The following is a 71,178-nucleotide window of genomic DNA, read 5'->3' as shown; positions in this document are numbered from 1 at the left end:
CCTGGCAGGTCAGTGTCACCCGGTCCCACAGCACCGCCGGCCTCCAGGGGGGCTCCACCAGGGGCTGGGTCGTGAGGTCACCTACGAGTGACAGGGGACACCAGCCTGCCAGGGCCATTGCAGGGTTGGGGACAGTGGGACGGGGACCTGGCATCCCCTGAGAACTCACCAGCGAGGCCGAGGGTCTGGGCTGGAAGAGAGAAGGGACAGGGCTGGGTGAGGATCATGGGGACACTGTGGACACCCTATGTTTGCACTGCCCACCTCCACCAGCCCTACAGCACCTGTCCCCACAGCCAAGTCCCATGGCCATATGCCCATGATCCCATTCCAATGGCACCTTTCCCCATGGCCAGGTGACATCTGCATGTGACATGGCCCCATTCCATGTCCCAGTATCCCTGTTCCCCTGTCCCGATCCCCATAGTCCACAAACCCCAAGGCTCCTTCTGCCACATACTTGTCCCCACATCTCTATCCCCCTCTTCCTGTCTCCACATCCCAGTTCCCCTATTTCTGTCCCTAAAGCCACCCTAAATCTCTGCTCACACTGAGCTCCATGCCCTGCTCTGCCTCTGCTGCCATTGGGGACCTCAGGGGACCACACAGCCCCACTGTGCCCCCTCCCCTCCAGTCTCTGCCTCACCAGGGGCCATCCCCAGGGTGTCAGGCCCGTGCCCAGGGCACTCATCCCACAGGAGCAGCGCCACCTTCCCGGCCATCCCGGTGTCCCCAGCCATGTGCACTGGCTGTCACTCGCTGCTGTGGCCACCGCTCCCCTGGCTGGCGGCTCTTCGGATGAAGGGGAAGGAAGCGAGGTCACATCTCGTCCCCACATGTAGGTGGCCCTTGGTGGGGGCAGGGTGGCTACAAGCTGGGGACAGGCTGGGGACAAGGCTGCATAGGCTGGGGACATGGTGGGGGATGGTGGGACAAGGTGGGGACATGATGTTGCCACAATTTGGAGTCTAAGGCTGTGTAGGGAGCCAGGCATGAGTGTCCAGGAGAATGGGGTGCCCAGGGATGGGGTCCCAGGTAAATGGGTGTCTCAAGGGTTGGGTAGACTCAGACTTGGGGATGAGGGTCCCAGAACAATGTGGCCTCCAGGGATTTGTGATCATGAAATGGGGGTGCCAGGGGAAAGGGGGACCCTGTGAGAATGGTGGTCCTGGGGGAATCAAGGTCCCCAAGGGCAGTGGTGTCCCACGGTCTGGAATTACTGGGATGCTGTTCCTTGGGTTTGAAGATCCTGGGGAATTGCAGTCCAGGAATGGAGGTCTCAGGGAAAGGGGTGGCAGAAGGAAGTTGGGTTCCAAGGTTGGGGTCCCAGAGGAATGGGGGTGCCACAGTTGGGCAGTGTGGGGGGGAACATGGGGGTCACAGCTCCTTCCCTGGGTTCCTCGGATTTTGGGGTGAGGCTAGGCCCCGCATAATCACCCCTGGGGTGTTCGTTTCCTGGCCAGGCATTGCATGGGGGTGCTGGGTAGTTCGACCTCTGTGTCCTTGCCTGCCCCTGACTTTTTCCACTCTCTATTTCTCTTTTTTCCTTATTCTTCTTACTTTTTGCCATATCCCCTCAGCCCCGGTTCCTGGCTCAGAAATCCTGGGGTGCACCTGAGCAGGGAATGGGTTAAGGGAGCCAGGGGAGGGGGGAAATGGGGAGCAGGGGATGCAGGGAAGGGTGAGGAGGCTTTAGGGTATGGAGTTGCTGGGCTGTGCCTCCTCAACACTTTCACTTTCTTTGTCCTGGAAGAGACAGAAGAGGCCATTTGTGCTGAGAGTCAGATGGGAAAAGGGATCATTCTCTGTTTCTAGGAGGGCACATACAGGGGGCTTCTGTCCTCTAAGTTCTCTCCTCTGGAGTTCAGCTGGGGGATCCTGTCCCAGGGGGTGACACATCCTATAATGGGGAATTCTGTTCCCAGGGGTGGCAGTTCCAGAAATGTCCCTGCACATTCCTGGCCGGGTGCCTGTCCAAGGGGTGGCACATCCTGGGGACCCCTGTCAATGCAAGGCTGGGGCCCAGCCATGGCCCAGCCCCACTGCACAGGGATGGCCATTGCCCAGCCCTGCTCTTCCCAGCCCTAGGGGGCAGCCAGGACCTGAGGGTCCCCCCTGCCCCCTTGGCTTTGTTTCTGGCAGCTTTAGAGCTGCGGCATAGGTGAGAATTCTGTGGGTGGAAAAAGCCCCCCCCACAGGATGAGCTGAGCTGTGGTTTGCTCAGCCCTGCAAGAAGCACAAAACCCCAAAGAGAGCCTAAGCAGTGGCTCTGTGAGGGCCTTTGATGGTTTTCAGAGCAGGGCCTGCTGGAAAAACCCCTGCAGGGGCACCTGCGAGGGAACCAGTCCAGAAATGCAGCAATTGATCATTTGGACCCTGAGGCACACACAGGCATTTCCACAGATTCCTGTGCACTGTCCCAAGGATGGACAGAGCTTTTCCCCTTCCTACAAGGGAAGTCAATCAATTTTCAGGGTGGGAATGAGCAAAATGGGGAGAGTTCCTAAAGATGGCCCAAGAAAAGGCCTCCTTCAGGGCTGGGTTGCTACCCAGCAGGCAGGGAACAATCCCATGGAGGTGTTGGACACTCAGGGAGATTCCCCACTCTCTGTTATCCACAAGAAAACGCTGCTGTGGTATGTACCAATGGGCTCCTAAAGAGAATTGAAAACTCTCATTTCATTGTGATTTGTTTGCGGTTTTTTTGGTGAGTGACTTATTGGGAAAGCAATGGATTCTATAAAGCAGAGCATTTATACTTTGCCAGTTGTATTTTCACTGAGGTTTTACATATTGGGAAAATATTGGTGAGGGAAAGATTTTTGGTTTTATTCTATGGCGTTGGTCTGAAGCAACTGGTCTTCAAGACTTGCCTGGGATTGCCGGGCCAGGAAATGGGGGCACCCGACCCAGGGGTGTGTGGGGCAGGGACACAGAGACTCCCAGGACTGCCCTGGGATTGCTTCAGGGATCGGGCTTTGCTGGGCTCTGAGTCACCCCAAAATCTGAGGAACCCTGGAAAGGAGCTGTGACCCCTGTGGCCACGTAGCCACTGCCCATCCCTGGCACCCCCATTCCCCTGGCAACCCAACCGTGGGACCACCATTTCCTTGGTCTCTCCTCCGCGGAGACCCCCATCCCAGGACTGCCATTGCCCGCCACCACCATTGCCTTGATCCCATCCCATTGGGCTGCTTCTTCCCGCAGAACCCCTATTCCCAAGGGTCCCTTTTTTCCCCTGCATCCCCAACCTCGGGACCCACAATCCACGACCCCAAATCTCTGGGGACCATGTTCCCACAGCACCCCCATCCCTGAATCCCCCCAGAAATGGAGACTCCAATTCCCCTGGACCCCCATTCTCCTGGACACCCGTCCTTGGTTCCCCACATCCCTTGAGCCCTCTACTCCTGGCAACACCATCCCCACCATGTCCCCAGCCTTTTCTCCAGCCTGTGCCCAGCTTGTGGCCACCCTGCCTCCAACAGGTGCCACCTACACATGGGGACAGACCTGACCTCGCTTCCTTACCCTTCATCCGAAGAGCCACCAGCTAGGGGAGCGGTGGCCACAGCAGCGAGTGACAGCCAGTGCACATGGCTGGGGACACCAGGATGTTTGGGAAGGTGGCGCTGCTCCTGTGGGATAAGTGCCCCGAGCACAGGCCTGACACCCTGGGGATGGGGAGGGGAGAGGGCACAGGGGGGCTGCAGGGTCCCCTGAGGTCCCCAGTGCCAGCAATGCCAGTCCATGTAACCCACAGTGGACCTTGGTGGGACAGAGGATGTAGGGTGGCTTTGGACACTGGAACAGGGGCAGGAATTTGGGGATGGGAATGTGGGGACAGGAATGTGGGGACTTGCACCTTTGGGCTCAGATAGCTCTGAGGATTAGAGAAGGGAACTGGTATTCAGGGACAGAAGGGGACAAGAATGCTGAGGATGTGGCCATGGGGATGGGATCATGGGGATGGGATCATGAGCTGGTGGGGGTGACCTGGGCCAGCATGGGCCCATGTGTCCATGGTGTCCTTGTGCCTGGGATGTCACAGATGTCACAGTGTCCCCATGTTCTGCCTCAGCCCAGGGTGGCCTTTGTGTCCCTGTTCCCAAGGTGTCTGTGCCACAGGGATGTGGTGCACAGGTGACTGTGACACAGACATTTCCCCCTGCCTCTCCAAATCTTTTGGGGACCATCCGCACTCACTTTCTCACAAGAACTGCTGTCCCCAAAGTTTGGGGACAGCCACCACACCCCACTTACCCTGGTGCCACCATCCCTGCAGAGCCACACCCCCACAGAGCCCTGTCCCTTGTCTTTTCCAATGCAGACCCTCAGTCTCGCTGATGAGTCCTCGGGGGATGCCATGGCCCCACCTCACTGTCCCCAGCCCCACACTGACCCTGGCAGGCTGGTGTCCCCTGTCACCTGCAGGTGCCCAGACCACCCAGCTCCTGGCAGTCGGGTGGGACCGGGTGATACTGACCTGCCAGAACTCCGGGGCCACCGGGGCCACCACCTGGTACAAGGCCAGGCGGTGCTGGTGGCAGGAGGGACCTGACCACTTCACTGTCACCGAGAGTGACACCTACACGTGTGACAGATGCAGAACCGGGCACATTCGTAGATGGTATGGGGGGATCTTAAATTATGAGGGTGGCCCCTGAGAGCACAGGGTGGGCTCCACTCCGTAGGTGGCCTCACAAAGCTCACGTGGCAAGAGCCAGTGCCCTGCACACAGGGAAATCCCAGTGCACCCCAGAGAACCCGAGTGCACCCACATGTCCCCAGTGCTATGGGCACCCACCTCAGAACAGTCTCATCAGTGAGATGTGACCTTCCTGTCCCACAGACCAGCTGGTGCTGTAGGTGCCAGCACGGGTACTGCTGGAGGGGGACACCTTGACACTGCGCTGCCGGTGCTGGCAGGAAAACCATCTCACCAGGGTGCGATTTTACTGGTAGGAGAAGGATCTCAGGGGGTCCCTCAAGGGGACAGAGCTGTCCCTTTCACCTCTGCAGCTGCACCACAGTGGCCGCTACAGATGTGAGGGCTTGGTGGGGTCCTGGCACTCACAGTCAGCAGCACTGACAGTGACAGTGCATGGTGAGCACCCACACTGCTGGAACTCCAATATCTTGACAACCCCAAAGCCACTTCCCAGTGCACTCAGACTCACAGTCCTCACCTCTCCTCTCATTCCCAGAGCTATTCTCGGTGCCGGTGCTGGAGGGTCCCCGCGAGCTCACTGTGGAGTTCCCCCTGAATCTCAGCTGCTGCAGCTCCCCAAGCCCCCTGCGGCCCCAAGGCCCCCTCCTGCACGTGTTCTACCCGGACGGGCAGGTGGTGGCGGGCCCACAGGAGTCTCCGCGGCTGCTGGTGCCCGCTGTGGGGGTCTCCCACTTGTGGAATTACAGCTGCCAGGTGCACTCCGTGGAGGGGTCCGTGTGGAAAAGCAGTGCCCCACTCCTTGTCACGGTGCACAGTGAGTGTGGGGATGGGCACGGGGAGCCCCCACAGATGCCTCGGGTCCCCTACACTGCCTGGCATCCCCCAGCCCTCCCTGACACCTGCGCTGGGGTACCCAACCTTTCCCAGATCCCTCCCTGGCTCCCACCATCCTTTCTCAGGTCCCTAACACGGTCCCCCAGCCCCTACATGGGTACACCCACCCTTCCCTGGTGCATTTTCTGTGTCTTGCCATCACTGTCCCAGGCCGCTCCTAATGTACCCCCATTCCTGGCTCATGTTTCCCTCCATCTCATATCGGGTCCCTTCACCCCTGCCTGGGTCCCTTCACCCCTCTCTGAGGTCTTTGCGCATTCCCCAGGTAACACCATCCCCTCCCTGGGTCCGTGTACCCTTCCTGGTGTTTCCCACCTTGCTCTCAAGGTGTTCCCTCCCTTAAACCCCCCAATCATCCCTCGGGGTTCCTTTCTAAGACCCACCACCTCAATCTCTGCAACCCCTGTCCCTCACTGGGATCCTCCTGCCCCTCCCTGAACCCGCTATGTCCCTGACTGTCGCCTGGTGTCCCCCTCTCCCGCAGGGGTCCCACCCGCAGGGATGTCCCTGTGAGTGCAGCCCCCCACGGGACAGGTGGCACTCAGCCACCACCTGGTGCTGAGCTGCACAGTGGCTGTGGGGACAGGTCCCCTACCCTTCTCCTGCTACCAGGAGGGCTTAGGGGCACTGCCAGGCACCGGCCCCCACCTGGAGCTGCGCCACACTGGGGATAATGACAGCAGCCAGCACCAGTGCCGGGTCAGTAACGGGGACAGAGTGACCCAGGATGAACAACTGAATGTCTCTGTCCTGGGTGAGCGGGACCCTTGGGATGGGGGTGACCTCACCCAAAGCATCCCCATCTCACCTCACCATGTGCCAGCCCTGTCTGTGTCCCCACAGTGCCTGTGGCCAATGCCACCATCACCCCCAGTCCCCTGTCACACCAGATGCGTGCAGGTGACAAGGTGACCCTGTGCTGCTCAGAGCAGGTGGGCTCAGCCCCTGTCACCTTCACCTGGCTGCACAATGGGCAGGAGGTGGCCCAGGGTCCCCTCCTGGAGCTCAGGGACATCAATGTCGGACATTCGGGCACCTACCAGTGCATGGCCACCAACCAGCTGGGACAGGATGGGCAGCGCGTGTTCTGGGCACTCAGGCCTGAGCTGGTCCTGGAGGTGACACCTGGCTCACCCTGGGTCACAGGTGGGCTCACAGGTGGCGTCACCAGGGAGTGCAGGACCCCTGCGGTGATGGGTGATACTGATGTGTCCCCCTCTGTTTCTTGCAGTGGCCTCAGGGGTTGGTGGGGCCCTTTTGCTCCTGCTCCTGCTCATGGGAGTCATTGTGGCCTGGCCCTGGTGGCACAGGGCCCTGGCCCCGTGTGGGTGGGTGACAATGGGAGATGGGGGGTCCCAGGGAGCTGTAGAGGTTCAGAGAATTGGGGAACCATAGGGAACGACCCAAAGACACTCAATTATGACTTTGGCTGGGAGTCCTGCAGAGTTTGGGGAGTAGCTGTGGGGTCCTGCAGGGATGTTAAGGGGTTCTTTCAGTGGCCCTGGGAGTGTTTGGAGGGTCTCTGTCCCTGCTGGGCTTTGGGTTCTTGAGGGTGATTTGTTTGGGGCCACTGGGAAAGTTCATGAATTCTAAGGTGATTCAGGAATGCTTAGGGGTCCTATGAGAAATTGAGAGTCTTATAGGTGTTCAGGAATCCTGAGAGGGATCAGAGCCCTGGGACCCCACAGTCACCCCACACCTCTTTCCTTTGCAGCTGCCAGGAAGAAACAGGAAAGGTGTGTGTAGGACCCAAACCACACTCTACCCTTTTACACCATCCCCCAAGACCTCCCATCTCCTCCCCCACATCCCCTGTATTGCCTCAGGGCCCCTCCGGATCCTCTGGCGTACACCCAGAGGGGGAGGTGCTGTACACCCACGTCGTGGTCACCAAGAGGGCAGGGGGTGAGTACGAAGGTGTCCTGGTTTAGGGCAAATTTGTTAAAGAATCTCCAAAGGGGGCCCCTCCAGAAAGCAAAACCCACACGGGCCCTCTCCCCAACCGGTTTGGGAAAAAATTCCTTGGAGAGAGGTGGAAAGAACCTGTTTATTTCAGGCACAGCACCTCCCAGCACACAAAATGAACAATACCAGCTGACACCACTCTGAGAAAGATGACAAAATCAGAAAGTCTCTTTCGGGGGTGGTTGCTCTGTTCTCAGTCCCTCCGGCACTGGGCCAGCTGATGCAGCCAAACCTTCGGTGTTCCCGGGTCCCAGTCCGGAGCAGGTTTGAGATGGTCACAGGAACAGGAGAGGAGGAACAGTCCAGGAATGGATGTGGACTGTTTAGTTAGAACTAGCTAATAAGCAGAAGCAAAAGTGAGAGCAGAAAAGCAAGCAAGCAAAGCAGCAAGCTGAAAGCAAGAAGTAAAAAACAGCCTTATGTACTGCCTGTCTCTGTGTCCCTGATTAAGAGAACCCCAAACAAACTTCCACTCTTCAGAGCCAGTCTTAAAGGCACAGAACAGATGAATGGGGATACAAGCATCATAATGTCACCCCAGGACAGAAGGGAGACACATGCAGAGAGACACATCACCCACGAGTGTCACCCCACCCAGATCCCACAGCCTGTGTCTCTCACAGTGTCCCCCTGTGCCACCACCCTCCAGGATCCCCAGGTGACCTACACAGAGCTGCGAGGAACCCCACAGGTGACCACAGGAACCCAAGAACATCTATGGGAATGTGCTGTGACACTGGGGGGGGAACTGGGGGGCACTGGGGTTCCCCACCCATGGCCACCCACTCATGTGTGTGCTGCCACTAAAAACTGCCCCTCTCCCTCCCCGTGGAGGCATCAAGATCCAAAGGGGTGAGAGAAGAACAATCTCCAGAAACAGCAACAAGAGAGAATAAAACAACAGTAACAGAAACAAGGTCCAGTGTCCAAAGGGTCACAAAAGAAATGATTTCCTGCGAAAGCAAGAGCAAAGAACAAACCCCAGACATTTCCCCCAGCACATTTTGTCCACCAGATGAACCTGGCAGGGTCCTGGACCGTCCTATCTCTGATGGCCAAAGTAGCCTTCAGGAGGCTCTGGATTCTCTTCTCCCCAGTCCCAAACTTCTCCTCTGCTGTGTTCCCAGCACAAGGATGTCACAAAGACCCTGTGGGGGTTCTGGAGCATCTCCCTTTTCCAGGGATGTCAGGATCAGGCCATGGCACAGGATGGGGTGTCAGAGACAAGAAAAGTTTCATGTGTGGAGACATTGTGGAACACCTGTGTGTGATAGAAGTGAGTCAGGCCTTGCTTTTGAAGAGACAGGGCCCCAAATGTCCATCAGTCTGTCAGCCATGGCACACTGGGGGACAGTGTGAGTCTCTGCTAAAGCCAGCTCTTGAGTGGCCGTGTGACCAGAACTCCCAGCTGGGGAGTAGGCCCTTGGTGTCCAAGCTGGCATAAAAGACAGAGCATGAGCTGGCCAAGTCCCTGACCCTGTCTCCTCTGGGAGTGTCTGTCCCATCCAGGCTGGAACCCAGAAGTTGGCAACTCATTGAAATGAGAAATATCTGCCAAGGAAAGTGGGAACTGTCCTGGAAAGTAAAGAAGAGACGTGTCAAAAAGATTTTTTAATTTCAAAAATGATGGGGCCTAAAGGCAAAAGTGTAAGAAAAGGAATAACAGCTCTTCAGGGGGAAGTTTATAAACCAGAACAGAACAAACAACACGAAATTTCCTTCCCGCTCAGCGCTGATGGTTTTCGTGGCAGTTATAACCGCAGCCAGCAGGGGGCGCTGCAGGGAGCACTCCCGGCCTGCAGGGGGCGCCCCGGTCCAGCTCCATCCCCTCAGGGGCCATGGCGGCCTCGGAAGGGAGGGAGGAGGGGAAATCGCTCCTTTTGCAAACTCACGGACACCAATCGGTCCCGGCACCACCACCGGCAGCGGGCAGAAGCTGCCAAGACAGCAGGTTGGATCCCAGTGCCCACTGGCAGCGTAGCAGTGTCCTGGGGCCAGGCACACACCCTGCACAATGCCTGTGACTGCTCTCCATGATCCTGAATGCAAGGAAGGCAGGGCCTGACCCCAGGCAGGTCTGGGGTCCACACCAGCACCTCTGGTGCCTTTAAACCACAATTCCTTCAAACCCGGAGCCTTTCCCTCATGTGAGGAGGCGAGCCGGGATGGAGCAGCTTTGGGGCCACCTGGAATCCACACAAGGTCACTCCCCACAGCCCTACAATGGCCATGGGTAGAGCCATTGACAAATGCTTACACACTTTTCTCTCTATTTTTGTGGACAAATTCAGAATCCAAACATTCTTTCCATGACGTTCCTCAAGGCTGCAGATTTTGTTCAAGAAGGAGGTTCCCAGGAAGGTTGTTGGCATATTGTTGTGTGATTTGCAGTAGTTTTGTGGTTCTCTCTGTCCCTTACAAAGAGGGAAAAATGATCAATTGCTGCATTTCCAGGTTGGTTCCCCTACAGCTGCCCCTGCCGGGGGGGTTTCCAGCCAGCCCTGCTCTGAAAACCATCAAAGGCCCTCACACTGACACTGCTTGAGCTCTCTTTCAGTTGTGTGCTTCTTGCAGAGCTGAGCAAACAACAGCCAGGCCTTTTCCGCCCACGTAGAATTCTCACCTCTGCTGCAGCTCTAAAGCTGCCAGAATCACAGCCAAGGGGGCAATGGGGACCCTCAGGTGCTGGCTGTCACCTGGGGCTGGCCAGAGCAGGGCTGGGCAATGGCCATCCCTGTGCAGTGGGGCTGGGCCATGGCTGGGCCCCACCCTTGGATGGCCACTGGCTTCAAGGAGCAGGAGTTTGGGGCCTCCTTCCTGCTCAGGGTTCCATTCCCCAGCTGCTCTTGCTGGCTCAGATCCAGCAGGGGACGAGCAAGAATGGAGAAGTCTGGACCCCTCTGAAGCTGCCAAGCTCCAGGACAGGACTGTCTTCCCCAGCCTGTGTCCCCCCTGGGACAGGATGCCCCCAGGACAGGAGCCTCCTGACTGTGCCCCCTAAGGACAGAACCCTCCCCACCATGTGAGAAAGGTGTCAAATGGCCTTTTCCTTCTTCTGCGGGAGACAGAAACTGAAAGTGTTGGGGGGTAAAAGCTGGACACACCCCTTCTCCACAGCCTCCCCAGCCCTCCCTGCAGACCCCTCACCCCTGCTTCCCCCACCCTGGTCTTCCCCCAGCCTGTTCCCTTCTCCAGTTGCCCCAAGGACCATCAAGGCACAAACTGGGGGGATGGGAAATTGAGGGGTAAAATGATGGAAATGGAATAAAGAGAGGGAAAAATCACTGGAGGCTGGGGGACACAGAACCAGAGCAGCTCAGAATCTGTTTGGGGTGACACCATGGACACCGGCACCATGTGGGGCTGGTGCTGGCTCTGGGTCACCCCAAAATCTGAAGCACCCAGGGAAGGAGCTGCAACCCATGGGCTCACCCAGCCACTGCCCATCCCTGGAACCCCCATTTCCCCGGGAACAGAAACATGGGACCTCCATTCCTTATGTCCCACTCTCTCTGCAGCCCCCATCCCAACACTGACATTCCCTAGGATCTCCATGGCCCAGCACCCCATTCCCAAGGAACCCGTTCCCATTCATTCCATCCCCTGAAATCTTCCTAGGACCCATCATTCTCCCATCCAATGAACTCAAATCCTTGGAGCCCACATTCCCCTGGGACTCCCATCCATGAGTCCTCCCAGGTTTGGAGACGCTCATTCCAATGGCACCCCCATGGCCGGATATTCTCCCTCCTCAGCACCCCATTTACCAGTGACCCCATTCCTGCCACCCCAAAACCACCGAGTTCCCCACTTTTGGGAATCCCATGACCCATTTTGTCCCACCCACCTGTGTCCCCAGCCTGTCCCCACGTGCCACCACCAAGGGCCACCTATACATGAGGTCGAGACGTGACCTCGCTTCCTTCCTCTTCATGCGAAGAGCCACCAGCCAGGGGAATGGTGGCCACAGCAGGGAGTGAAAGCCAGTGCACAGGGCTGGGGACACCGGGATGGCCGGGAAGGTGGCACTGCTCCTTTGGGATGAGTGCCCCAGGCACAGGCCTGACACCCTGGGGATGGGGAGGGAAGGGGGCACAGGGGGGCTGTGGGGTCCCCTGAGGTTCCCAATGCCAGCAGAGCCAGTCCATGTTACGCACAGTGGACCTGGGTGTGACTGGGGATGTAGGGTGGCTTTGGACACTGGAATAGGGGCAGGAATTTGGGGATGGGGATGTGGGGGCAGGAATGTGGGGACTGGCACCTTTGGGCTTAGGGAGCTCTGGGGATTGGGGAAGGGTACTGGGATGAAGGGATAGAAGGGGAAAAGAACTGAGAGGATGTGGCCATGGGGATGGGATCACGGGGATGGGATCATGAGCTGGTGGAGGTGACGTGGGCCAGCATGGGCTGTGTCCCTGGTGTCCTCGTGCCTGGGGTGTTCTCAGTGTCCCCAAGCTCTGCCTCAGCCCGGGGTGGCCTCCAAGTCCCTGTTCCCAAAATGTCTATGCCACAGGGATTTGGTGCACGGGTGGCTGTGACACAGACATGTCCCCCTGCCTGTCCAGACTTTTGGGGACCACCTGCACTTTCCCACAAGAGCATCTGTCCCCACGGGGACAGTTTGTTGACAGCCACCACACCCTGTACCCTATGTGCCTCTGTCCCAATGGTGACACCCCCACCAAGCCCTGTCCCTTCTCCCTTCCAGCCCAGACCCTCGGCCTCACTGGTGAGTCCTCAGGGGATGCCATGGTCCCACCCCACTGTACCCAGCCTCACGCTGGCCCTGGCAGGCTGGTGTCCCCTGTCACCCACAGGTGCCCAAACCACCCAGCTCCTCGTGGAGCCCTCCTGGAGGCCAGCGGTGCTGTGGGACCGGGTGACACTGACCTGCCAGGACTCGGGGACTGCCGGTGCCACCATCTGGTACAAGGACAGGCAGCGTTGGTGGCAGGAGGGACACAACCGCCTCACTGTAACCAAGAGTGGCACCTACCACTGTGACAGACCCGGCACTGGGCGCAGCCCCCCCTTGACAGTCTTAGATGGTGAGGGGAGACCTTCAATTTTCATGGGGGCCCCAGAGCGGTAAGGGTGGGCTCCATTCCGTGGATGGCCTCACACCCCTCGTGTGACAAGAGCCAGTGCCCTGCACACAGGGACATCCCAGTGCATCCCAGAGCACCCCAGAGCACCCACACATCCCCTGTTCCATGGGCACCCACCTCAGAACAGTCTCATAATGAGATGTGACCTTCCTGTCCCACAGACCTACTGGTGCTGCAGGTGCCAGCGCAGGAACTGCTGGAAGGGGACACCTTGACACTGCGCTGCTGGTGCCAGCAGGACAACCATCTCACCAGGGTGCGATTTTACCGGGACGAGAAACAAATCAGTGGGTCCCTCAGGGGGACCAAGCTGTCCCTTTCACCTCTGCAGCTGCATCACTGCAGCCTCTACCGATGTGAGGGCTTGGTGGGGTCCCGGCAGTCACGGTCAGCACCAGTGACAGTGACAGTGCATGGTGAGCACCCACACGGCTGGAACTCCAATATCTTGACAACCCCAAAGCCACTTCCCAGTGCACTCAGACTCACAGTCCTCACCTCTCCTCTCCTTCCCAGAGCTCTTCTCGGGGCCAGTGCTGGAGGGTCCCCGCGAGCTCACTGTGGGGTCCCCCTGAATCTCAGCTGCCTCAGCACCCCAAGCCCCCTGCGGCCCCAATCCCCCCTCCTGCACGTGTTCTACTGGGATGGGCAGGTGGTGGGGGGCGCACATTGGTCCCCGCAGCTGCTGGTGCCCGCTGTGAGTGTCTCCCACTCGGGGAATCATGTCTGTGAGGTGCGCTCCGAGGGGGGGTCAGTGCAGAAGAGTAGCAACCGGCTCCGCATCACGGTGTGCAGTGAGTGTGGGGATAGGCACGGGGAGCCCCCACAGATGCCTTGGGTCCCCCACACTGCCTGGAATCTCCCAACCCTCCCTGACGCTTGCTCTGGGGCACCCAACCTTTTCCAGATCCCTCCCTGCCCCCCCCCCCCATCCTTTCTCAGGTCTCTCCTCCCTGGGACCCCTAGCCTGTACATGGGTACCCTCAACGTTCCCTGGTGCATTTTCTGTGTCCTGCCATCGCTGCTCCAGGTAGCTCCTAAGGTCCCCCCATTCCTGGCTCATGTTTCCCTCCATCCTTCGTTGGGTCTCCTCTCCCCCATCCCTGGGTCCTTTCACCCCGCTCTGAGGTCTCTGCACATTGCCCAAGTCTCACCATGCCCTCCCATGGTCCCCGTAGCCTTCCTGGTATTGCCCACCTCCCTCTTCAGGTGTTCCCTCCCTGACACCCTTATCATCTCTTGGGGTTCCTTTGTAAGCCTCCCTCCCCCAATCTCTGTACCCCCTCTCCCTCACTGGAATTCCCCTGCCCCTGCTTGACACCCCCCCGGGTCCCTCACTGTCCCCTGCTGTCCCACTCTCTCGCAGGGGTCCTGCCCTCGGGGGTGTCCCTGTCAGTGCAGCCACCCAGGGGACAGGTGGCACTCGGGGAGAACCTGGTGCTGAGCTGTGCCGTGACCGAAGGGACAGGTCCCCTGTCCTTCTCCTGGCACCGGGAGGGCTCGGGGGCACTGCTGGGCACTGGCCTCCACCTGGAGCTGCGCCACATTGGGGACAATGACAGTGGCCAGTACCGGTGCCGTGTCAGCGACGGGAACAGCATGGCCGAGAGTGACCCCCTGAATGTCACCGTTCTGGGTGAGCAGGACCCTCGGGCTGGGGATGACCCCAACCACGGTACCCCCATCCCACCTCGCCAGGTGCCAGCACCGTCTCTGTCCCCACAGTGCCCGTGGCCAATGCCACCATCACTCCTGGCCCCCTGGCACACCAGGTGTGTGCAGGTGACAACGTGACCCTGCACTGCTCAGTGCAGGTGGGCTCAGCCCCTGTCACCTTCACCTGGCTGCACAATGGGCAGGAGGTGGCCCAGGGTCCCCCCCTGGAGCTCAGGGACATCGATGTGGGACACTCAGGCACCTACCAGTGTGTGGCCACCAACCAGCTGGGACAGGACGAGCACCGCGTGTTCTGGGCACTGAGCCCAGAGCTGGCCCTGGAGGTGACACCTCGCTCACCCTGGGTCACAGGTGGGGGGACACAGGTGGGGTCACCAGGGAGTGCAGGACCCCTGGGGTGATGGGTGATCCTAATGCACCCCACTCTGTTTCTTGCAGTGGCCGCAGGGGTCAGCAGGGCCCTTTCGTTCCTGCTCCTGCTCGTGGGTGTCATTGTGGCCTGGCACCAGTGTCACAGTGTGGGTGGGTGACAATGGGGGGATGGGGGTTCCAGGGAACTGTAGAGGCCCACAGAATTGGAGAAACCATAGGGAAATACCCACAGCACCACAATTGTGACTTTGGCTAGAGGTCTTGTAGGGTTTTGGGAGGTGCTGGATGGTCCTGCAGGGATGCTGGGGATTCTTTCTAAGGCCTTGGGTGTTTTTGGGGAAGTCTCTGTCCCTCCTGGGATTTGGGTTCTTGAGTGTGAGTTGTTTGGGGACACTGGGGCGGCTCATGGATTCTGGGGGGCTTCAGGGGTACTTGGAGGTCTTGAAGGGGTCCAGGAAGCCTGAGAGGGGTCAGGGCCCTGGGACCCCACAGTCACTCCTCCCCTGCTTCCATTGCAGCCACCAGGAAGCAGCAGGAAAGGTGAGTGGGAGGCTCAAACCACACTCTCCCCTTTACCCCAACCCCCAAGACCTCCCATCCCCTCCCCCACATCCCCTTTATTCCCTCAGGGCCCCCCCGGATCCCCCGGCTCCCCCAGAGGAGGGGAAGTGCTGTACACCCATGTCATTTTCACCAAGAGGGCCGGGGGTGAGTACGGGGGGGACACACGCAGGGGGACACATCACCCACGAGTGTCACCCCACCCAGATCCCACAGCCCGTGTCTCTCACAGCGTCCTCCCGTGCCACCACCCTCCAGGATCCCCAGGTGACCTACGCGGAGCTGAGGGGACCCCAGGGGCGACCGCGAGAACCCGGTGACATCTATGGGAATGTGCTGTGATCCTGGGGGGAACTGGAGGTCGCTGGGGGTCCCCATCCATGGGCACCCACTCGTGTCTGTGCTGCAAATAAAACTGTCCCTCTGCCTCCCTGTGGGAGCACAAGGATCCCAAAGGGCTGAAAGAACAATTTCCTGAAACAGCAACGAGAGAGAATAAAACCAACAGCAACAGCAACAAGGTTCAGACTCCAAATGGTAACACAAGGAAAGATTTCCAGAGAAAGCACACAAAAAGGAACAAACCCCAAACACTCCCCCAAGCACGTTTCCTCCACCAGAAGAACCTGGCAGGGCTCTGGACCTTCCTTGCTCTGATGGCCACAGCAGCCTTCAGGAGGCTCTGGATTCTCTTCTCCCCTGCCGCAAACCTCTCCTCTGCCGTATTCCCCACACGAAGGCCCGGTGGGGGTTCCAGAGCCTCCCCTTTTGCCAGGGCAGTTGGGTTCAGGCCATGGTACATGGTAGGGTGTCAGGGACAGGAAAAGTTTCATGTCTGAAGGCATTTTGGAACACCTGTGTGTGGCAGGGGTGGGTCAGGCCTTGCTTTTGGTGAGACAGGGCTCCATCTGTCCATCAGTCTGTCAGCCGTGGCACACTGGGGACAGTGTGATGCTCTGCAGTGGTCGGGTGACCAGAAGTGCCATCTGAGGAGAGGGCCCTTGTTGGCCAAACTGGCTTAAAAGGCAGAGCATGAGGTGCCCAAGTCCCTGATCCTGTCTCTTCTTGGGGTGTCTGTCCCATCCACGCTGGAACCCAGGAGGTGGCAACCCATTTAAATGAGAAATATCTGCCAAGGAAACTGATAATGTTCCTGGAATGGAAAGATGACCCATCTCTAAACTTCTTTTAATTTCCAAGATTATGGGGATACCAAAGTGTTGGAGATTGAATAACAGCTTCTTACTGGGAAATTTATAAACCACAACAGCACCAACAACACAAACCCAGAACTTTCCCTCCCGCTCAGCACAGTTGGTTTTTGTGGCAGTTATAACCGTGGCCAGCAGGGGGCGCTGCAGGGAGAACTACCGGCCAGCAGGGGGCGCCCCTGTCCAGCTCCATCCCCTCAGGGGCCATGGCGGCCTCGGACGGGAGGCAGGAGGGGAAATTGCTCCTTTCGCAAACTCATGGGCAGCAATCGGTGCCGGCATCACCATTGGCAGCGGGCACAAGCCGCCAAGGAGACAGGTTGGATCCCAGTGCCCACTGGCAGCGTAGCAGTGGCCCGAGGCCAGGCACACGCCCTGCGCAACACCCACAACTGCTCTCCATGATCCCGAATGGAAGGAAGGCAGCACCTGACACCAGGAAGGTCTCCGGTCCACAGCAGCACCTCTGGTGGCTTTACACCACAATTCCTGCAAACCCTCAAGCTTTCACTCAGGTGAGGAGGGCCGGGATGGAGCAGCTTTGGGGACACCTGGATCCAGACAGGGTCACTTCCCAGAGCTCCAACAGAGCTGTGGGCATAGCCCCTGCTTGGTATTTCCACACTTCTTCCTCTTATCTGGTAGACACATCCCAAACCCAAACATTCTTTCCATGAGGTTCCAGAAGGCTGCAGGTTTTGTTCAAGAAGGAGGGTCCAGGTCACGTTATTGAGCAGAATGTTGTGGATTGTGTCGTAGTTTTGTGGTTCTCTCTGTCCCTTACAAAGAGGAACAAATGATCAATTGCTACATTTCTGGGCTGGTTCCCGCACAGTCGTCCCTGCCGGGGGGGTTTCCAGCCAGCCTTGCTGTGAAAACCATCAAAGGCCCTCACAGAGCCACTGCTTGGGCACCCTTTTGGTTTTGTGCTTCTTGCAAGGCTGAGCAAACCACAGGCAGGCCTTTTTCCTCCACAGAATTCTCACCTCTGCTGCAGCTCCACACACCCAGAGCCCCTCGGAATCTGTTTTGGGTTACCCCCAGGCTGCTGGCAGCTGGTGGGGGCTGTGCTGGGCCCTGGGTCTCCAAAAATCTGAGGCACCCAGGGAAGGAGCTGAGACCTGTGGGCCCATCCAGCCACTGCCCATCCCTGGCACCTCCATTCCCCTGGAAATCAAATCATCGGTACCCCATTTCTTATGTCTCCCCCTCTCTGGAACCCGTATCCCAGTTCTGATATTCCCCAGGATCTCCATGGCCCAGGACACCTCATTCCCAAGGAACCCTCTGCTGTTCATCCCATCCCTAAAATTCCCTTCCTACAGGACATTGATTTTCACAGGACCCCCATTCCCACAGGATCCCCCATTCCCCCAGCATCCCCATCCCATGACCCCAAATCCCTGGAACTCATCTTCCTCTGGCACTCCCATCCCTGAATCCCCTCAGCTGTGGGGACCCCCATTCCCAGTGACTCCCCCTCCTTAGCACCCCATTCCCAGGGACCCCATCCCTGTGACCCCCCATTCCCCTGGACACCCATCCCCACATCCCCAAACCCCTTGAGCCCCTCATTCCTGGGAACCCCATGTCCCACTGTGTTCACCCAGCCTTGTCCCCATCCTGTCCCCACCCTGCCCACAGCCTGTCCCCAGCTTGTGGCCACCCTGATCCCACCAGGTGCCACCTACACATGAGGACAAGACCTGACCTCACTTCCTTCCCCTTTGGCCAAAGAGCCACCACCAAGGGGACAGCCAAATGACAGCCAGTGCACATGGCTGGGGACACCGGGATGGCCGGGAAGGTGGCGCTGCTCCTGTGGGGTGAGTGCCCTGGACATGGGCCTGACACCCCAGGGATGGGGAGGGGAGAGGGGCACAGGGGGACTGTGGGGTCCCCTGAGGTCCCCAATGCTAGCAGGGCATGGAGCCAAGTGTGACCAGAGTTGTGGGGGGGGCTTTGGGGACAGAAACAGGAGACAGGAATGTGGGGACGGGGGATGAAGATATGGAGATAAGGATGTGGCAGAAGGAACCTTGGGGCTGGGGCAGCTGTGGGGACCAGGACAGGAACACAGGAATGCGGGGACACGGACAAGGGGACAAACACCATGTTGATGGACCATTGGGACAGGTGCCATCGGAAATGGACCATGGGCACAGGGCCATGGGCATGTGGCTGTGGGGCTGGCAGGGGTGACCTGTGCCAACACAGTGTCCCCATGCCTGAGCAAGGGTTGGCTTCTGTGTCCCTGTCCTCAAGACATCTCTGCCACACCAGCGCACCCACAGAAACCTTTTGGGGATAGCCCCAACAAACCCGGTCCCCTGTGCCTCTGTCCCCATAGTGCCACCCCCACCCAGCCCTGTCCTTTCTCCCTTCCAGCCCAGACCTTGGCCTTGCTGGTGAGTCCTCGGGGGATGCCATGGCACCACCCCACTGTCCCCAGCCCCATGCTGGCCCTGGCAGGCTGGTGTCCCCTGACACCCACAGGTGCCCAGACCACCCAGCTCCGGGTGGAGACCCCTGGAGGCCGGCGATGCTGTGGAACCAGGTGACACTGACTTGCCAGGACTCAGGGACTGCTGGTGCCACCACCTGGAACCAGGATGGGCAGCGCTGGTGGCAGGAGGGACAAGACCACCTTTTACTGTCTCTGAGATTGGCACCTACACATGTGACAGACCTGGCAGTAGGCTAAACCCCTCCGTTAGCATCTTAGGTGGTGAGGGGTGTTTGTTTGTCCCCAGCCTGGCAACCACGGAGATCCCGAGGGCTCTGGGAGGGCTCCACTCCATGGTTCACCTTCTGTGTGACCAGAGCCTGTCCCCTGCTCTGGGGGCATCCCACAGCATCCCAGAGTGGAGAACCCCATGCTGGCAGCCGAATCACAGTTGCCAGTACTGATGCATGGGCCGGGTGGGATCCTCGGGGTGGAAGGAGTCAGCACCGGTGACAGTGACAGTGCACAGTGAGCTCCTCACAGCCCCCACCCCGGCACCACCATAGCCCCACAGCCCCTCCCCAGGGATTCAGGCCCGCAGGGGTCCCTACAGCTGTTGGTGCTCGCCGTGGGGGTCTCCCACTCGGGGAATTCCAGCTTCCAGGTGCGCTCTGAGGGGGGAGCTGTGCCGAGAGCAGCACCCGGTTCCGCATCATGGTGCACAGTGAGTGCGAGGATGGCACGGGGAGCCCTCACTGCCTCCTCGGGTCCCCTGCCTGGACACGTCCATGACCCCCCAGACACCTTTCTTGGGTCCCTCCGCCTCTACCCTGTGTCTTCTCATTCCTTCCTGGTGTGACCCCATCCCCAACATCCCCCATCACACTCATCCCCCCGTCCCTATCCCTCCACACCTGCCGCCAGCCCCTCCCTGTGACGTCAGCCCTGTCTGTGTCCCCGCAGTGCCCGTGGCCAATGCCACCATCACCCCAGGTCCCCTGGCACACCAGGTGCACACAGGTGACAACATGACCCTGCGCTGCTCGGTGCAGGTGGGCTTAGCCCCTGTCACCTTCACCTGGCTGCACAACGGGCAGGAGGTGGCCCAGGGTCCCCTCCTGGAGCTCAGGGACATCGATGTGGGACATTCAGGCACCTACCAGTGCGTGGCCACCGCCCAGCTGTGACAGGACAGGCACCGCGTGTTCCAGGCACTCAGCCCTGAGCTGGCCCTGTTGTTGACTCTTGGCTCACGCTGGGTCACTGGTGAAGTCACACAGGGTTATTGGGGTGATCACGAGCCCCATGGTTTAGGGTGACCCAAATGTGTCCCCTCTGTCCCCAGATGTGGCTGTGAATGTTGGCAGGACCCTCCTGTTCCTTCTCCCATCCCTGCCAGGCTTGGTGTTCTGGGGACCCAGAGGGTTCGGGGCACCAGGGGGGTTATCAACCCTGTGTTGGTGCAGAAGTTCTGGGAGGTTCAGAGGTGATCAGAGTGTCCAGGGAGAATCAGGGATCCATTGGGAATCGGGGCTGCAGTGGGGATTTGGGGATCCAGTGTGTGATTGGAGCTGCCGAGGTCCCAGGAAGGTTCAGGGGTCTCGGTGTCCCCACCGTCACCCCCTCCCCTTCCCATTGCAGCTGCCAGGAAGCTCCAAGAGAGGTGAGTGGGGGGCTCAGACCGGGACTCCCCTTTCCCACCTCCCCATACACTCCCAGACTCCCCTTATCCCCACAGGAACCCCCCGGAGGAGGGGGCTGTGCTCAACACCCACATCATGAGCAGTGAGTCAGCAGAGGGTGAGTACAGGGGAGAACAGGGGCATGTCACCAACGAGTGTCACCCCCACCCAGGCCCCCAGAACCAGTGTCACTCTCAGGGCCCCCAAGGGTGTCCCTCAGCCCTGCCCCACCTCAGGATCCACAAGTGACCAACGCGGAGCTGTCGGGACCCGAGAGACAGCAGGACCCCCGTGACTATGATGACGTTCTGTGACACTGTGGCGCACTGGGGCGCTGGTGTCATCGATTCCCCTCAGGGGTCTCTTCTTCCACTTCACAGCACCCCACGGGGCTTCTCATTCCCCCTCCCAGTGCTGGGGGAGCACACGACGTTTTTCCCTCTTACTGTACCCAAAATTCTGTTTTTGGTCAAACTGCATGAGAAACAAGGCTCACTCTTTAAATTTTGTAAAAGCTTAATAAGGAATAAAAGGGACAGTAAACCGCATGCTGAGTGCTTGGCAACTGCCAAAGGCACCCGGATAACTACAGCAATTCTCCTTATGTAGCTTTTCATTGTAATGGTTAAATACATACTCAGAAGGGTTATATATATTCAAGCGCTCTTTCCAGTTTACATGTTCTGGGAATTCTTTTGCTTGGTTTGACCCTTGATTCATTTTCATAAAGTACATGCCATACTGCAGATTAAATTTATATATTTCATGTCCTCACAAGAGCCCTCTTTTCTGTGGTTTGAAAGTTCTTGATAACTGAAGGGTCAGTGGTAAATTCCTCTTTGAATTTTTTCTTTTGATGTTGTTTCACTTGCTACTTTTCAATGTGTTCTTCTCATACAGATGAGATACTCCACCAGAATATTAAATCAGCATTAGCTATTTCAAAAAATTATCTGAGTTATTCTTATCATTGTCACTTAGTTACACAAATAAAGGCATTAGCTACTTCTGCAACAGTTAATGTTGTAATGCACAGCACATTGTCTCTATCTTGATTTTTTGTGAGAGCCTAAATTATAATGTATTTATCACACTTAAATATATATTCTACACAGGGATTAGGGTAAACAGGCTGACAAATTGTAGTGTATCAAAAGCAGCTAAAAAGTGATTCCAACCTGTATTATATCAAAATAATTTGGATAAACCAATATAATAGTGAAAGCCAATGACTACATAGTTATTCATAACAGGGGGAAGGTGTATGGAAGGGTATACTTCACTTCTCCTTCTCCTGCTCTGATTTTCTCAGCAATAAATTCAATTCATATCTCTAATTCTGAGGCAGTTTTACCCGTGACAGGATTTGATGAGTGATCTCTCCTGGTCCTTGTTTCAACCCAGGAACCCTTTTCTCAATTTTCTCTCCCCATCCAGGTGCGGAGGGCAGTGAGAGCGGCTGTGGTGGGTGTGGGGCATCCGGCCACTGTCCATGCACGGCAAGGCAGGGAGGAGGAGGAGGGTCCAGGTCAGGCTGTGGAGCAGATTGTTGTGGGATTTGCAGTAGTTTTGTGGTTTTCTCAGTCCCTTACAAAGAGGAACAAAAGAACAATTGCTGCATTTCCAGACTGGTTCCCTCACAGCTGCACCTGCAGGGGGAGTTTCCAGCCAGCCCTGCTCTGAAAACCATCAAAGGGCCTCACAGAGCCACTGCTTGGGCTCCCTTTGGGGTTTGTGCTTCTTGCAGGGCTGAGCAAACCATGGACAGGCCTTTGTCCCCCACAGAATTCTCACCTCTGCAACAGCTCCACACACCCAGAGTCCCTCAGAATCTGTCTGGGATGACCCCCAGGCCACCAGCACCTGGTGGGGGCTGTGCTGGGCCCTGGGTCACCCCAAAATCTGAGGCACTCAGGGAAGGACCTATGGGTCCGTCCAGCCACGGCCTGTCCCTGGCCCTCCCTTTCCTCTGGAAATCAAATCATGACTACCCCATTTCTTATCTCCCCACCCTCCCAGGGACCCATATCCCAGTACTGACATTCCCCAAGATATCCATGGCCCAGGACCCCTCCTTCCCAAGGAACCCTCTCCTACTCATTCCATCCCCTGAAATCCTCCTTTCCCCAGGACCTTGATTCTCCCGGGACCTCCCATTCCCACGGGAACTCCTAATCCCCCAGCATCCCCATCCCATGACCCCAAATCCCTGGAGCCCACGTTCCTCTGGGACGCCCATCCCTGAGCCCCCGAGGCATGGGACCTCCATTCCCATGGCAACCCCATCCCCAGTGACTCCTCCTCAGCACCCCCATTCCCAGGGAGGCCAATTCCCCAGGGACCTTCCATTCCCCTGGACACCCATCCCTGGCATCCCAAACCCCCTGAGCCCCACACTCCTGGGAACCCCTTGTCCCACTGTGTCACACCCAGCATTGTCCCCATCCTGTCCCCACCCTGCCCACAGCCTGTGCTCAGCTTGTGGCCACCCTGCCCCCACCAAGCGCCACCTGCACATGACGTGACCTTGCTTGCTTCCCCTTTGCCCCAAGAGCCACGAGCAAGGGGACAGCCACCACTGGCAGTTGTGACAGCCAGTCCATGTGGCTGGGGACACCGGGATGGCTGGGAAGGTGGCGCTGCTCCTGTGAGATGAGTGCCACAGGCACGGGCCTGAAGCACCAGGGATAGGGAGGGAGGGGGCACAGGAAGCCTGCCGGGTCCCCTGAGGTCCCCAATGGCAGCAGTGCCAGTCCATGTTACCCACAGTGGACCTGAGTGGGAACAGGTATGGAGGGTGGCTTTGGGGACAGGAACAGGGGACACGAATTTGGGGATGGGGATGGAGATGTGGGAACAGGAATGTGGGGACTGGAACCTTTGGGCACAGGGAGCTCCAGGGATCTGGACAAGGGAACTGGGATGCAGGGACTAGAGGGGACAATAGCAGTGAGGATGTGGCCATGGGGATGGGATCATGGGGATGGAATCGTGAGCTGGTGGGGGTGACCTGGGCCAGTATGGGCTGTGTCTCTGGTGTCCTCATGCCCAGGGTGTCCAAACTGTCCCCATGTTCTGCCTTAGCCCAGGGGGGCCTCAGTGTCCCTGTTCCCAAGGTGTCTGTGCCACATGGATGTGCTGCACGGGTGGCTGTGACACAGACATGTGCCCCTGCCTCTCCAAATTTTTTGGGGACCACGCCCATGCACTTTCCCACAAGAACTGCTCTTCCCACGGGAACAGTTTGGGGACAATCCTCATACCCTGTACCCATGTGTCTCTGTTCCCCCAGTGCCACCCTCACCCAGCCGTGTCCCTTCTCCCTTCCAGCCCAGACCCTTGGCCTTGCTGGTGAGTCCTCGGGGGATGTCATGGCCCCACCCTCCTGTCCCCAGCCCCACACTGGCCCCGGCAGGCTGGTGTCCCCTGTCACCCGCAGGTGCCCAGACCACCCAGCTCCTGGCGGAGCCCCCCTGGAGGCCAGCGGTGCAGTGGGACTGGGTGACACTGACCTGCCAGGGCTCAGGGACTGCTGGTGCCACCATCTGGTACAAAGACAGGCAGCACTGTTGGCAGGGACACAACACCGTCCATGTCACCAAGAGTGGCATCTACACGAGCATCCCAGTGTGGGTGGAACTCGTGTTGGAATCGGGGAGCCCTTTGCACAGGGTATGACCAAATGGGAGTGTCCTGGTATTCTCCCCCAGACTGGCTGGTGCTGCAGGTGCCGGCACAGGCACTACTGGAGGGGGACACGGTGACACTGCGCTGCTGGGGCTGGTGAGAAAACAGGGTCACCTTGGTGTCCTTCTACCAAGAGGAGACAGAACTGGGGGGCTCCATGGTGGACCGAGCCTTCCCTGTCCCCTCTGCAGCTGCACCACAGTGGCGACTACAGGTGCAGGGGCTGGGTGGGATCCTGGGGGTGACAGGAGTCAGTGCCAGTGACAGTGCACGGTGAGCACCCCACAGCCACCACCCTGACGCCCCCACAGCCCCTTCCAGGGATTCAGGCTCACAAATCCCCCTCTCCTCTCCTTTCCAGAGTTCTTCTCAGTGCCGGTGCTGGAGGGTCCCCCCAAGCCCACCCAGGGGTCCCCCCTGACTCTCAGCTGCCTCAGCACCCCCAGCCTCCTGTGGCCCCGAGCCCCCCTCCTGCATGTGTTCTACCGGGATGGGCAGGTGGTGGGGGGCCCACAGGGTCCCTGCAGCTGCTGGTGCCCACCATGGGGGGCGTCTCCTCGACGAATTACAGCCATGATGTGCGCCCAGAGGCTAGGGCCATGCCGAACAGGAACGCCCGGGTCCGCGTCACGGTGTGCAGTGAGTGCGGGGCTGGGCACGTGGAGCCCCCCGAGACCCCCAGGTCCCCTGGTCGGGCACCTCCATGTCCCCCAGACACATTTCTTGGGTCCCTCCGCCTCTGCCCTGGGTCCCCTCACCCCTCTGTGGTGTGACCCCATCTCCAACATCCACCACCACACCCATCCCCCCGTCCCTATCCCCCCACATCAGCTGCCAGCCCCTCCCTGTGGCATCAGCCCTGTCTGTGTCCCCGCAGTGCCTGTGGACAATGTCACCATCACCCCCAGTGTCCTGGAGGTGACACCGCTGGAGGCAGGGACACACAGGGACACAGGTGGGGTCACACAGGGTCACCAGGGAGTGCAGGACCCCTGGGGTTCTGGGTGACCCTGATGTGTCCCCCTCTGTTTCTTGTAGTGGCCGCAGGGGTGAGTGGGGCCCTTTTGTTCCTGCTCCTGCTTGTGGCTGTCATTGTGGCCTGGCACTGGTGGCACCGTGTGGGTGGGTGAGTGACAATGAGAGGACAGGGGTTGTGGAGAGAGGTGGGAAGGCCCCCAGAGAAGGGGGGCCCTAGGGCGGCACCCACAGTACCTGCCTTAGGAGGGGCTGAGCCCCCAGTGACCATGGCACAGAGCCCTGGGGAGCTGTTGGAGGGTCCTGCAGGAATGTTGGGGTTCTATCAGAGGTCCCCCTCCCTGCTGGGCGCGGGGGTCTGGGAGCTCGGGGTGTTGGTGCAAGTGGGGTGGGTCAGGGATACTGGGGGTGCATCAGGGATACTGGGGGGCCCTGGGGAGAATTGTGTGTCTGGTGGTGGTTCAGCATTCCCAAGGGTGGATGGGAGCCCCTGGGTCTCCAAAGTCACCCCTCCAGTTTTCCTTTGCAGATGCCAGGAAGCACCAGGAAAGGTGAGTGCAGCCTCCAGCCATGATACACCTTTTACCCAAACCCACAGCACCTCCCATCCCCTTCCACACACCTCCTTATTCCCACAGAGCTCCCGCAGACCCCCTTGCACCCCCAATGGAAGATCCTCAGGTGACGTACATGGAGCTGCACAGGCAACCGTGGGAACCAAGTGACATCTATGACAATCTACACTAAAAGTTGTGATGCTCTGGGAAGTGGGAGGCACTGGTTGACACTGGGGGTGCTCCCTCCATGGCTCCTGTGGTTGCCCGTCCTTCCAAGGGAGGTGGTCATGGCTCAGGGGAAGGCTACACAGGGCATCCTGTGCTCCCCATTTCCTCTCCCACTACTCCCAGGGGCTCCCCCATCTCTTTGCTTGTACCTGCAGGGGCTCCCCAGCCCCATCCAAGTGCCCAAGTACCCTCAGAGACTGCCCCATTCTCTCCCCACAGTGCTTGCAGTACACCCAGGGCTTCCCCATTCCCCCTTCCACTACCCCTGTCCCATCCCGCTGTAAAAGGGGGAGTCGGGGAAGATTTTGCTGAAAGGTTTCTCGGATGAAAATGAAGCACAAACACAGCAACATTATATCTGAGAACTGTTTATTGATAAAGGAGGGTAAGTGTTCTTCCCGAAGGGGGAGGGAAGGGAGTAGAAAGGGAAAAGGATAGAGAGAGAAACAGAAGACAGGGACAGCATTACCGCCAGGAGTCCGGGCACTCTGTGGGCATCAGCTCAGCAGATGGAGAGTGTGTGCTGAAAGCCAGAGCGAGCCCACATGGCTTTTGTGAGTGGCTGGGCGTGATTTCCAAGGAGGGCACCTGCGTGTCTCTGACATGGGCGAGTGATGGCTGCAGGCTGGCTGCTGCGGGCTGGCTGCGGGCTGGTGCTGCGGCACTGGTGGCTCTGGGCTGGCTGCCACGGGCTGGGGCTGTGGTGGGCAGGTGCAGCAGGCTCGGTGCTGTGGGCAGCATGGGAAACGCGGCAGAGGCGGTGGGTGGGTGCAGGCAGCATCTGCTCCATTGGGGAGTAATGAAGGAATGTCCAGGACGAGCAGGAATGAGCTGCCTCGTGGAAGCAGCGAAGCAGGGAATAATGATTGCGGACAGGGAAGAAGGACTACCGGGAGGAAAAGGCATCAGGGAAGTATCGGTGATATTTTTTTCCAGTGTCCAGGAGGGATGATGCATCTGACTCCATCTTTTCAGAAGGCTAATTAATTACTTTATTGTACTATACTGATCTATGTTATATTACATTACATCTAAACTGAATCTGCCAAGCACTTCACTCCACTGCACACAATCTGATGACTTTCAGCCGACAGTCCCCACATACACACACACACCTGGATTCAATTGGTCAGTGAATCAAAACACTCACACCAGAATCCAATTACAAATTCCCTTCATGTAAACAATCTTCCGCAATGCATTCCACTTGTGAACAACACAGGAGAAGTAAATGAGATAAGAATTGTTTGGATAATTCTTTGTTTCTCCCAGGTTCAGAGAATGTGAATCCCACAGGGGAAGAGCACCAAGCTGACCCTCTGAGCGAGCCTCCGATCCCTCCAAGAAACCCAAAGCAAAACACTCCTGGTGTGTTGCAGTTTGCTGCTTTTATTTGTGAAGGCTCCTCCCACAGCCCAATTTCACAGGCATTTTTTCCCAGCCATTTTTCCTGCGCGTCTGTCCCACCAGCCAGTGGGGGTCACTCACAGCCCCATCACTGCAGCTTTCTCTCCCCTCATTCTCTGTTGTGTGAAGCCTCACCAGGGACAGGGTTCCCAGCACATGTGCAACCCATAGAGTCATTTTTCACCTCATGTGTAGCATATGTTGAGACATAAATCAAATTCAGATTTGTTCCTCTTAACCCCCATGTGCTTAGTGGCTCTGCAATTCCCCTCCCAGTGCTCCCACTAAGGTGGCTTACTGGTGCCCATCCCAGTTCCAAGGGGGCACAGGATCTGGTATTCCCTGCTCCTGGGACAAAAATGCAGCTCTTTGGTTAAACTGGCAGAAATGGTGTTTCTTTGTTCAGGTCTGTCAAGGAAGCTGAACAAGGTGGGAACCTCCCTTGTAATAGAAAATACGACCCCCTTCTCTCAGAACTATTATAGCTTTGAAATTATGGGGCTTTCTGGTAAAGATGTGGGAACAGGAATAACAGTTCTTTACTGGTATGTGTTGTGAGAAACAAATTAATGGAAGTTGACTTTCACTGAATATTATATAAATTTATATTACATTATTGATTATATTGTTGATTAAATATTGTGATGTTAGTGCTGGGACAGTGATGTGTATTGTGGAGTGGCTGATGTTGTTGTGGCCATCCAAGGGTGGGGCCCAGCCATGGCCCAGCTCCACTGCACAGGGATGGCCATTGCCCAGCCCTGCTCTGGCCAGCCCCAGGTGGCAGCCAGCACCTGAGGGTCCCCCCTGCCCCCTTGGCTTTGATTCTGGCAGGTCTAGAGCTGGATGGGAAACTGAGGAGAGCCATTCCCAGCAGCATTCCAGAAGCAACTCGCTCTAATAAATCCCTTTTTTGGGCATGTGTAAGGGGCTCTACCCAGAGCAGGAGGTTCTGGTATTTCCCACTACAGGATGGAAGAGCCTCTTGTTCCTTCATTTCATGGGAAGGTTATCGTGGGAAAAACTTTGGATTCAATGGGTGGAAGCTGGAGTTTGGATTTCTCATGGAATTCCTCTCTCACCCATTTTCCAGGGAGCTGAGAAGAAGCTCCTCAGCCCAGTGCAACATTCCTTGTATATAATGAAGGCAGTGTGGAAAACATCTCATCCACCAGCTGGGCCAGGATCTGGAATTCTTCTATTGGGAAGAACAGAGCTGCTGGCAAAGGCTGGGAGATCCTGGAATCTGGGGATATTTCATTGGGAAAAGCAGAGCTTCTAGCAAAGGCTGGGACATCCTGGAACGTGGGAATCTTCCATTTGGAAGAGCAGAGCTGCTGGCAAAGCGTGAGGATGAAGCAGAATTCCCATCATGCCAATACGAATGAGCAAGGGCCCCATGACACGACAAACATTCTGGGGTTCCTGTTCTGACCGGGATTGAGTCATTTTCCACCAGGATTTGGGAAAATTCCCTGACTTGGGGACTGTCAGGGGAATTCACTGTGAGGAACTGGGCAAGGAGCATCCCGGAGATGGAGACACCTGGGAATGGATGGGATGCATCAAGGATCTGAGAAATTCCAGAGGGAAGGGAAGGAGAGGGGAGGGAAAAGGGGGGGAAAAGATGAAAAGGGGAAAGAAAAAATGGGAAGATGAATCAGCTGGTGATCAAAGGGATTTTAGCTTCCACTTCCAATCCATTTCCTAAATTTTCCAAGTTTAAAGACCCCTCAGAGCCTCTGGACAAGGAAATTCCCACTGCCTGTTCCTGGGGTGAATTCCCAGCAGCGCCTTTGGTGAGCAGAACACCAGGAATGCACTGAGCCAGCAGCTCCCACTGCAGTGCAGAGACCATTCCAGACCTTCCCAAGGCAGAGCCGGCTTCTCCCATCCCACAAAATGGAAATTGAGCCCACGGAGAGAGGGACAGTCCAACCTCCTGAGGGAAAAGCCTTTGGCCTCACCCATGAATGTTGGGAAGACGCCAATTCCGGAGGTTATTCCATCAAAACCTGACATCTTCCCAGTGCTGCGCCTGTTACAGAGGTTTCCCTGCAGCAGGAATGAGTCTGGTGGGATCCAGGATGCCCCAGCCCTGCCCACCCCACCTAAATCCAGCCATTTTCCCACTCAGTGTTAGGGATAAATCCCTTTTTCCTCCATTCTGTCCTTCCTCAAACAGCTCCAGAGCTTCTCTTCCTGGTGGATTGGTGATGATCCACATTCCGGGCATTACTCAAGAGCTCAATTAGCTCCCATTGTCTGTCCCTGCAGATTCCAGACCATTCCAGAGCCTGGGAAGGCACAGGGAGGAGCTGGATGCTGGATGTGGGAGGGAAGGATGGAAAAAGGACCTGGAGCATCTGTTGGTGTTGGATAAGGATGGGGAAGAGTGGGCTTTTCATGGAAAACACCCTTGGATGGGTGATCTCCAGGGTTTTCCAGGATAGGGATGAACTATGGAGTGCCAGAGCCACAGGTGAGTGTCCACATCCCAAATATCCCCCATAAATCCCAAAAGGAATCCATCAGGAGCAGAACAACCTCCTCGCTCAGGATCTTCCTCCCCAAAAATTCCTCTCCTTGGGGCCGGTCTGCTGGGAATTCCACAAGGTGGGAAGGAAATCCTGCACAGAATCAACAACCTGAACATGCCAAATCCACCCAGGCAGCTCCTCCCGGAGCTCCAGGGCCTGGATTTTGGGGAGTTTCCTCTGGAGGAACCAGGATGGCCGGGAGAGTGGATTTCCCACCCCAATCCTGCTGCTCCTGTGAAAGGAAGGGAAATCAGAGCTATTTTGGGACTCCTGGGTTATTGTTTCCTCCTCCAGGAATTCCAGGAGTTGGAATTTTCACAGAGCTGAGGAAAATGAGGGGGCTTTCATGCTGCCAGAACAGGGATGGGACCCGGGAATTTTGGGGTGGTTTCTGCAGAAAAAGATGGGAATGCTGGGCTATGGGAACTGGGTGATCTTGGAATATTGAAAAATAAGGATATTGGAATATGGGGACATTGAGTTATAGGAATATTGGTATATTGGAATACAGGGAAATAGGAATACAGCAGTGTTGGAATACTGGGATATTGAAATAGTGAAATATTGGAATATCAAAAACTGTAATATTGAAATATAGGAATATTGAAATATTGGAACACAGGATTTCTAAAAAAAACTGAAATACAGGAATATTAAAATATTGGAATGTTGAAATATTGGAACACAGGAATACTGAAATATTGAAATATTGGAATCTTGAATTATTGGTACACAGGAATACTGAAATATAGGAATATTGAAATACTGGGATGCAAGGCTATTGGGAAATTGGAATAATGGAATATTGAAATATTGGAAAACAGGGCTGTTGGGAAATTGAAATACTGGAATGCAAGAACACTGGATTATGGAAATATTGGGATATGGGAGTACTGGAATATTGAGATGTTGGGATACATAAATATTGGAATATTGAATATTGGGATACATAAATATTGGAATAGGGCAAGAGCCAACCTGGCAGCCCTACAGGACAGAGGGACAAATTAAAGCCACTGCTCCCAGGAAATAATTGGATAAACCAAGAGGAAATTCCCAATCCTTCCACCTCCCATAGGGATACCAGAATTGGGAGACCACAAGCAAACCCTCATTAACCATCATTAACCCCAGGGCTTAATTATTTCACACACCATCCCCCAGTCCTCACCTGGGACCAACCACTGAACCCCAAAATTCCAGCACCGAGCTCCAAACCTCTCTCTCCTGCCAAACCCAGCTTTTTAAATGTTCCCCAAAACGCTCAAAAATGAGGGGAAATTTCATCCCTGTGCCCACAAAACCCTTCCCCCCTCAGCCTGGGAACGCTGCTCCCCCAGTTGGCACATCCAGGTACATCCAGAATTCTCCCCACTCCCAGCACTTCTCCTGAACGGAAAAATCAAAGAATTTGGGTCAGCTGGGACAGAACCAAATCCCAGCTGGGATTTCTGCAGGATTCACCAGTCACAGACAGGTCCTGACAGCTCCTCACACCCCTTGGACTTCCAGAGCTGGCAGCAAAACATTCCTGCAGCTCAGAAATCCCTGGAATTAATCAGTAATTGGACTTCAATGACCCGGAGTGAAGTGCGACAGTGGGAGGATCTGGAGGGGTCCCTGAAAACCAAATCCCACGCTGGGGTTTGAGGGATTTCAACCACAAAGTTCAAGGACTTTTTAGGGGGAAAGGAAGATGAGTTTCCACACAGCAGGAATATTCCCATGGGAAGGTGTTTTCTGGGGCAAAGTTACAATTTTGGGTGTTAAAAAGCAGCAGCTGGAAAACACAAGAGCCAGGAATGGGAAGGAAGCATCTACAGGTTGGAATCCAAGGGGTTTATCCCTAAAAATGCTCCTTTGCCCTCCCCAGGATGGTCCTCACACTGAAATCTGAGGGATTTATCCCTAAAAACGCCCTCTGCCCTTCCTAGGAGTCTCTACATTGAAATCCAAGGGGTTTATCCCTAAAAATTCCCTCCCAACCTCCTCAGGAGGGTCCCCACAATGAAATCCAAGGGTTCTCCTGTAAGACCCCCACCCAAAACCCCCAGCGAGGGTTGTGGGGCTCAGTCTGGGCTCAGCTCCCCCATAAGAACACCCCAAATTCCCCTCAAAGGCTGAGGGCTCATGACACCCTCAGCAAGGCACCCTCAGCCCCCTCAAGACCCCCCTTTTGGACCCCCTAAACCTCACCAAGGGATCTTCTGCCCCCTTGGTGCCTCCTCAGGACTCCCAGATCTCCTTCAAGGGCCGGGGGTCTCAACCCCTTCTCATGACATCCTCACCAGGGAACCCTCAGCCCCCTCACGACCCCCCAGATTCCTACCAAGGGTTGAGGGCTCCCCCTCCTCCCCAGTCACACCCTCACCAGGAGACCCTCAGAGCTCCCAACACCCCCAAACCTCACCAAAGGGCACTCAGTCCCCTCAGGATTCCCCCAAACCCCCAGCAAGGGCTGGGGTCCCAGTCCCTCCTCATCACATGATCCTCAGGCCTCTCACAACCCCCCAAAACCTCCCAATGGCCAGGGGTCCCAATCCCCCTTATGACCCCCTCACCCAAGGCCCCGCAGAGCCCCTCAGCACCCCAACACCGCACCAAGTGCTCGATGTCCCCTCAGCCCGGACCCCTCAGAGCCCCTTCATGACCCACTTAGGACCCCCATTCCCGCTCCCCCGGGACTGCCCCTGTGTGTGGGGCGTGTTCCCGGGCCCGGCTGCCGGGGGGCTGTGGCTGGGCGGCACCCCGTACTCACACCTCCAGGATGCTGGGTTCCTCTTGCACACCCCAGCACGATCGGCGGCCCCTCCGCCCAGCACAGCGCTGACACGCTGCAGCGGCACGTACAGCTCACCGTTGATGCTGCGTGAAATAAACAGGGCGGGCAGGAGAATTTTTCTACTTTTAATGCCTTTATTAAAAGTGATCAGCTCAAGGTTGGGAGGCTCGACAGGTCTGCGGCTTCTCCGTCATTGCTCCCAGGGGGACTCAGAGGAGGAAAAATGTGCAACTTTGTCTCCTAGGGGGCAGAGCTGGGGGTTCTGTCTGCTTGAGAGCAGTGGGGCTATATCCCGTGTTTTTCTCAACTTTCAGGTTTTGCTGTCTCGGGGTCCTGGCTCCACCTGAGGTCTGTTCAGGGCGAGGGGCAAGCAACAAAAGTTCTCAGCATCTCTGCTGGCTCAATACTTTGTTCCTCACGTCCAGACATCACTCTGATCTCTTAATTCTGTGTTGGCTCATTGTTTTGGGGGTCTTTTTGGTAAGTTTGATGCAGTGGCTTCCCATGGCATGCTAGTTCTGAAGTTATTTTGCATGCCCTCTGATGCCCCCTACCGTGTCCCCTCCTCTCACTGTCTGGGGAGAAGGGCTATCGACTTAGCCACAGGCAGGGCCTCACCGATACAAAAGGAGGAGTTAACGAAAATGACCGATGATTACAATAACAAACAGGTAGAACTCCACCTTGGCAGCAACTGGTCCAACCTGTTCACTTTGCAACCTTTTTACAAAAAAAATGGGTAGCCTTTTTTTACTCATAACACTGCGCAACTGCCTGCCTTCGCTCACTTGCCCGCGGACATTAAAGCCGTAACCCAGCTTGGACTTGACCACGTGGATGATGCGGGGCCCGCCCGGGTGTCCTTCCCCGGCCCTGTTCCGCACCCTCGGCTGTGCTTCAACCCTCCTCGTCCGCCCTCTTGGCATCCGCGCACACCACATGTCATGAGAGCGGGCCTGCGACCACTGTAGGGACCCGCTCCTCCCGTCCGCACCGCGGGGAGCAATGGGAAATGAAGTCCGCAGAGTTGCTGAGTGCCATTAGTGCCCCGTGGGCCACGGGGGGTGATGGGAAATGTAGTCAAAGAGACGGAGAGACGGGAAGAGTGCAGGGCATGCACTGTGGGCATGGGAATGGGGGTTGTTGCCATGGGAACGGGGCTGTTGTCATGGGAAGGGGGTGTTGCAATGGGAACGGGGAGAGATGGGCGTGGGAAGGGGGTCTACAGGTGCCATGGGCCTGGGGGGCTGTTACCATGGGAATGGGGGGGTGTAGACATGGGAATGGGAGGGGCTTTTGCCATGGTAATGAGGGGGCTGTGGGCGTGGGAACCAGGAGGGGTGTGTTGCCATGGGATTGGGGGGGCTGAGGGCATGGGAACAGGGAGCCATTGACATGAGAACGGGTGATGGTTGCCATTGAGATAGGATGCTGTTGCTATGAGAACGGGTGTGCGTTGCCATGGAAACAGAGGGTGCGGTTTCCCTGGGAACTGGCAGGGGGAGCTGTGTGTGGCAGTGCTGTGCGGTGACTCCCAAAAATCCTGCAAATCCAAGAAGGATCTGCTCAACAACCTGACTAGGACCCTGCGTTTTGGGTCCAATAAGAGGGACAAAGGTCCTATGCCCTCTGGCATCAGGGGCAGGAAGGGGGAGCTCTTGGGTGTACTGGAGCACTGGGAGCGCTGGAATGGGGAGCTCTGGGCAGCCCTACATGGTTCGCCCCCCATTAGTGGGCAACCCCAAAGCACAGGAGCACAGGATCCGAGGGGGGACACAGGGGATGCCCTGGGGCAGGGACCCCAGAGCCCCCAGTGCCCCCAGTGCCATAGCACGCTCTCGTCATCACAGGGGTCCCCCTGTCCCTTGTGGAGTCCTGACAGCTCCTCGTTGGTCCCTTCTGGATCCTGAGGTGGGACAGGGCCGGGGGACACCCATGGGGACCGTGAGGCTGACACCAATTCTGGAAACCTGGGTGGGAGTGACTCCTGTGGGTGATGTTTCCCAGAGTAACCTACTCTACGCACCCCCTGCCCACTCAGTGCCCACAACGTGGGTGTTGAGAACAGCCCCCTCCTCCACAGGGGGCCCTGTGGGGATAGTGGGGGATCTGGGTGGTTTCTGGGGAGGGGGAAGGGGGAGTCGCAGCCTGAGCCCCCCACTCACCTGTCCTGGAGCTTCCTGGTTACTGCAAGGAAAAGGGGAGGGGGTGACTGTGGGGACCCTGGGACCCCAGAACCTTCCTGAGACCTCAGCAGCTCCAACCACCCACGGGACCCCCAAATCCCCACTGCAGCCCCAATTCCTAGAGGACTCTGGACTCCCCCAAGACTATCTGAGCACCCCTGAAGCCCCCCAAAACTTTTACACCACTGAAGGCTCCCCAACCCCCTGTGGTACCCCACACCCCCTGAGTCCCCAGAACTGCAAGCCTGGCAGGGAGGGGCACCCCCCAAACACCCCAGGACCCAAAAAGATCCCCCAACATCCTTGCACATCCTAGTGCCACCACAATTTTCCTCAAGACCTAGCTGGGATGGCCCTGAAGTCCAACCAAGACCCTCCAAATTCCCCCCAGATCCCCCAGGACGCCCAGCCGAGGCCGCTACGGGCTCAGTGTCCCCCAGCTCAGGGAACCTGGGTGCTGCCGATCTCTGACTCCACTCTGGGGGCTTCTCCTCACTCCAGGACTCCCTATCCCCCCCCATTGTCACCCACCCCGGCGGTGCCACCAGTGACAGCCCCCGATGACAGCCAGGAGCCGGAACAGGAGAGTCCTGCTGACATTCACAGCCACTGTTGGGGGCAGAGTGGGACACATCGGGGTCACCCTGAACCATGGGGGTCATGAACATCCTGGTGACCCTGTGTGACACCACCTGTGACCCAGGGTGAGCCGGGTGTCGTCTGCAGGGCCAGCTCTGGGCTGAGTGCCCGGAACACGTGTTGCCCGTCCTGTCCCAGCTGGTTGGTGACCACACACTGGTAGGTGCCCGAATGTCCCACATCAATGTTCCTGAGCCCCAGGAGGGGACCTCGGGCCATCTCCTGCCCATTGTGCAGTCAGGTGAAGGTGACAGGGGCTGACCCCACCTGCACTGAGCAGCGCAGGCTCAAGTTGTCACCTGCGCACACCTGGTGTGACAGGGGAATGAGGGTGATGGTGGCATTGGCCACGGGCACTGTGGGGACACAGACTGGGTTGGCACCTGGTGAGCTGAGAAGGGGGTGCCGTGGGTTGGGTCACCCCCAGCTTAAGCGTCTCACTCACCCAGGACAGTGACATTCAGGGGGTCACTCTTGGCCACGCTCTGCCTGTCACTGACCCAGCACCAGTACTGACCGCTGTCATTGTCCCCAGTGTGGTGCAGCTCCAGGTGGGGGCCAGTACCCAGCAGTTCCCTGTCACAGACATTTTTTCATAAAACCCTCACTTTTAGGATTATCCCTTCTGGGAAGCTGAGGCCCCAGAAGGAGAATGTAAACAATTGTTATCGGCTGCTTGAAATGTAGCAGGTTCCCCCTGTGATTGGCTCATGTTCCATGTTTACAATTGGGGGCCAATCACAGGAGCAAGCTCGGGGACAGATGCCCTGGACACAGAACTTTGTTATTCATTCTTTCCTACTCTATTCTTGGTTTAGCAAGCCTCTGCTTCTCTCTATTCTTATTATTATAGTTATAATGTATTATATATCAATAAATCCAGCCTTCTGATCATGAACCAAGATTCTCGTCCATCTCTGTCACCCTGAGGAGACCCTCATCAGGTCCCTGTAATAGTTTCCCTGAGCCCTCCCGGTGCCAGGAGAAGTACAGGGGACCTGTCCCCACGGCCACCGCACAGCTCAGCACCAGGCAGTCCCCGAGTGCCACCAGTCCTCCGGGGGGCTGCGCTGACAGGGACACCCCCGAGGGCGGGACCCCTGCGGGAGTGGGGAACAGCAGAGGACTATGAGCGACCCAGGGCAGTCAGGGAGGGGCAGGAGGATCCCAGTGAGGGAGAGGGAGCACAGAGATGGGGGGGGATTGGAAACAGGGGGATTGGGGGTTCAGGGAGGGGACACCTGGAGAGGGAGGGAGGTGACACCAGGGAGGGTATGGGGACCCAGGGAGAGGATGGTGGGAGTTGAGGAATGTGCAGCGACTTCAGAGAGGGGTGGGGGGAAGCAAGAAGGAGTGAAGGGACCCGGAGAGGAATAGGGAGACATGGGCGAGGAATGGGGCACCTGGGGAGGGACCTGGGGCAGGAATGGCAGGCCATGGAAAAGGTGTCAGGGAAGGATGGGGGTACCCATGTAGGGCTGGGGGATCAGGGGAAAGACCCGAGAAAAGATGAGGTGAGCCAGGGATGGATCTGGGAAAGGTTGGGGCCTCAGGGCAGGTGTCACGGGGAGCTGGGAGTCCCTATGCAGTGCTGGGGCCCAAGGAGGCTGTGGGGGCTCCCCGTGCCCATCCCCACACTCACTGTGCACTGTGATGCGGAGCCGGGTGCTGCTCTTCTGCACGGCCCGCCCCCCCCTCGGACTGCACCTGGCAGCTGTAATTCCCTGAGTGAGAGACCCCCACGGCGGGCACCAGCAGCTACAGGGACCCTATGGGCCCCCCACCATTTGCCCGTCCTGTTAGAACCCGTGCAGGACAGGGGCTCGGGGCCGCAGGGGGCTGGGGGTGCTGAGGCAGCTTAGATTCAGGGAGGACCCCATGGTGGGCTCGGGGGGACCCTCCAGAACTGGCACAGAGAAGAGCTCTGGGAAGGAGAGGGGATATGAGGACTGTGAGTCTGAATCTGCTGGGAAGTGTCTTTAGGGGTGTCAGGAGATTGGAGTTCCAGCCATGCAGGTGCTCACCTTGCAGTGTCACTGTCACTTGTGCTTAATGTGCCCACATTGACATTTCGGTGTCCACCCAGCCCCTGCAGGTGTAGTGGCCACTGTGGTGCAGCTGCAGAGGGGACAGGGACAGCTCGGCCCTATAGCGGGACCTCCCCACCTCCTTGTCCCCATGGCAGAATTGCATTCCAGTGACCGGCATGTCCCGCCAGCACCGGCAGCGCAGTGTCACCATGTCCCCCTCCAGCAGCTCGCACACCAACACCTGCAGCACCAACCGGGCTGCGGGACACGGGGGTCTTGTCACACCAGGGCCCCATTTTCATAAGGGTCCCCCCATTGGGTCACACCCAGGGCACCAGAGGTCCCCAATTCCAACATGGGGTTCTCCACACGGGGATGCTCTGGGATGTCCACAGAGCAGGGGACGGACTTTGGCCACATAGGAGATGGTCCATGGAGTATAGACCACCCAGAGACCTCAGGGTCCCCGTGAATGCCGGGCTGGGGATACCCAAAACCCCTCACCATCTGAGACTGTCATGGGAGGGCTGAGCCCAGTGCCTGGTCTGTCACACATGTAGGTGCCTTCCATGGTGACAGAGAAGTGGTCACGTCCCTCCTGCCACCAGTGTTGCCCATCCTTGTACCAGGTACTGTCACCAGCTGTCCCTGAGCCCTGGCAGGTCAGTCTCACCTGGTCCCACAGCACTGCCGGCCTCCAGGGGGGCTCCACCAGGAGCTGGGTGGTCTGGACACCTGTGGGTGACAGCAGACACCAGCCTGACAGGGCCAGTGTGGGGCTGGGGACAGCAGGCTGGGGCCATGGCATCCTCCGAGGACTCACCAGCAAAGCCGAGGGTCTGGGCTGGAAGGGAGAAGGGGCAGGGCTCAGTGGGGGTGGCACTGTGGGGACAGAGGCACAGGGGGAACAGGGCATGATGCCTTCCCCAAACTGTCCCCATGGGGACAGCAGTTCCTGTGGGAAAGTGTGTGATGGTGGTCCCCAAAACATATTTGGTGAAGCAGGGAGACATGTCTGTGTCACAGCCACCCGTGCACCACATCCATGTGGCACAGACACCTTGGGACTATGTACACTGAAGCCACCCTGGGCTGAGGCAGAACATGGGGACACTGTGGACACCCCGAGCATGAAGACACCACGAACACAGCCCATGCTGGCCCAGGTCACCCCCACCAGCTCATGATCTCATCCCCATGATCCCATCCTCATGGCCACATCCTCACTGTTCTTGTCCCCTTCTGTCCCCACATCCCAGTTCCCTTGTCCCTATGCCCAGAGCTCCCTGAGCCCAAAGGTGCCAGTCCCCACATTCCTGTCCCCACATCCCCATCCCCAAATTCCTACATCAGTCCGTTCCACCAAGGTCTGCTGTGGCTTACAAGGAGTGGCACTGCCGGCATTGGGGACCTCAGGGGACCCCACAGTCCCCCTGTGCCCTGTCCCCTCCCCATCCCCAGTGTGTCAGGCCCAAGCCCGGGGCACTCACCCCACAGGAGCAGCGCCACCTTCCCAGCCATCCCGGTGTCCCCAGCCATGTGCACTGGCTGTCACTTGCTGCGGGGGGTGGCTGTCCCCTGGGTGGTGGCTCTATGGCCAAAGGGGAAGGAAGCGAGACCAGGTCTCATTCTCATGTGTAGGTGGCCCTTGGTGGGGGCAGGGTGGGGACAGGATGGGGGCAGGGTGGGGAACTTGTGGGACATGGTGGGGACATGGTGTTGCCAGAATTTGGGGTCTGAGGCCATGCAGGGAGACAGGGATGGGTGTTCAGGGGAATGGGATGCCCAGGTATTTGGGGTCCCAGGGAAATGGGGGTACCAGGGTTTGGGTGGACTCAGACTTGGGGATGAGGGTCCCAAAACAACGTGGCCTCCTGGGATTTGTAATCATGAGATAGGGGCCATGGCATGAAGGTGCCAGGGAAAAAGGGGTCCCTGTGAGATTGGGGGCCCTGGGTGAATGAAGGCCCCCAAGGGAAGGGGTGTCCCATGGTCTGGAACTACTGGGAAGGTGTTCCTTGGGGTTGGAGATACTGGGGAATTGCAGTCCAGGGATAGGGGTCTCAGGGAAGGTGGGACAGAAGGAAATGGGGTCCCAAGGTTTAAGTTCCCAGGGTAATGGGGGTGTCACGGATGGGCAGTGGCTGAGGGGACAGAGGGGTCACAGCTCCTTCCCTGAGTGCCTCAGATTTTGGGGTGACATGGGGCGCCACAAAATCACTTCCGGGGTGCTCATTTCCTGGCCAGGCATTGCATGGGGATCCTGAGTATCTCTGCCTCTGTGTCCTCCCCTGCCCTTGACATTTTCCTCTCTTTATTTCTCTTTTTTCCTTATTCTCCTTACTTTTTGCCATATCACCTCACCCCCAGTTCCTGGCTCAGCAATCCTGGGGTGCATCTGAGCAGGGAAGGGGTTGGGGGGACCCAGGGGAGGGGGAAAATGGGGAATGGGGGGTGCAGGAAAGGGTGGGGAGGCTGTGGGGGATGAAGATGTCGGGCTGTGCTCTCTTAACACTTTCACTTTGTTTGTCCTGGACAAGAAGGAAGAGGCCGTTTGTGCTGAGAGTCAGATGGGAAAATGGGGGTGGTTCTCTCCTGGGGGGCACATCCAGGGGTGGGTCCTGGGAGGATCCTGTCCCAGGGGGTGACACATCCTGGCATGGGGGGTGTCCTGTCCCAGGTGTGGCAGTTCCAGAAATGTCCCTGCACATTCCTGGCCGGGTGCCTGTCCCAGGAGTGGCTCATCCTGGGGATCCCTGTCAATGCAAGGCTGGGGCCCAGCCATGGCCCAGCCCCACTGCACAGGGATGGCCATTGCCCAGCTCTGCTCTGGCCAGCCCCAGGTGGCAGCCAGCACGTGAGGGTCCCCCCTGCCCCCTTGGCTTTGATTCTGGCAGCTTTAGAGCTGCTGCAGAGGTGAGAATTCTGTGGGTGGAAAAGGCCTGCCTGTGGTTTGCTCAGCCCTACAAGAAGCACAAAACCCAAAGGGAGCCCAAGCAGTAGCTCTGCAAGGGCCTTTGATGGTTTTCAGAGCAGGGCTGGCTGGAAACCTCCCTGCAGGAGCAGCTGTGGGGAAACCAGCCTGGAAATGTAGCAATTGATCATTTTGTCCCTTTGCGCAAGGGACTGAGAGAACCCAAGAACTACTGCAAAGACAACAACAATTGGGCTCCCTTTGGGTTTTGTGCTTCTTGCAGGGCTCACCAAACCACAGCAAGACCTTTTTCCCCCACAGAATTCTCACCTCTGCAGCAGCTCTAAAGCTGCCAGAATCAAAGCCAAGGGGGCAGGGAGGGACCCTCAGGTGCTGGCTGCCACCTGGGGCTGGCCAGAGCAGGACTGGGCCATGGCTGGGCCCCACCCTTGCATTGACAGGGGTCCCCAGGTTGTGCCACCCCTGGGACAGGCACCAGGCCAGGAATGTGCAGGGAAGTTTCCACAACTGCCACACCCAGGACAGGACCCACATACCAGGATGTGTCCCACCCTGGTGAAGGATCCCCCCAGAACAGGACCCCCCTGGATGCGCCACACCAGGACACAAGCCCCCCATTTTCCCATCTGACTCTCAGCACAAACAGCCTCTTCCTTCTTGTCTAGGAAAAAGAAAGTGTTGAGGGGGCACAGCCCAACACCTCCATCCCCCACAGCCTCCCTACCCTTCCCTGCACCCCCCACTCTCCTGGCTCCCCCAACCCATTCCCTGCTCAGGTGCTCCCCAGGATTGCTGAGCCAGGAACTGGGGGTGAGGGGACATGGTACAAAAGTGAGGACAATAAGGAAATAAGAGAAATAAAGAGAGGAAAATGTCAAGGGCAGGGAAGGACACAGAAGCAGAGGTACCCAGGACCCACATGTGATGTCTGCGCTGGAAAGGAACACCCCAGGGGTCAGTGCTGGGCCCTGTGTCATCCCAAAATCTGAGGCACCCAGGGAAGGAGCTGAGATCCCTGTGCCCATGCAGAAATTGCTCATCCCTGACAATCCCCCATTCCCCTGGAAACCAACCATGGGAGCCCCATTCCTTAAGTCCCACCTTGCCTGGGACCCCTATCCCAGTACAGACATTCCCCAGGATCTCCATGGCCCAGGACAACATTCCAAAGGAACCATCTCCACTTCTTTCCATTCCCTGAAATCCTCTTTCCCCCAGGACCTTGGGGAAGGTCCTATACCAGGCCCCCATTCCCACGGGACTCTCATTCCTCCAGTGTCCCCATCCCATGGCCCCAAATCCCTGGAGCCCACGTTCCCCCAGGACTCCCCTTCCTGAGTCCTCCCAGTTCTGGGAACCCCCATTCCCTTACCCACCCCCCATCCCCATTGATTCCCCCTCCTCAGGAACCCCATTCCCCTGGACACTCATCCCCATGTCCCCAAATCCACCAAGCCCCCCACACCTGGGAACACATATTGCACCTTGTCCCACCCAGCCTTGTCCCCAGCCTGTCCCCAGCTTGTGGCCACCCTGCCCCCACCAAGGGCCACCTACATGTGGGGATGGACGTGACCTCGCTTCCTTCCCCTTCATCCAAAGAGCCGCCAGCCAGGGGAGCGGTGGCCACAGCAGTGAGTGACAGCCAGTGCACATGGCTGGGGACACTGGGATGGCCGGGAAGGTGGCGCTGCTCCTGTGGGGTGAGTGCCCCGGGCATGGGCCTGACACCCCTGGGATGGGGAGGGGAGGGGGCACAGAGGGCCTGCAGGGTTCCCTGAGGTCCCCAATGCCAGCAGGGTATGGAGGCAGTGTGACCAGAGTTGTGGGGTGGCTTTGGGGACAGGAACACAGGAAAGGAACAGGGGAACTCGGATGTCAGGACAGGGGGATGGAATGTGGGGATAAGGATGTGGCAGTAGGAACCTTGGGGCTGGGGCAGCTGTGGGACCTGGGACAGAGGGACGCAGGGACAGGGACAACATGGCCGGCAACATGTGTTTGGGCCATGGGGACAGGTGCCATCAGAAATGGACAATGGGCACAGGGCCATAGGGATGTGGGTATGGGGCTGGCAGGAGTGACCTGTGCCAGCAAGGGGCCCCATGCCTGAGCATGAGTGGCTGCTGTGTGCCTGTCCTTGAGACATCTGTGCCACACCAGTACCCCCACAAAGACTGTTTGGCAACAGCCCCTAAACCCCATGCCTCTGTGCCTCTGTCCCTGCAGTGCCACCCCCACCCAGCCCTTTCCCTCCTCCCTTCCAGCCCAGACCCTCGGCTTCACTGGTGAGTCCTCGGGGAATGCCATGGCCCCACCCTGCTGTCCCCAGCCCCACACTGGCCCTGGCAGACTGGTGTCCCCTGTCACCTGCAGGTGCCCAGACCACCCAGCTCTACATGGAGCCACCCTGGAGGCCGGTGGTGCTGTGGGACTGGGTGACACTGACCTGCCAGGGCTTGGGGACTGCTGGTGCCACCATCTGGTACAAGGATGGGCAGCACTGGCGGCAGGAGAGACGCGACCACTTCATTTTCACTGAGACTGGTACCTACACATGTGACAGACCCGGCACTGGGCTCAGTTCCACTGTGAGAGTCTCAGACGGTAAGGGGGATTTGGGTGTCCCAAGCCTGGCACACACAGGGACCCTGAGGGCTCTGCGTGGTCTGTGCTCTATGGGTCACCTCCTGTGTGACCTGAGCCTGTCCCCTGCTCTGGGGACATCCCAGAGCATCACAGTGTAGAGGGACCCCCGTGTTGGAATTGGGCACCCCTGGTGCCCTGGGTGTGACCAAATGGGGGATCATTGGGTGTCATTGGGTGTGACAGGACCCCTCTGTCCCCCAGACCGGCTGGTGCTGCACAGGCCAGCATGGGCACTGCTGGAGGGGAACAGGGTGACACTGTGCTGCCGGGGCCGGTGGAACTGCATGGTCACCTCGGTGTCATTCTACCCCAAGGGGAAGAAACTGGGGGGACTCCGTGATAGTACCAAGCTATCCTTGGCCCCTCTGCAGCTGAGCCAAAGCGGCAAGTACAGCTGCAGGAGTTGGGTGGGATCCTGGGGGCAGCAGGAGTCACTGTGGGTGACAGTGACAGTACAAGGTGAGCATCCCAGAGCATGTCAGTGTGGGGGAACCTGTGCTGGAATTGGGGACCCCTTGTACACTGGGTGTGACCCAATGGGAGGGATCCCCATGAAAACGGGACCCTAGAGTGACAGGATCCCTGTGTCCTGCAGTCCGGTTAGAGTTGCGGGTGCTGGCACAGGAGCTGCTGGATGGGGACACGGTGACAGTGCGATGCTGACGCTGGTGGGACATGCCGGTCACCAAGGTGCAATTCTACCATGGGGACAAGGAGGTGGAGGGGTCCTGTAGCGGGACCGAGCTGTTGTTGTCCCCTCTGCAGCTGCACCACAGTGGAAACTACAGCTGCAGGGGCTTGGTGGATTCTGAAGTGTCACCGTGAGCATAGTCATTGCCAGGGACAGTGACAGTGCACGGTGAGCATGCCCATGGCTGGAACTCCAAAATCCTGACCTCCCCAAAGCCGCTTCCCAGCACACTCAGAGTCACAGTCCTCACCTCCCCTCTCCTTCCCTGAGCTCTTCTCGGTGCCAGTGCTGGTGGTTCCCCGCAAGCCCATTCAGGGGTCCCCCCTGACTCTCAGCTGCCTCAGCACCCCCAGACCCCTGCGGCCCTAGCCCCCCTCCTGCACGTGTTCTACCAAGACGGGCAGGTGGTGAGAGGCCCGCAGGGGTCCCCGCAGCTGCTGGTGCCCACCGTGGGGGTCTCCCACTCAGGGAATTACAGTGCCAGGTGCACTCCAAAGAGGGGGGCTGTGCAGAAGTGCAGCGTCCAGCTCCGTGTCATGGTGAGCAGTAAGTGCGAATGGGCACGGGGACCCCACAGAGACGCCCCAAGTCCCCTGGTTGGGGACCTCCAGGTCCCCCTGACACCTTTCTTGTGTCCTCCCACCTCTCTTCTGTGTCCCGCACCCCTCCATGATTTTACCCCATGTCTGACATCCCCCATCACACCCATCCCCCCATCCCTATCCCCTCACACTGGCTGCCAGCTCCTCCCTGTGGCCTCAGCCTTGTCTCTGGCCCCACAGTTCCCATGGCCAATGCCACCATCACTCCCGGTCCCCTGTCATACCAGGTGCGTGCAGATGACAACGTGACCCTGCGCTGCTTGGTGCAGGTGGGCTCAGCCCCTGTCACCTTCACCTGGCTGCACAATGGGCAGCAGGTGGCGCAGGGTCCCCTCCTGGAGCTCAGGGACATCGACGTGGGGCACTCAGGCACCTACCAGTGCATGGCCACCAACCAGCTGGGACAGGACGGGCACCGCGTGTTCCAGGCACTCAGCCCTGTGCTGGCAATGGAGGTGACACCTGGCTCATCCTGGGTAATAGGTGTGGTCACAAAGGGTCACCGGGGAGTGCAGGACTCCTGGGGTGATGGGTGATCTTGATGTGTCCTTTCCTGTTTTTTCCAGTGGTGACATGGGTCAGTGGGGCCCTTTGTTCCTGCTCCTGCTCATGGGTGTCATTGTTGCCTGGTACCGGTGGCACCGTCAGGGTGGGTGACAATATGGGGACAGGGGTCCCAGGGAGCTGTAGAGGCCCCAAGTGTTGGGGAGTGATAGGGCAGCACCCACAGCCTCAGAATTGTGACTTGACTGGTGGGCCTGAAGAATTTGGGGTGGTGCTGGAGGGTTCTGCAGGTATGTTGGGGCTTCTTTCAAAGATCCTGGGTGTGTTTGGGGGTCTCTGTAACTTCTGGGCTTTTGGTTATTGAGGCTGAGTTCATCAGAGGCACTGAGTTCTGGGGGGGGCGGCTCCAAAGATGCTTGGTGGTCCTGAGAGGAATTGAGGGTCCAATGGGAGTTCAGGAATGCTTAGACGGGGCAGGGCCCTGGGACGCCACATTCACCTCTCCCCTCTTTCTTTTGCAGCCGCCAGGAAGCAGCAGGAAAGGTGAGTGGGGGACTCAAACCACACTCTCTCCTTTTACCCCATCCCCCAAGACCTCCCATTCCCTTTCCCGCACCCCCTTTATTCCCTCAGGGCTCCCCCGGATCCCCCAGCCCCCCTAGAGGTGGGGAGGTGCTGTACAGCCACGTCGTGGTCACCAAGAGGGCAGGGGATGAGTATAGGGGGGACACACACAGAGGGACATGTCACCCACGAGGGTCACCCCACCCAGATCCCACAGCCTCTGTCTCTCGCAGAGTCCCACCGTGCCACCAGCCTCCAGGATCCCCAGGTGACCTACGCAGAGCTGCAGGGACCCCAGGGGCAACCACGGGAACTCGGTGACATCTACGGGAATGTGCTGTGACACTGTGGGGAACTGGGGGCACTGGGGGTCCCAACCCATGGGCACCCACTCGTGTGTTTGCTACCACTAAAAACTGCCCCTCCTCTCCCCAGAGAGGCACAAAGATCCCAAATGGCTGAGAGAAGAAACAATTTATTTTAACAGCAATGAGAGAGAATAAAACCAACAGCAACAGCAACAAGGTTCAGACTCCAAATTGTCACACAAGGAACGATTTCCAGGGAAAGCCACAAAAAGGAACAAACCCCAAACACTCCCCCAGGCACGTTTCCTCCACCAGAGGAACCTGGCAGGGTCCTGGACCTTCCTTGTTCTGATGGCCCAAGCAGCCTTCAGCAGGCTCTGGATTCTCTTCTCCCCTGTCCCAAACATCTCCTCTGCCGTGTTCCCCACACGAGGATGTCACAAAGGCCCTGTGGGGGTTCTGGAGCATCCCCTTTTCCAGGACAGTAGGGTTCAGGCCATGGCACAGGGTGGGGTGTCAGAGACAGGAAATTTTGATTCCTGGAGACATTTTGGAACAGCTGTGTGTGGCAGGGGTAGGTCAGGCCTTGCTTTTGGCGAGACAGGGCCCCGTCTCGCCATCAGTCTGTCAGCCATGGCACACTGCAGACAGTGTGATGCTCTGCCAAACCCAGGTCTGGTGTGGCCGAGTGGCCAGAAGTGCAATCCGGGGTGAGGGCCCTTGGTGGCCCGACTGGCTTAAAAGGCAGAGCATGAGGTGCCAAATCCCTGACCCTGTCTCCTCATGGGGTGTCTGTCGCATCCACGCCGGATCCAGGAGTTGGCTACTGATTTAAACGAGGAATATCTGCCAAGGTATGTGGGAATAGTCCTGGAATGAAAAGAAGACCCATCTCTAAACTTTTTCTAATTTCAAAGATTATGGAGATACCAGACCAAAGTGTTGGAGAATGAATAACAGCTTTTAACTGGGAAATTTACAAATAAGTATAGAACAACAACATAAACCCAGAACGTGTTTGTTGTTGTGGCAGTTATAACCATGGCCAGCAGGGGGCACTGCAGGGAGCACTCCCGGCCAGCAGGGGGCGCTGCAGGGAGCACTCCCAGCCAGCAGGGGGCGCCCCGGCCCAGCTCCATCCCCTCAGGGGCCATGGCGGCCTCGGACGGGAGGCAGGAGGGGAAATCGCTCCTTTTGCAAACTCACGGCCACCAATCAGTCTCGGCACCACCACCGGCAGCAGGCAGAAGCCGCCAAGGCAGCAGGTTGGATCCCAGTGCCCACTGGCAGCATAGCAGTGTCCCGGGGCCAGGAACACGCCCTGCACAACACCTGTGACTGCTCTCCATGAATCAGAATGGAAGGAAGGCAGCACCTGACCCCAGGCAGGTCTCGGGTCCACAGCAGCACCTGTGGTGGCTTTACACCACAATTCCTGCAAATCCTCAGCCTTTCCCTCAGATGAGGAGGGCAGGGATGGAGCAGCTTTGGGGACACCTGGAATCCACACAGAGTCACTCCCCACAGTCCCACCACGGCCACGGGTAGAGCCACTGAGCAATACTTTCACAGTTTTCTCTCTATTTTTGTGGACAAAGTTGGAATCCAAGCATTCTTTCCATGAGGTTCCTCAAGGCTGCAGATTTTGTTCAAGAAGGAGGTTCCCAGGAAGGTTGTTGCCATATTGTTGCGCGATTTGCAGTAATTTTGAGGTTCTCTCATTCCCTTACCGAGAGCAAGAAATGATCAATTGCTGCATTTCCAGGCTGGTTCTCCCACAGCTGCCCCTGCAGGAAGGGTTTCCAGCAAGCCCTGCTCTGAAAACCATCAAAGGCCCTTGCAGAGCCACTGCTTGAGCTCTCTTTGGGTTTTGTGTGCTTCTTGCAGAGCTGAGCAAACCACAGGCAGCCCTTTTCCGCCCACACAGAATTCTCACCTCTGCAGCAGCTCTAAAGCTGCCAGAATCAAAGCCAAGGGGGAAATGGGGACCCTCAGGTCCTGGCTGCCACCTGGGGCTGGCCAGAGCAGGGCTGGGCAATGGCCATTCCTGTGCAGTGGGGCTGAGCCATGGCTGGGCCCCACCCTTGGATGGCCACTGGCTTCAAGGAGCAGGAGTCTGGGAGCTCCTTCCTGCTCAGGGTTCCATTCCCCAGCTGCTCTTGATGGCTCAGAGCCAGCACAGGACGAGCAAGAATGACGAAGTCTGGACTTCTCTGAAGCTGCCAAGCTCCAGGACAGGACCCTCTTCCCCAGCATGTGTCCCCCCTGGGACAGGATCCCCCCAGGACAGGAGCCCCCTGGATGTGCCCCCTAAGGACAGAACCCTTTCCCCCCATGTGAGAAAGGTGTCAAATGGCCTTTTCCTTCTTCTGCGGGAGACAGAAACTGAAAGTGTTGGGGGGTAAAAGCTGCACTCCCCCATCCCCCACAGCCTCCCCAGCCCTTCCTGCAGACCCCTCACCCCTGCTTTCCCCACCCTGGGCTTCCCCCACCCTGGGCTTTCCCCAACACATTCCCTGCTCAGGAACTACACAGGATCCTCAAGGCACAAACTGGCGGGTTGTGAAATTGAGGGGTATAATGATGGAAATGGAATAAAGAGAGGGAAAAATCACTGGAGGCTGGGGGACACAGACCCAGAGCAGCTCAGAATCTGTCGGGCGTGAAACCCTGGACACCGGCACCATGTGGGGGTGGTGCTCGCTCTGGATCACCCCAAAATCTGAAGCACCCAGGGAAGGAGCTGCAACCCATGGGCTCACCCAGCCACTGCCCATCCCTGGCACCCCCATTTCCCCGGGAACGGAAACATGGGACCTCCATTCCTTATGTCCCACTCTCTCTGCAGCCCCCATCCCAACACTGACATTCCCTAGGATCTCCATGGCCCAGCACCCCATTCCCAAGAAACCCCTTCCCATTCACTCCATCCCCTGAAATCTTCCTAGGACCCACCATTCTCCCATCCAATGAACTCAAATCCTTGGAGCCCACATTCCCCTGGGACTCCCATCCCGCAGTCCCCCCAGGTATGGAGATGCCCATTCCCATGGCACCCCCATTGCCGGATATTCCCCCTCCTCAGGACCCCATTTACCGGTGACCCCATTCCTGCCTCCCCAAAACCACCAAGTTCCCAACTCCTGGGAACCCCATGACCCATTTTGTGCCACCCACCCGTGTCCACAGCCTGTCCCCACCCTGCCCCCACCAAGGGCCACCTACGCATGAGGTCGAGACGTGACCTCGTTTCCTTCCCCTTCATCCGAAGAGCCGCCAGCCAGGGGAGCGGTGGCCACAGCAGCAAGTGACAGCCAGTGCATATGTTTGGGGACACCAGGATGGCCGGGAAGGTGGCGCTGCTCCTGTGGGGTGAGTGTCCCAGGCACGGGCCTGACACCCTGGGGATGGGGAGGGAAGGGGGCACAGGGGGACTGTGGGGTCCCCTGAGGTCCCCAATGACAGCAGAGCCAGTCCATGTTACCCACAGTGGACCTGGATGTGACTGGGGATGTAGAATGGCTTTGGGGACAGGAAGAAGGGGCAGGAATTTGGGGATGGGGATGTGGGGACAGGAATGTGGGGACTGGCACCTTTGGGCTCAGGCAGCTCCAGGGATAGGGACAAGGGAACTGGGATGCAGGGACAGAAGGGGACAAGAACGCTGAGGATGTGGCCATGGGGGTGGGATCATGGGGATGGGATCATGAGCTGGTGGGAGTGACCTGGGCCAGCATGGGCTGTGTCCCTGGTGTCTTCATGCCCACGGTGTCCACAGTGTCCCCATGTTCTGCCTAAGCCCAGGGTGGCCTCAGGGTCCCTGTTCCCAAGGTGTCTGTGCCACAGGGATTTGTTGCACGGGTGGCTGTGACACAGACATGTCCCCCTGCCTGTCCAGACTTCTGGGGACCACCCACACACTTTCCCACAAGAGCATCTGTCCCCACGGGGACAGTTCGGGGACAGCCACCACACCCTGTACCCCATGTGCCTCTGTCCCCATGGTGACACCCCCACTGAGCCCTGCCCCTTCTCCCTTCCAGCCCAGACCCTCGGCCTTGCTGGTGAGTCCTCAGGGGATGCCATGTCCCCACCTCGCTGTCCCCAGCCCCACACTGGCCCTGGCAGGCTGGTGTTCCCTGTCACCCACAGGTGCCCAGACCACCCAGCTCCTGGTGGAGCCCTCCTGGAGGCCGGCGGTGCTCTGGGACCGGGTGACACTGATCTGCCAGGGCTTGGGGACTGCCGGTGCCACCACCTGGTACAAGGACAGGCAGCGTTGGTGGCAGGAGGGACAGGACCTCCTCAGTGTCACCGAGAGTGGCACCTACACATGTGACAGACCTGGCACTGGGCGCAGCCCCCCCTTGACAGTCTTAGATGGTGAGGGGAGACCTTTAATAATCATGGGGGCCCCAGAGCGGTAAGGGTGGGCTCCACTCCGTAGGTGGCCTCACACCCCTCATGTGACAAGAGCCTGTGCCCTGCACACAGGGACATCCCAGTGCATCCCAGAGCACCCCAGAGCACCCACATGTCCCTGGTGCTATGGGCACCCACCTCAGAACACTCTCATCAGTGAGATGTGACCTTCCTGTCCCACAGACCCACTGGTGCTGCAGGTGTCAGCGCAGGCACTGCTGGAGGGGGACACCTTGACACTGCGCTGCCGGTGCCGGCAGGACAACCATCTCACCAGGGTGCGATTTTACCGGGAGGAGAAGGATCTCGGGGGGTCCCTCAGGGGGACCAAGCTGTCCCTTTCACCTCTGCAGCTGCACCACAGCGGCCGCTACAGATGTGAGGGCTTGGTGGGGTCCTGGCACTCACGGTCAGCAACAGTGACAGTGACAGTGCATGGTGAGCACCACACAGCTGGAACTCCAATATCTTGACAACCCCAAAGCCACTTCCCAGTGCACTCAGACGCACAGTCCTCACCTCTCCTCTCCTTCCCAGAACTCTTCTCGGTGCCAGTACTGAAGGGTCCCCGCGAGCTCACTGAGGGGTCCCCCCTGAATCTCAGCTGCCTCAGCACCCCCAACACCCTGCGGCCCCGAGCCCCCCTCCTGCACGTGTTCTACCGGGATGGGCAGGTGGTGGGGGGCCCGCAGGGGTCCCCGCAGCTGCTGGTGCCGGCTGTGAGGGTCTCCCACTCGGGGAATTATGGCTGTGAGGTGCACTCCCAGGGGGGGTCCGTGCAGAAGAGCAGCAACCGGCTCCTCGTCACGGTGCGCAGTGAGTGTGGGGATGGGCACGGGGAGCCCCCACAGATGCCTCCGGTCCCCCACACTGCCTGGCACCCCCCAGACCTCCCTGACACCTGCTCTGGGGCACTCAACCTTTTCCAGATGCCCCCCTGCCCCCCCATCCTTTCTCGGGTCTCTCCCCAGGACCCCCAGCCCCTACATGGGTACCCTCAACGTTCCCTGGTGCATTTTCTGTGTCCTGCCATCGCTGCTCCGGGTTGCTCCTAAGGTCCCCCCATTCCTGGCTCATGTTTCCCTCCATCCTTCATTGGGTCCCCTCCCCATCCCTGGGTCCCTCCACCCCTCTCTGAGGTCTCTGCACATTGCCCAAGTCTCACCATCCCCTCCCAGGGTCCCCATACCCTTCCTGGTGTTGCTCACCTCCATCTCCAGGTGTTCCCTCCCTGACCCCCTTATCATCTCTCGGGGTTCCTTTCTAAGCCCCCCCGCCCCAATCTCTGCACCCCCTCTCCCTCACTGGAATTCCCCTGCCCCTCCTTGACACCCCCCCGGGTCCTTCACTGTCCCCTGCTGTCCCACTCTCTCGCAGGGGTCCCGCCCTCGGGGGTGTCCCTGTCAGCGCAGCCCCCTGGGGGACAGGTGGCACTCGGGGACAGCCTGGTGCTGAGCTGTGCGGTGGCCGAAGGGACAGGTCCCCTGTCCTTCTCCTGGCACCGGGAGGGCCCAGGGGCACTGCTGGGAACCGGCCCCCGCCTGGAGGTGCAACACATTGGGGACAATGACAGCGGCCAGTACCGCTGCTGGGTCAGCGACGGGAACAGCATGGCCGAGAGTGACTCCTTGAATGTCACTGTCCTGGGTGAGCGGGACCCTCGGATTGGGGGTGACCCCACCCACGGCACCCCCCTACCATCTCACCAGGTGCCAGCCCTGTCTCTGTCTCCACAGTGCCCGTAGCCAATGCCACCATCACTCCCGGTCCCCTGTCATACCAGGTGCGTGCAGGTGACAACATGACCCTGCGCTGCTTGGTGCAGGTGGGCTCAGCCCCTGTCACCTTCACCTGACTGCACAATGGGCAGGAGGTGGCCTGGGGTCCCCTCCTGGAGCTCAGGGACATCGATGTGAGACATTCAGGCACCTACCAGTGCGTGGCCACCAACCAGCTGGGACAGGATGGGCGCCGCGTGTTCCGGGCTCTCAGCCCTGAGCTGGCCCTGGAGGTGACACCTGGCTCATCCTGGGTCACAGGTGGGGTGACACAGGTGGGGTCACCAGGCAGTGCAGGACACCTGGGGTGTTACTGATCCTGATGTGTCCCCCTCTGTTTCTTGCAGTGGCCTCAGGGGTCGGTGGGGCCCTTTTCTTCCTGCTCCTGCTCGTGGGTGTCATTGTGACCTGCCACTGGTGGCACCGTGTGGGTGGGTGACAATGGGGGGGATGGGGGTTCCAGGGAGCTGTAGAGGCCCACAGAATTGGAGAAACCATAGGGAAATACCCACCACAATTGTGACTTTGTCTAGGGGTCCTGTAGGGTTTTGGGAGGTGGTGGATGGTCCTGCAGGGATGTTGGTGATTCTTTCCAAGGCCCTGGGGGTTTTTGGGGGAGTCTCTGTCCCTCCTGGGATTTGGGTTCTTGAGTGTGAGTTGTCTGGAGACACTGGGAAGGCTCATGGATTCTGGGGGTCTTCAGGGAGGTCTTGAAGGGGTTTAGGAATCCTGAGAGGGGTCAGGGCCCTGGGACGCCACAGTCACCCCTCCCCTGCTTCCATTGCAGTTGCCAGGAAGAACCAGGAAAGGTAGGTGGGGGCTCAAACCACACTGTCCCCTTTTACCCTAACTCCCAAGACCTCCCATTCCCTCCCCCACAACCCCTTTATTCCCTCAGGGCCCCCCCGGATTCCCCGGCCCCCCCAGAGGAGGGGGAGGGGCTGTACACCCACATTGTGGTCACCAAGAAGGCAGGGGGTGAGTACGGGGGGGACACACGCAGAGGGACATGTCACCCACGAGGGTCACCCCACCCAGATCCCACAGCCTCTGTCTCTCGCAGCGTCCCCCCGTGCCATCAGCCTCCAGGATCACCAGGTGACCTACGCGGAGCTGCGGGGACCCCAGGGGCGACGGCGGGAACCCGGTGACATCTACGGGAATGTGCTGTGACACTGGGAGAAAGTGGGGGGCACTGGGGGTCCCCACCCATGGGCACCCACTCGTGTCTGTGCTGCCACTAAAACTGCCCCTCTGCCTCCCTGTGGGGGCACAAAGATCCCAAAGGCCTGAGAGAAGAACAATTTCCTGAAACAGCAACCAGAGAGAATAAAACCAACAGCAACAGCAACAAGATTCAGACTCCAAATTGTCACACAAGGAATGGTTTCGAGGGAAAGCCACCAAAAAGGAACAAACCCCAGATATTTTCCCAGCATGTTTCCTCCACCAGAGGAACCTGGCAGGGCCCTGGACCTTCCTTGCTCTGACGGCCAAAGTGGCCTTTAGGAGGCTCTGGATTCTCTTCTCCCCTGTCCCAAATCCCTCCTCTGCCCTGTTCCCCACACCAGGATGACGCAAAGTCCCTGTGGGGATCCGAGAGCCTCCCACTTTTCCAGGACAGTCAGGATCAGGCCACAGCACAGGGTGAGGTGTCAGAGACAGGAAAAGCTTCATGTCTGGAGGCATTTTCGAACACGTATGTGTGACAGGGATGGGTCAGGACTTGCTTTTGGTGAGATAGGGCTCCCTCTGTCCATCACTCTGTCAGCCGTGGCACACTGGGGACAGTGTGACACTTTGACAAAGCCAGCTCCTGAATGGCTGGGTGACCAGAAGTGCCAACTGGGGAGAGAGCCCTTGTTGGCCCAATTGGCTTAAAAGGCAGAGCATGAGGTGGGCAAGTCCCTGACCGTGTCTCCTCTTCGGATGTCTGTCCCATCCATGCTGGAACCCGGGAAGTGGCAACTCATTTAAATGAGAAATATCTGCCAAGGAAAGTAGGAACCTTCCTGGAATAAGAAGACCCATCCCTAAAACTCTTTTTAAATTTCAAAGATTATGGGGATACCAGGTAACAGTGTAGGAAAAGGAATATCAGCTCTTTACAGGGAAATTTATAAACCAGAATCGAACAAACAACACAAACCCAGAACTTTCCCTCCTGCTCAGCGCTGTTGGTTTTTGTGGCAGTTATAACCATGGCCAGCAGGGAGCACTATAACCGGGGGGCTCTGCAGCGAGCACTCCCAGCCAGCAGGCGGTGCCTCGGTCCAGCTCCATCCCCTCAGGGGCCATGGCGGCCTCAGACGGGAGGGAGGAGGGAAAATCGCTCCTTTTGCAAACTCACGGGCACCAATCGCTCCTGGCACCACCACCAGCAGCGGGCAGAAGCCGCCAAGGCAGCAGGTTGGATCCCAGTGCCCACTGGCAGCATAGCAGTGTCCCGGGGCCAGGCACACGCCCTGCGCTACACCCACGACTGCTCTCCATGATCCAGAATGGAAGGAAGGCAGCGCCTGACCCCAGGCAGGTCTCGGGTCCACAGCAGCACCTGTGGTGGCTTTACACCACAATTCCTGCAAATCCTCAGCCTTTCACTCATGTGAGGAGGGCAGGGATGGAGCAGCTTCGGGGCCACCTGGAATCCACACAGGATCCCTCCCCACAGCCCCACCACTGGCGTGGGGCAGAGCCCCTGCCCAGTATTTCCACACTTTTCCCTTTTATCGGGCGGGCACATCCCAAACCCAAACATTTTTTCCATGAGGTTCCAGAAGGCTGCAGGTATTCTTCAAGAAGGAGGGTCCAGGTCAGGATGTTGAGCACATTGTTGTGGATTGCGTAGTAGTTTTGTGGTTCTCTCTGTCCCTTACAAAGAGGAACAAATGATCAATTGCCATATTTCCGGGCTGGTTCCCTCACAGCTGCCCCTCCCGGGGGAGGGTTTCCAGCCAGCCCTGCTCTGAAAACCATCAAAGGCCCTTGCAGAGCCACTGCTTGGGCTCCCTTTGAAGTTTGTGCTTCTTGCAGGGCTGTGCAAACCATAGGCAGGCCTTTTTCCCCCACAGAATTCTCACCTCTGCTGCAGGAGCTTCACAGACCCAGAACCCCTCAGAATCTGTTTTGGGTGACCCGCAGGCTGCCGGCGCCTTGTGGGGGCTGTGCTGGGCTCTGGATCACTCAAAATCTGAGGTTCCCAGGGAAAGAGCTGAGACCCATGGGCCCATCCAGGCACTGCCCATCCCTGGCACTTCCATTCCCCTGGAAATCAAATCATCGGTACCCCATTTCTTATGTCTCCCCCTCTCTGGAACCCGTATCCCAGTACTCACATTCCCCAGGATCTCCATGGCCAGGGACACCTCATTCCCAAGGAACCCTCTGCTGTTCATCCCATCCCTAAAATTCCTTTCCCACAGGACCTTGATTTTCACAGGACCCCCATTCCCACAGGATCCCCCATTCCCCCAGCATCCCCATCCCATGACCCGAAATCCCTAGAGCCTACATTCCTCTGGCACTCCCATCCCTGAGACCCCTCAGCTGTGGGGACCCCCATTCGCAGTGACTCCCCCTCCTCAGCACCCCCATTCCCAGGGACCCCATCCCTGGGACCCCCCATTCCGTTGGACACCCATCCCCACATCCACAAACCCCCTGAGCCCCCCCACTCCTGGGAACCCCATGTCCCACTGTGTCCCACCCAGCCTTGTCCCCATCCTGTTCCCACCCTGCCCACAGCCTGTCCCCAGCTTGTGGCCACCCTGATCCCACCAGGTGCCACCTACGCATGAGGGTGAGACCTGACCTCACTTCCTTCCCCTTTGGCCAAAGAGCCATCACCCAGGGGACAGCCACCCCTGGCAGTGAGTGACAGCCAGTCCACATGTCTGGGGACATCGGGATGGCCAGGAAGGTGGCGCTGCTCCTGTGGGGTGAATGCCAGGGGCAAGGGCCTGACATCCCGGGGATGGGGAGGGGAGGGGGCACAGGGGGGCTGTGGGGTCCCCTGAGGTCCCCAATGCCAGCAGGGCATGGAGCCCAGTGTGACCAGAGTTTTGAGGTAGCTTTAGGGACAGAAACAGGAGACAGGAATGTGGGGACAGGGACAGGGGGATGAAGATGTGGGGACAAGGATGTGGCAGAAGGAACCTTGGGGCTGAGGTAGCTGTGGGGACAGGGACAGGAACACAGGAATGCAGGGACAGGGACAAGGGGACAAACACCATGTTGATGGGCCATGGGGACAGGTGCCATCAGAAATGGACCATGGGCACAGGGCCATTGGGATGTGATTGTGGGGCTGGCAGGGGTGACCTGTGCCAGCACAGCGTCTCCATGCCTGAGCAAGGGTTGGCTGCTGTGTCCCTGTCCTCAAGACATCTGTGCCACACCAGTGCCCCCACTGAGACCTTTTGGGAACAGCCCCACACTCCATGCCCCCGTGCTGCTGTCCCTGGAGTGTCACCCTCACCCAGCCTTGTCCCTTCTCCCTTCCAGCCCAGACCCTCGGCCTCACTGGTGAGTCCTCAGGGGATGCTATGGCCCCACTCTGCTGTCCCAAGCCCCACGCTGGCCCAGGCAGGCTGGTGTCCCCTGTCACCCACAGGTGCCCAGACCACCCAGATCCTGGTGGAGCCCCCCTGGACACCACCGGTGCTGTGGGTGACACTGACCTGCCAGGGTTCGGGGACTGCCGGTGCCACCGCCTGGTACAAGGATGGGCAGCGCTTGTGGCAGGAGAGCCAGGAGCACATCACTGTCACCGAGAGTTGCACCTACTGGTGTGACAGACCCGGCACCGGGCGTAGCCCCCTGGTGATAGTCTTACAACGTAAGGGGGTTTTGGGTGTCCCCAGCCTGGCACCCACTGGGACCCTGAGGGCTCTGGGTGGGCTCCGCTCCATGGGGCACCTCCTGTGTGACCAGAGCCTGTCCCCTGCTCTGGGGACAGCCCAGAGCATCCCAGAGTGGGGGCAACCGTGTGGTAACTGGGGACCCCTGGTGTGCTGGCTGTGACACAATGGGGGGGTCCTGGTGCCATCGGGTGTGAAAGGTCCCCTCTGTCCCCCAGCCTGGTTGGTGCTGCAGGTGCCAGGGCGGGCGCTGCTGGAGGGGGACATGGTGACCCTGCGTTGCCGGGGCTGGAGGAACAGAACGGTCCACTCAGTGTTCTTCTACCGAGAGGGGAAGGAACTGGGGAGGCTCCGCTATGGCACCGAGCTGTCCCTGCCCACTCTGCAGCTGAACCACAGCGGCAGCTACAGCTGCAAGGGCCGGGTGAAATTCGGGACATCAGAGAAGTCGTGGTGGTCAGTGCCGGTGAGAGTGACAGTCCATGGTGAGCACTCCACAGCCCCTACCCCAACACCCCCACAGCCCCTCCCCAGGGATTCAGGCTCACAAATCCCCCTCCCCTCTCCTTCCCAGAGCTCTTCTCGGTGCCGGTGCTGGAGGGTCCCCCCAAGCTCACCGTGGGGTCCTCCCTTACTCTCAGCTGCCTCAGCACCCCCAGCCCACTGCGGCCCCGAGCCCCCCTCCTGCACCTGTTCTACCGGGACGGGCAGGTGGTGGGGGGCCCGCAGGGGTCCCCGCAGCTGCTGGTGCCCGCCATGGGGGTCTTTCACTCGGGGAATTTCAGCTGTGAGGTGCAATCCGAGGGTGGGGCCGTGCGGAACAGCAGTGCCCGGCTCCACATCACAGTGCACAGTGTGTGTGGAGATGGGAACGGGAAGCCCCCAGAGCCTCCTCGTGTCCCCTGCCTGGAGACGCCCAGTCCTTCCTGACACCTGACCTGTGGCACCTAAGATTCCCATATCCCTCCCCGGCTCCCCTGCTCCTTTCTCTGGTCCCTCCCCGGATCCCACATGTGTACCCCCATCCTTCCCTGGCAAATTTTCCGTGTCCTGCCATTGCTGAACCGGGTCCCTCATCAGGTCCCTCCATTCTTGGCTTGTGTCCACCCATAGCTCACTGGGTCCCCAGATCCCTCCCTGCATCCCTCCACCCCTCTCTGAGGTCCCCACACATTCCCCAGGTCCCACCATCCGCTCCCTGTGTCCCCATACCCTCCCTGGTGTCGCCCCCCTCCCTCTTTAGGTGTCCCTTCCCTGAACCCCCATCCGCCTGTTTGCAATCCCCCCCCCCATCTCTGAACAACCTTTTCTTCACTGGGATCCTCCTGCCCCTGCCCGACCACCCAGGTCCCTCACTGTCCTCTGCTGTGCCGCCCTCTTGCAGGGGTCCCACCCTCGGGGATGTCCCTGTCAGTGCAGCCCCCCGGAGGATAGGTGGCACTAAGGGACAGCCTGGTGCTGAGCTGTGTGGTGGCCGAAGGGACAGGTCCCCTGTCCTTCTGGCACCGGGAGGGCTCGGGGGCACTGCTGGGGACAACACTCCGCCTGGAGCTGCACCATGTTGGGGACAATGACAGCGGCCAGTACCAGTGCCAGGTCAGTGACAGGAACAGCATGGTCGAGAGTGACCCCCTGAATGTCACTGTCATGGGTGAGCGGGACCCTCGGGCTGGGGTTGACCCCACCCATGGCACCCCCATACCATCTCACCAGGTGCCAGCACCATCTCTGTCCCCACAGTGCCCGTAGCCAATGCCACCATCACTCCCGGTCCCCTGTCACACCAGGTGCGTGACCCTGCACTGCTCAGGGCAGGTGGGCTCAGCCCCTGTCACCTTCACCTGGCTGCACAATGGGCAGGAGGTGGCCCGGGGTCCCCTCCTGGAGCTCAGGGACATCGATGTGGGACATTCGGGCACCTACCAGAACATGGCCACCAACCAGGACGGGCACTGCATGTTCCGGGCACTCAGCCCTGAGCTGGCCCTGGAGGTGACACCTGGCTCACCCTGGGTCACAGGTGGGGTCACACAGGGTTGCTGGGGGTTTCAGGGTCCCTGCAGTTCAGGGTGACCCCAATGTGTCCCCTCTGTCCCCAGCCGTGGCTGTGAATGTCGGCAGGACCGTCCTGTTCCTGCTCCTGCTCCTGGCTGTCATCGGGGGCTGTCACTGGTGCCACCACCGGGGTGGGTGACAATGGAGGTGGACGAGGTCCTACAGGAACTGGGGGGAAGCCCCACACAGTGGGGGCGCCGTTGGGGCATCACCCAAAGCCCCTGAGCTGGAGGAAGTTGAGCCCCCAGTGACCTTTGCTTGGGGTGCTCACAGCTTTGGAGGCCTTTTGGAAGGTCCTGGGCTGTCCGAGGAAGGGCCTTGAGGAATATTGGGTTGACACTGGGATCTTTTGGGGGCTTTTTGGGAGGTATTGGAGAGTTGTGGAGGGATGTTGAGAGCTCCTCAGGGATCCTGAAGCAGTTTGGGGTCTTCCCTGCATTCCATTCTTGGGGTTCCTTGAGGCTTGAGGGGTGCTCAGGGGCTGTGTGAAGAATCAGGGTCCTGAGGTGGTTCAAGGGTCCTGGAGAGGGGTTTGGAGTACCTGGGTGCCTCAGGTGTTCTGGGGCTCCTCAGGGGTGCTTTGGGGTGCAGGGGCCTGGGAGTCCAGTAGAAATCAGTGTCTGGTGGGGGCTCAGGGCTCCAGTGAGCATTTAAAGGTCCCAGGTGGGGTTGGGGCCCAGGACACCTTATGATCACCTCATCCTCTTTTTCTTGCAGCTCTCAGGAAATCCCAGGACAGGTCAGTGGGGAGTTCCAGCCATGACTCTGCCTGACCCCCTCCCCAGACACACCTCAGACCCCCCCTTATCCCCACAGGGCTCCCCAGAACACCCTTATCCCCTGCAGGTGGGGGAGGGGCTGGACATGAGGGGGCAGGAGGTTAGTATGGGGGATGGGTGGGGACATGGACATGTCACCCATGAGTGTCACCCCAAGCCAGGTGTCTCTTACTGCCCCCCCCAAGGACCCCCAGGGGACCCACGCAGATCTGCCAGGACCACATGGGCGACTGCAGGACACCAGTGACATCCATGGGAACGTGCTGTGACACAGAGGGACACTGGGAGTCCCCATCCCATGGCTCCAATGGTGGCCCATCCTGCCTGGGGTGATGACCACAAGTCAGGGGGGGCTGCACAGGGCACCCAGTGCTCCCCTTTCCCCGTCCCAGTGCTCCCTGTACACCCATGGCTCCCCAGGCTCCTCCCAGTGCCAGAGGACACAGGACCCATTTCCTTCTTATTTAGTCCAAAATGCAGCTGCTTGGTTAAACTGGCAGAGATGGTGTTTGTTCAGCTTTCTTGGGCTTTAGGAATGGGATTCTCCAGTTCTGGGTTCCCACTAAAAACCAGGCGCTACTGCCCCTTTCCCTACCGCTCCCCATGGAGGCACAAAGATTCCAAAAGTCTGAGAGAAGAAAAATTTCCTGAATCAGCAATGAAAGAACAAAACCAACAGCAACAGCATCAAGGTTCAGAGTCCAAATTGTCACACAAGGAATAATTTCCAGGGAAAGCCACCAACAAACAATCCCTGAACACTTCCCCCTGTTGCCTTCTGATATAAGGCAAGGCGACCTGGTTTCGAGGAACAGCACGGCGACCCAAACTCTCCAGGGTCGCTCGGGCCAAAGAGCACGCAGACACCAATGTGGTAGATGGTCAAAGGCCTTTATTATCTCATCTCGTGGGGTTTTATAGTCTAAGGGGTCTCTCTACGTCAGAGGGGCTCTGTAGTAACATCTATGGTTAGTAAGGAGTGGAAAGTTACCAGGAGTGGAAAGTTACTAGCATTACTATCATTAGGGGGGCTACATTCCTAGTTACATACCTAGGGTGATCTCTTATCTCAGGGGATTAGGGAAAAAGGAGTCCTGCGCTTTCCGTCACATTGCATGATCTTCCAATCGCCTGTCCCTATCTATCACACCCCCCCATCACGTTTCCTCCACCAGAGGAATCTGGCAGAGCCCTGGACCTTCCTTGCTCTGATGGCGAAAGTGGCCTTCAGGAGGCTCTGGATTCTCTTGTTCCCTGTCCCAAACCCCTCCTCTGCCATGTTCCCCACACGAGGATCTCACAAAGGCCCTGAGGATGTTCCTGAGCCTCCCCATTTGCCCAGGGCAGTTGGAATCAGGCCATGGCACAGGGTGGGGTGTCAGAGACAGGAAAAGTTTGAAGTCTGGAGACATTTTGGAACACCTCTGTGTGGCAGGGGTGGGTCAGGACTTGCTTTTGGTGAGACAGGGCCCTGTCTGTCCATCATCTGTCAGCCATGGCACAATGGGGAAAGTGTGACACTTTGACAAAGCCAGCTCCTGAGTAGCCAGGTGCCCAGAAGTGCCAGCTGGGGAGAGGGCCCTGGGTGGCTCAACTGGCTTAAAAGGCAGAGCATGAGGTGGCCATGTCCCTGACCCTATCTGCTCATGGGGTGTCTGTCCCCTCCACGCTGGAACCCAGAAGTTGGCAACTCATACAAATGAGAAATATCTGTCAAGGAAACTGGGAAAAGTTCCTGGAATGGAAAGAAACCCATCTCAGAAACTTTCTTTAATTTCAAAGATGATCTGGCTTCCAGGCCAAAGTGTAGGAAAAGGAATACCTGCTCTTCTCGGGGAAATTTATAAACCAGAACAGAACAAACAACACAAACCCAGAACTTTCCCTCCCACTCAGCGCTGTTGCTTTTTGTGGCAGTTATAACCGCGGCCAGAAGGGGGTGCTGCAGGGAGCACTCCCGGCCAGCAGGGGGCGCCCCGGTCCAGCTCCATCTCCTCAGGGGCCATGGTGGCCTCGGACGGGAGGCAGGAGGGGAAATAGCTACTTTTGCAAACTCATGGGCACCAATCGCTCCTGGCACAACCACCGGCAGCGGGCAGAAGCCGCCAAGGCAGCAAGTTGGATCCCAGTGCCCACTGGCAGCGTAGCAGTGTCCCGGGACAAGACACACGCCCTGCACAACACCCATGGCCGCTCTCCATGATCCCGAATGGAAGGAAGGCCGCACCTGACCCCGGGCAGGTCTCGGGTCCACAGCAGCACCTCTGGTGGCTTTACACCCCAATTCCTGCAAACCCTCAGCCTTTCACTAAGGTGAGGACGGCAGGGATTGAGCAGCTTTGGGGAAACCTGGAATCCACGCAGGATCACTCCCCACAGCCCCACCACAGCTGCAGTCAGAGCCACAGCTCAATATTTCCACACTTCTCCCTCTTGTCTGGCAACCACAGCCAAAAGCCAAATGCTCTTCCCAGGCCATTCTAAAGGGCTGCAGGTTTGAGGCAGGAAGGAGGAGGGAACTGGTCAGGTTGTTGAGCAGAGTGTTGCGGGATACTCAAGGCTTTTGGGGCTATCTCAGACACTTGCTGCAAGGGACAAAATGATCAATTGCGGCATTTCTGGACTAGTTCTCACACAGCTGCCATTACAGGGGGCGATTTCCAGCCAGCGCTGCTCTGAAAACCATCAAAGGCCCTCACAGCGACACTGCTTGGGCTCCCTTTGGGTTTTGTGCTTCTTGAAGTGCCGAGTAAACCACAGGCAGGCCTTTTTCCACCCACAGAATTCTCACCTCTGCAGCAGCTCTAAAGCTGCCAGAATGAAAGCAAAGGAGGCAGGGGGGACCCTCAGGTGCTGGCTGCCCCCTGGGGCTGGCCAGAGCAGGGCTGGGCAATGGCCATCCCTGTGCAGTGGGGCTGGGCCATGGCTGGGCCCCACCCTTGGATTCCCACTCCAACAACATCAGCCACTCCAAAATACTTTTCACTATCTGAACAACATCGCAATATTTATTCAACAGTATAACCAATAATGTAACATCAATTCATACAATATCCAGTAAAAGTCAACTTCCATTAACTTGTTTCTGTCAATATATGCCAGTAAAGAACTCTTACTCCTGTTTCCGCATCTTTACCTAAAAGCCCTGTTTTTCAAAATTATAGTAGTTCAGAGAGAAGGGGATTGTATTTTCCATTCCAAGGGAGGTTCCCACCTTGTTCAGCTTCCTTGTCAGAGCTGAACAAAGAAACACCATTTCTGCCAGTTTAACCAAAGAGCTGCATTTTTGTCCCAGGAGCTGGGAACCAGGTCCTATGCCTCCTTGGAACTGGCATGGGCACCAGTAAGCCACCTCATTAGGAGCACTGGGATGGGGACTGCAGAGCCACTAAGCACGCTGGGCTTAAGAGGATCAAATCTGATTTTGATTTATGTCTCAACATATGCTACACATGAGGGGAATAATGACTCTGGGTTGTACATGTGCTGGGAACCCTGTCCCTTGCAAGGCTTCACACAACAGACGATCAGGGGAGAGAAAGCTTCAGTGATCGAGCTATGAGTGATCCCCACTGGCTGATGGGACAGATGCCTGAGGAAAAATATCTATGAAAAAATGCCCAGGAAATCAGGCTGTGGGAGGAGACTTTGCAAATAAAAGCAGTTAACTGTGACACAACAGGAGTGTTTTGCTTTGGGTTTCTTGCAGGGATCAGGGGCTCGCTCAGAGGGTCAGTTTGGCCCTCCTCCCCTGTGGGATTCACATTCTCTGAACCTGAGAGAAGCAGTGAGAGAAGCAAAGAATGATCCAAACAATTCTCATCTCATTTACTGCTCCTGTGTTGTTCACATGTGGAATGCATTGTGGAAGATTGTTTACTTGAAGGGAATTGGTAATTAGATTCTGGTGTGAGAGTTTTGATTCACTGACCAGTTGAATCCAGGTGTGTGAGTGTGTCGGGACTGTTGGCTGACAGTCATGAGATTGTGTGCAGTGGAGTGCAGCTGAGTGCTTGGCAGATTCAGTTTAGATGTAATGTAATATAATATAGAATAATACAGTATAATAAAGTACTTAATTAGCCTTCTGATAAGATGGAGTCAGATGCATCATTCCTCCCAGATGTTGGGAAAAATATCACCGATACTACCCCCACTCGCCTTTTCCTCCTGGTGGTCCTAATCCCCTGCCTGCATCCATTCTTCCCTGCTTCGCTGCTTCCATGAGGCAGCTCATTCCTTCTCATCCGGGACGTTCCTTCATTGCCTCCTCGATGGAGCAGATGCTGCCTGTACCCACCCATCGCCTCTGCCGTATTTCCCGTGCTGCCCACAGTCCCGAGCCTGCTGCACCTGCCCACCACAGCCCCAGCCCGCGGCAGCCAGCCCAGAGCCACCAGTGCCGCAGCACCAGCCCGCAGCCAGCCCGCAGCAGCCAGCCTGCAGCCATTGCTCGCCCATGCCAGAGACACGCAGGTGCCGTCCATAGAAATCACGCCCAGCCACTCACAAAAGCCATGTGGGCTCGCCCTGGCTTGCAGCACACACACTCCATCTGCCCAGCTGATGTCCACAGAGTGCCCGGGCTTCTTGCGGTAACGCTGTCCCTGTATTCTGTTTGTCTCTCCATCCTTTCCCCTTTCTACTCCTTTCTCTCCCCGTTTAGTAAGATCACTTACCCTCCTTTCTCAATTAACAGTTCTCTGATGTAATATTGCCACGGTGGTGCTTCATTTTCATCTGAGAACCCTTTCAGCAAGAATCCTCCCCAACTCCCCCTCTTACAGCGGGATGGGACAGGGGTAGTGGGAGGGGGAATGGGGAACCCCTGGGTGTACTGCAAGCACTGTGGGGAGAGAATGGGGCGGTCCCTGAGGGTACTTGGGCACTTGGATGGGGCTGGCGAGCCCCTCCAGGTACGAGCAAAGGGATGGGGGAGCCCTTGGGGGTAGTGGAAGAGGAAATGGCAAGCAGAGGGTGCCCTGTGTAGCCTTCCCCAACCAATGAGCACCTCCCTTGGAAGGATGGGCAACCACAGGAGCCATGGAGGGAGCACCCCCAGTGTCACCCAGTGCCTCCCGCTTCCCAGAGCATCACTACTTTTGGTGTAGATTTTCATAGATGTCACTGGGTTCCCACGGTTGCCTTTGCAGCTCCATGTACGTCGCCTGAGGATCCTCCACTGGGGGTGCCAGTGGGTCTGGGGGGGCCCTGTGGGAATAGGGGGCTGTGTGGAAGGGGATGGGAGGTGCTGTGGGTTTGGGTAAAAGGTGTATCATGGCTGGAGGCTGCACTCACCTTTGCTGGTGCTTCCTGGCATCTGCAAAGGAAAACTGGGGGGGTGACTTTGGAGACCCAGGGGCCCCAATCCACCCTTGGGAATGCTGAACCACCACCAGACACACAATTCTTCCCTGGCCCCCCTCGTATCCCTGATGCCCCCCCAAGTATCCCTGACCCACCCCACTTGCACCAACACCCTGAGTCCCCAGAACCCCGAGCCTGGCAGAGAGGGGACCCCTGGTAGAATCCTCAACATCCCTGCAGGACCCTCCAACAGCTCCTCAGGTCTCTGAGGCATGGTCATTGGGGGTTCAGCCTCTCCCAAGTCAGGGGCTGTGGGTGCTGCCCTAGGGCCCCCCTTCTCTGGGGGCCTTCCCACATCTCTCCATGTCCCCCGTCCACCAATTATCACCCACCCACACGGTGCCACCGATGCCAGGCCACAATGACACCCACAAGCAGGAGCAGGAAGAAAAGGGCCCCACCGACCCCTGTGGCCACTGCAAAAAACAGAGGGGGACACATCAGGATAACCCATCACCCCAGCGGACCCGCACTCCCTGGTGACCCTGTGGGACCCCACCTCTGCCCGTGTGTCCCCATGTTTTCACCGTCAGTGCCAGCTCTGGGCTGAGTGCTCGGAACACGCGGTGCCCATCCTGTCTCAGCTGGTTGGTGACCATGCATTTGTAGGTTCCTGAATGTCCCACATCGATGTTCCCGAGCTGTAGGTGGGAATCCCCGGCCACCTCCTGCCCGTTGTGCAGCCAGGTAAAAGTGACAGGAGCTGAGCCCACCTGCACCGAGCAGTGCAGGGTCACGTTGTCACCTGCATGCACCTGATGTGCCAGGGGACCAGGGGTGATGGTGGCATTGGCCACGGGCACTGTGGGGACACAGACAGGGCTGGCACCTGGCAAGGTGGGATGGGGGTGCTGTGGGTGGGGTCATCCCCAGCCCGAGGGTCCCACTCACCCAGGACGGTGACATTCAGGGGGTCACTCTCGGCCACGCTGTCCCCGTCTCTGACCCGGCACCGGTAATGGCCGCTGTCATTGTCCCCATCATGCCCGAGCTCCAGGTGGGGGCCGGTGCCCAGCGGTGCCCCTGAGCCCTCCCAGTGCCAGGAGAAGGACAGGGGATCTGTCCCCACAGCCACTGTGCAGCTCAGCACCAGGAGGTCCCCAAGTGCCACCTGTCCCCCGGGGGGCTGCTCTGACAGGGACACCCCTGAGCGTGGGATCCTTGTGAGAGGGGGGGACACCAGGGGACAGTGAGGGACCTGAGGAGGTTTGAGGAGGGGCAGGGAGACCCCATTGAATTAGAAGGAGTGCAGAGATTGGGAGGAGCTTGGAAAGGAAGCCCACAGGGGATGGGGAGTTCAGGGAGGAGACACCTGGAGAGGAAGGGGGTCTGACAATAGAAAGGAGACCCAGGGAACCACGGAGGAAATGGTGGGATCTGGGGAACTTGCAGGGACCTCAGAGAGGGGTGGGGGGACCCAGGGAGGGGTGAGAGGACCCAGTGAGGGATGGGGGGACACAAGCCAGCAATGGGGGACCTAGGAACATACCTGGGGCAGGGACTGCAGGACACAGAAAAGATGTCTGGGCTGGAAGGGAGAAGGGACAGGGCTCAGTGGGGGTGGCATCATGGGGACAGAGACACATGGGGCGCAGGGTGTGGGGGCTGTCACCAAACTGTCCCTGTGGGGACAGCAGATCCTGTGGGATAGTGTGTGGGGCTAGTTCCCAAAAGATTTGGAGAAGCAAGGGACATGTCTGTGTCATAGCCACCTGTGCACCACATCCTTGTGGCATAGACACGTTGGGAACAGGGACACTGAGGCCACCCCGGGCTGAGGCAGAACATGGGGACACGGTGGACACCGTGGGCATGAGGACACCATGGACACAGCCCATGCTGGCCCAGGTCACCCCCACCAGCTCATGATCCCATCCCCATGATCCCATCCCCATGGCCACATCCTCACCGTTCTAATCCCCTTCTTTCCCTGCATCCCAGATCCCTTGTCCCTATGCCCAGAGCTCCCTGAGCCCAAAGGTGCCAGTCCCCACATTCCTGTCCCCTCATCCCCATTCCCAAATTCCTGCATCAGTCAGAGTCCCACCAAGGTCTGCTGTGTTTTACATGGAGGGCACTGCCAACATTGGGAACCTCAAGAGACCCCACAGCCCCCCTGTGCCCCCTCCCCTCCCCATTCGCAGGGTGTCAGGACCATGCCCGGGGCACTCACCCCACAGGAGCAGCGCCACCTTCCCGGCCATCCCGGTGTCCCCAGCCATGTGCACTGGCTGTCACTCACTGCTGGGGGTTGCTGTCCCCTGGGTGGTGGCTCTTTGGCCAAAGGAGAAGGAAGTGAGGTCAGGTCTTGCCCTCATGTGTAGGTGGCACCTGGTGGGGGCAGGGTGGCCACAAGCTGGGGACAGGCTGTGGGCAGGGTGGGGACAGGATGGGGACAAGCCTGGGTGGGACACAGTGGGACATGGGGTTCCCAGGGGTGGTGAGCTCAGAGGGTTTGGGGAGCCATGTCTGCGTGTCCAGGGCAATGGGGAGGTCCCAGGGATTTGGGGCCCTTGGAATGGGGGTGCTGAAGAGGAAGAGCCACTAGGAATGGTGGTGCCATAGGAATGGGGGACCTCAGGGATTGGGGACCCAGGGGTACGTGGGCTCCAGGAATTTAGGGTCATGGGATGGGGATGCTGGGGGAATGGGGGGTGTCATAAGAATTGGGGTCCTGAGAGAATCAAGGTTCTGGGAGAAGGAGGTTTTCAGGGGATGAAATGAACATGAGAGGCTTCCTTGGGAATGGGGTGCTGGGCCATGGAGATCCTGGGGAATGTAAATATTGGGATAGCGGTCCCAGACAAGGTGGGACATAAGGAATGGGACTCCCATGATTTGATTTCCAAGGGAATGGATGTGCCAGGGAAGGGAAGTGGCTGGGTGGACCCATGGGTCTCAGCTCCTTCCCTGGGTGCCTCAAATTTTTTCATTGACTCAGGGCCCAGCACAGCATCCACAAGGTGCCGTCAGTCTGGGTGTCACCCCAGACAGATTCTGAGGGTCTCTGGGTCTGTGAAGCTGCAGCAGAGGTGAAAATTCTGTGGGTGGAAAAACGCCTGCCTGTGGTTTGCTCAGCCCCGCAAGCAGCACAAACCCCCAAAAAGAGCCCAAGCAGTGGCTCTGCGAAGGCCTATGATGGTTTTCAGAAAAGGGCTGGCTGGAAACTCCCCCTGGAGGGGCGGCTGGGAGGCAACCAGTCTGGAAATGCAGCAATTGATCATTTTGTCCCTTGCAGCAAGGGTCTGCGAGAGCCCCAAAAACCCTGTAAAAACAACAAGAATCTGCTGAACAATCTGACTGTGTCCATCCTCCTTCCTGTGTCAAGCCTGCAGCCCTTTGGAACAGCTCAGGAAGAATATTTGGGTTCTGGTTCGGCTGCCAGATAAGAGGGAAATGTGTGGAAATGCTGAGTAGGGGCTCTGCCAGAGGCCATGGTGGGGCTGTGGGGAGTGACCCTCTCTGGATTCCAGGTGTCTCCAAAGCTGCTCCATCCCTGCCCTCCTCACCTGAGGGAAAAGCTGAGGGCTTGCAGGAATTGTGGTGTAAAGACACCAGAGGTGCTGTTGTGGACCCCAGACCTGCCTGGGGTCAGGCGCTGCCTTCCTTCCATTCGGGATCATGAGAGCCATTGTGGGTGTTGTGCAGGGCATGTGCCTGGCCCAGGACACTGCTATGCTGCCAGTGGGCACTGGGATCCAACCTACTGCCTTGGCGGCTTCTGCCCACTGCTGGTGGTGGTGCCAGGAGCGATTGGTGCCCGTGAGTTTGTAAAAGGAGCGATTTCCCCTCCTGCCTCCCGTCCGAGGCCGCCATGGCCCCTGAGGGGATGGAGCTGGACCGGGGCGCCCCCTGCTGGCTGGGAGTTCTCGCTGCAGCGCCCCCTGCTGGCCGGGAGTGCTCCCTTCAGCACCCCCTGCTGGCCGCGGTTAAAACTGCCACAAAAACCCAACAGCGCTGAGCGGGAGGGAAAGTTCTGGGTTTGTGTTGCTTGTTCTGTTCTGGTTTATAAATTTCCCTGTAAAGAGCTGTTATTCCTTTTCCTACACTTCTGCGTGGAAGCCCCATCATTTCTGCAACTAAAAAATGTTTTAGACATACATATCCTTTCAGTGCCAGGAATATTCCCACTTTTCCTGGCAGATATTTCTCATTTAAATGAGTTGCCAACTCCTGGGTTCCTGCCTGGATGGGACAGACACTGCAACAGGGGAGAGGGTCAGGGACTTTGTCACATCATGCTCTGCTGTTTAAGCCACTTCAGCCACCAAGGGCCCTCTCCCCAGCTGGCACTTCTTGTCACCTGACCACTCAGGAGTTGACTTTGGCAGAGTGTCACACTTTCCCCACTGTGCCATAACTGACAGACTGATGGACAGGTGGGGCCCTGTCTCAGCAAATGCAAAGCCTGACCAACCCAAGCCACACACAGCTGTTCCAAAATGTCTCCAGACATCAAACATTTCCTGTCTCTGACACCCCACCCTGTGCCATGCCCTGATCCTGACTGCCCTGGAAAAGGGGGAGGCTTTGGAACATCCTCAGGGCACTTGTGACATCCTCGTGTGGGGAACAGGGCAGAGAAGGGGTTTGGGACATGGGAGAAGAGAATCCAGAGCCTCCTGAAGGCCGCTTTGGCCATCAGAGCAAGGAAGGTCCAGGGCCCTGCCAGATTCCTCTGGTGGAGGAAACGTGCTGGGGGAAATGTCTGGGGTTTATTCTTTGTTGGCGGCTTTCCCTGGAAATTGTTACTTTTATGACAATTTGGACTCTGAATCTTGTTGCTGTTGCTGTTGATTTTATTCTCTTTCATTGCTGTTTCATGAAAATTGTCCTTCTCTCAGCCCTTTGGGATCTTTGTGCCCCCACAGGGAGGCAGAGGGGCAGTTTTAGTGGCAGCCCACACACAAGTGAGTGCCCATGGGTGGGGACCCCCAGTGCCCCCCAGTTCCCCCCAGTGTCACAGCACATTCCTGTAGATGTCACCGGGTTCCCGTGGTCACCCCTGGGGTCTCCACAGCTCTGCGTAGGTCACCTGGGGATCCTGGAGGGTGGTGGCACAGGGGGACGCTGTGAGAGACACGGGCTGTGGGATCTGGGTGGGGTGACCCTTGTGGGTGACATGTCCCTCTGCGTGTGTCCCCCCCGTACTCACCCCCTGCCCTCTTGGTGACCGCGATGTGGGTGTACAGCACCTCCCCCTCCTTTGGAGGGGCCGGGGAATCCGGGGGGGCCCTGAGGGAATAAAGGGGATGTGGGGGAGGGGATGGGAGGTCTTGGGAGTTAGGGTAAAAGGGGAGAGTGTGGTTTGAGCCCCCCACTCACCTTTCCTGTGAGACAGAGTAAAGATCCATTCTGATTTAGGTGAAGTGTCTAAGAAAGGTGAAAAGTCTTTGAGGCCAAAGCTGAAGGAAAAACTCGCATGCCGAGACAGCAAAGAGACAGCAAGGAGACAGAGAAAGAAAAACAGAGAGACCACAAGGTCGATTTGTCCCCTGCCCCCGACTTAGAAATTCCTTTGATAAAGAAGAACTGGTGCTAAATGTCACGCAGAATGAATATGTATGAACTCATTGTGAAACTGTATGCATATGCATTTGGAAGGATGATAAAAGAAGACCCGAGGTCTTCAGAAGCACGCATGCCTTTTTGGGGGCTTGCGTCCAGTGCGCATCGTAATAAAAGCATACCGGGCTTTACAACTTTTACAATGTTGTGAGGTTTCTTCTTTTCTCCGCAAAACATTATGGTGACCACGAAGGGACTTCTCTGTCCCCGCAGGGGCAGGGGGGATAGACGGACCTCCATGCCACGTGCGAGGACAGACAACGACCTGCTGGCTGCGGAGGAAGATACGGTATGTACTGAGGGGCCCCCGGGGGAGGGAAAGGAGAGCAAGGGAGTAAACCACCCAGAGACGTCTGGGTTCAGCTGATAGAGCAGCTGTATTAGAGACGGGGTTCATCGTTCTGATAGAGCAGACCGCAAGAGGTTCTGGGGGTGATCCGGGTGAACCCATGTATGTGTGTGTTGGGGGTTCATTGTT

The 71,178-nt window shown here is 58.0% G+C and overlaps 1 pseudogene; it reads left to right on the top strand.

The window, feature by feature from the left end:
- The first annotated feature begins 34,203 nt into the window (after nt 1-34,203).
- LOC128948105 (Fc receptor-like protein 2) lies at nt 34,204-53,245 on the top strand (annotated as a pseudogene).
- The last annotated feature ends 17,933 nt before the right edge of the window (nt 53,246-71,178 follow it).

Source organism: Melozone crissalis, unplaced genomic scaffold, assembly GCF_028551555.1.
Source record: "Melozone crissalis strain CALT ecotype California unplaced genomic scaffold, PUWL_Pcris_2 ptg000114l_1, whole genome shotgun sequence".
NCBI lineage: Eukaryota > Metazoa > Chordata > Aves > Passeriformes > Passerellidae > Melozone > Melozone crissalis.
This window is presented reverse-complemented; position numbering and strand designations above follow the sequence as displayed.